The following is a 67,351-nucleotide window of genomic DNA, read 5'->3' as shown; positions in this document are numbered from 1 at the left end:
GTGTCTGAAGCAATGTCGCCCTCACCATCCACGGTAGCAAAACCGCTCGCCGTAGGAGCCGCCTCAGCAGCCTCCCACGCCGTGAGCGTCGATACCAACCTTACCGAGGCAGCCATCAACGCCTCGAACTCGGTCTGCACGAGACGCGGATAAAGGCGAGATAGGGGCACCATGCAGTGCCACACCTCGGCCCGCGTATCAGCGTGGCTTAGCAGTGCTGGGAGGAAGCTCACCGCAGCAGCGGCGCCGTCGCCCCCTGCGACTGGGATTCGGCCCGCCTCACTGAGATCCTGCGCTCTGGCCTGTGACTCAGCCGTCGCAGGCGACTGCGTCACCGCAAAACGCATCGTGTCGTTCCTCAAGATGTGGGCCACGAGTGCAGTCGCCGGCACGAACGCAGCGACATCGTCGTGGGATAAAAAGAAGCGCATCACAGGGAGCTGAAGCGTCTGGAGTACGGCCGCGCGTGAGCGAGGGCAACGGTGGTACGGCGTGACAATGACGACTGCCGCGTACGCGTTGAGGAGCGGCGTTACAGTCGCTAACGACGTAGCCGACGCCGTGGTGCCGGTGACGGCCCCCTGTGACGGTTGTTGCTGTGACTGGCTCAGCCCCCAGCATAGGCTCTCGTGAAGTGAGGACAGGATCGTGCCACACTGGGCAGCAAGAGAGAGGAAGGCTGCTTGGCGGCCCTGCTGCGGCTCCTCAGCGTACTGCAGCGTAGGGCGAAGCTTCTGCAAAAGCGCCGTCAGGGCCGCCGCTGCACCGCATCGCAGCGAGGTATTCAGCGGGTCCCCGTAGAGTAGAGGCTGCAAAAGAGGATGGCGCACCGCTGCGCCGGCAGAGCCGCGCACGTCCACCTGCGGGAACAGCAGAGGGAGGAAGACAGTCGCGTTCAGCAAGGAGTCGGTGAACCGCACGAGGACAGCGGCCAGCGTCCACAGCGCCATTGTCTGGAGCTCTACCGCTACGTCGTCGTTGTCAGTGGCGTCCCCATCGGGCGGCCGCGCTGTGCCGCCATTCGCGACGGAAGCGATGGCAACGCCACTGCCGTAGCTTCCCGAGCCCGCGCTCTGGGCGCGCGTCGCCGGCGAAGGCGGCAATGATGAAGGCACCCGTCGCTTGTGCGGCCCCTGCAGGTGCACAACAGCATCTACTGCGAGACGGAGGAGCCGCTCCGCCAACTGCTCATCGGAAATGGGCACCGTCGGTGCTATGGCGGTCGACGTGGCGGAAGACATGCGGTTTTCCAGCCAATCCTGCGCAGCCAAGGGGTCCACACTGCCGCTGCCGCTTCGTCCAAGGGAGCCTGGCCGGTCACCAGCGACGGAGGCGCTGCCTGATCGCCCGCTACGGTCGCCACGAAGGCCCGACGGGGTGCTGCTGCCGCCTATCAAGGCCTGATTGACGTCTGTTCCAGCACCAGCACCGGCGGCCGCACGGTTTGCTGGGGTCTCCAGACCACTCGTCCCGTGTGAGCGGCCCCCTGCCGCCAGCCGCGTATTCTCGGTGGTGGAGAGGCAGTACCACAGAGCCAACCCCATCATCTGCAAGACGCGCGGCGGCAGGGCGCAGGCAGGAGGCGGGGCTGCGCTCCTGCGCTCACCGCCTGGCTGTGGGCCAGGCCCTCGTGGCTGCCCCCCACTCACAGCGCCGTGCACAGATGTTGTGGGGGACGGGGCATCACCTTTGCTCCCCTGCCGAGCGGGGGAGTTGGATAGAAGCGCGGGTGCTGGGGCGAGAGGTGGTCCTGGTGGACAGCGTTCCTTGCTTTCGTTGCCTGCGCGCCACTGAGCCAGGATGCCACTCAGCTGCGTCGTGCACTCCAGCACAAGTGGCAGGGGCGGAATCGGCGCCGCTTCTGAAGCGCATGTGTTGGCACTCAGGTCTCTCTCTGCCGTGTTGTGGACGCTCGGGGGCGTCGCAGTGGTGGACTCTGCAAGCAGTGGTGGTACCGGACTCTCGTTAGTCGGCTGGTTCGGTGGCACGACAAACCCATATGGTGGAAGAGTCGGAGGGGAAAGTGATGATGCAGCCTCCGGCAGGGATGAAGACACGGTGGCGTCGGCCCGACCGCGTGCGCTGCCGTAAGTTAGTTGACCGCCAGCAGCGCAGGATGCAGCATCATTGTCGGCGTCGACGCGAACGGCGTGCGCCGCCGCGGCGATACGGCTGGCCGCGGACGGCCGCAGTAGCTCCCGAAGAAGCAACAGATTATCAATGGGCAGATAGGCAAGGCTAATGTTGCCGACGCCTCTCGCAGTCGTCGCGGCACGTGAAGACGCAGGCTCTTCAGCACCAGCACCACCGGCCTTGCGATTGCCTGACTTGCCATGCCGGTCGCCGTGGCGCGCTGATCCCTTTGGGGTGCCCATAGCGCCGCCTCGTATTGGATTCGGGTAGAAAGTGAAGGAGAAGCGTACTAACCGATTGGGCGCTAAAGAGGGGAAAAGGGGAGGGGGGCATCGGTAGAGATAGTGAGAGGAGCCAAAGGTGAAGAAGACATTTAGTGCGGCCGCAGCGGCGAGCCACACGCAGCGCGCGCGGGAGGAGAGAACAGGCACGAGTTCGAAGCCCTATGCCCTGGCACTGATGTCCCGACTGGGGGGTAGACGTTTTCTATTCGCTGCGCGGCCCCTGGGCAGGCCAACGTGCACCCGTTGCGAGGCGGTGCCACAGCAGGAACAGGAGAACGGAAGGGAGATGGCCGGTAACAGCGGCAGAGACGACGACAGAGCGCCTGTGCGCCGCGTACCAGCGAAGGAGAGGGGCCTCTGGGCATGACCGTGTGCACCTCCGCGTTGCCCATGAGATGCCTCTGTCCACTGCCCAAGCAGAGCGGCAAAAAAAAAAAGAGCGGTCGACCACGACGGCAGCGCCTTTTCCTGCACCTGCGCGACCTCCCAATAAGGCCACTGCCACGCACCGCTTCATTCTCTCACCCGCATGGCATCGATCACCGTTCCAACACACGCACATACATATATATATATATGTATATGGATACACACGCACAGAGCGAAAGGGAGGAGAGGGGAGAGGGGAGAGGGGATCGCGAGACGTGATAAGCGCCTTCGCCCATGCGCCCTTATCCCTCTCTCTTTCACCCTCCCTCTTTATCTTTCCCCGGTTGGCACTGGCCAGTTACGTAGGCACGATGCACCGGCATGTCATGAACGGTGCAACGCGCACAAAACGGCAGCACCTCTACACGCAGTGTAACCGCGAAGAAAAGAAGCTTGTAGGAGTGGCGTGGGACTCTCTTCTTCCACACCCCACCCCATCCGCCACTGCTAAATGGGCGCGCCCGTGTCAGAGGGGTGAACAATAAGGTGTGTGTGTGTGCGGGCGTAAGTTTGCGTGATAGCACAGCTGTCCCGTCATTGACGGTGCTTCGCACGCATGTAGGCGCGCAGCAAAGCAAAAGCGCCTCACTTTCCCCACTCAGTCTAGTCGCGCAGCCCCGAGCCCGCCCTTCTTGCGCAGCTTCATCGGTCCGCTAGATAAGCTCACACTGGCACCGTTGGTGCCACTGTTGAGGCCGAGATGCGCGGCTCCACTGATGCCGCCGGTTAGACGGCTGTTGATGCCGGTCCGACTCGACACCCCGCTGACGTTTGAAATGGTCGAGAGCGGCTGTGACACTGGTGAGGAGGCGGGCCCCTGGAAAGAAGGCGTAGGTCCATGCGCGCCACCAGTAGCACTTAGTGGAGACGCGGACGACGACGCAACAGAAGATGCAGCAGGAGAGATTGGCTTCGCGCCAGCAAGGAAGGGCGCCATCGGTGTGCGCGTTGGCGGTGGTGGTGAGGCAGCCTTCGAAAATAGAAAGCTGCCACTGAGAGTGTTGGCCTTCCTCTCGCCATCGTGCTCACCTGCCTCCCCCTCCTCATCATCGTCGCTCCAGCCACTGCCGCCGCTGCCCGCCAGAGAGGTGACTGCGACGCCCGGAGTTGAGCGCAGCGGACTAGCAGCACCTGACATCAAAGGTGTTGTGACAGCATCGACGTGATGCGGCGCAGTGCCGGCGGCAGACGGGGCTGAGGATGCGGTGATGCCCCCGAGCAGAGTCCGCTTTTTTGATGGCGTCTCAGCGGGCGCCGTGGCAGGCACAGGAAGGCTTGTCAATGAGGCATCTGCGCTACCATTGGCAGCGGCGGGAACACCAGCAGCGGTGACCACCTGCTGCGCGGAAAGCTGCTCGTGATGGGCCTCCAGCCTCGACAAGGACGCTTTTAGGAGCGATAGCGCAGCTGTGCGACTCTCCACGGACGTAGGGTCAACGGTCAGCGCCGAGATGGCTGGTAGCATCGACTCAGCGAGCTGCTTGGGCGACAAGCACTCAAGTGCCCCATGCAGCGACCGCAACGCCGCCACGCGTGAAGGCGCGAACACATCCCGCAGCATTGGACGGCAGTACATCAGCATGACCATCGCCCGCTGTGGCGGGGGCGTGATGTGCTCCGAGATGAGGTTGAGAGCTATGGTAGCGTTGGCGCGCAGCGCTCCGTCGACATCGCGCTGCAGCTGGCCCAGAGCCCTCGGCACCTGGTCGCCGAGGATGCTCTCCGACATGTGCGGAGCAAGGTGCACCAGTGCGCGTGCACTGTACTCCCGGACACTGGGAGCCGAGTACGCAAACCCCTTGACGTAGAGTGGCCAAATCGCGTTATTCAGCGCTGTGGGTGATACCTTCGCCCCGTAGGCCTCAGCGCCGACGAGCAGTTTGTAACGCAGCAGCACGTCTGTCGACTGGTAAAGCTGCACAAGAACGGGCGTAACATACTTATCGAAGTCCTCACCCGCGGCGGTGCGCTGAGCAATCCTTAGCACGGGCTCGACCACCGGCCCCATCGACACTCCCGTTCCCCCGGGGCCGCCGCTGCCGGCCTTGGCGGCTGTGCGAACGAGCTCGCCGAGCCGCGGTAAAACAAAGCACAGACACGCTCGCAACGGAAACTTCTCTACCGGCCCCGTCAGCGACTCAACCAGCCGCACCTGCTGAGACACGTCCATCAGCAGCAGCTCCGACAGTGACTTCATGTAGTACACAAATGTGCTGTGTTTAACGAACTCGCAGCTTTCTGCGAAGACCGCAATGGACTTGCGCATGCGCGGGTTGGGAGCTGTGAGGTTACTGCAGCCCTGGTGCAGAGACTTGGGTAGGCTCTGCCGGCACGCGTTACGCAGCTCGGCCGCGCTAAGGCTGTGGGCAAGCGAGTTCAGCTTGCCCTTGGCCGCCTCCTCGGCGGTCACCCCCATCGTTTCGTACAGCAAGCAGGCGATGCCCCACGCGTCCACGGCCACCACAGAGTCCCCCGTACTGATGTCACTGCAGCTGCTGCTGCCCAGCTCCGGCGGACAGCGGTACCCCGTAATCATTCCAGCGCGTCGCGCGGATTCGAAGAGGCAGCCGGGGTTGCCGCTTGCCACGTCGTCTATCGCGGAGATGAACTCCAGCCCAAACAACCGCCAGAACCCCGACTCGGCGGAGACGAAGATGGACCCGCAGTGCACGTTTCCATGCACCAGCCTGTTCGACTGCAGTGCCGCGAGTGCGCCGCTCACCGTGTCCAGGCCGTACGCAACGGCGGCGGTGTATTCCTCGCTGGTATGCCCGTAGAAATGCTTTCGCCATTCGGCACTCTCCAAAACGTCCCTTAGCGACACACACGGCTCCGTCGCGATGTAGACCGTGTCGCTGTGCTCCACGGCGCCGTAGCACTTTAGGAATCCCGGTATCATGAGGCTCTTCGCGCGGCGTATGGTGTTCTGAGCCAACTGCCTAATCAGCTCTCGGTGACCGCTGCTACCACCTGACGTGGCTGCCGTAGCGACAGAGCACGTAAAGATGGACACCCGCGCCTGAGCATCGTCCTTCTGCGTGCCGGGCCGCACCGACCAGCACATCTGCGGCGAGGTGTACACAGTGCGGCCAGGCTCGTCAGCAACAGGGGTGAAGGGAAAGCCCGGGACGCTGTCGGCCAGTCCGAGGGCCTTGAGGAAGAATGTCATTCTGACTACTAATACAGAGGGAAAAAAAGATCAACTGAATGCTTGACAGCGCATGTATATGAGCCGCCCTCTGTGTGTGTGTGTTGAGAGAGGGAAGGGGGTAGCTTGATTGCTTCCTCGCCTTCGTGTAAGGCGGGTAGGTAGTGGAGAAGGGGGTAGGAGCGGCTCCGGGAGTAAAGAGACGGGGTATGGGGGGAGGAGGGAGGGGGAGAGAGAGACGAAAGCAAGACGGCGCAGGACACCACCACGCAAGCACTGCCGGTAGGTACAGCCGTGTGGCGCGCTTGTCCCTCCCTCCGCCTTCTTCCTACAGATACGTGTTCCGCAGGCCCGCTCCCTCCCTCCCCTCTCTCTTGCGCGCACGCTCTCTGCCTTGCAACCGTCCACTCGCAGAGGGGTAGAAAAGGGCGGAAGAAGGACGGATGGGCGACGCTCTTCGGCTCCGTCTGTGCCGCTCGGCAATCGGTCAATTTGTTCGGCGATGTCGCCGTCACCGTCGTTGCCTGTAAACACGTAAGCGCGCGTGTATGTATGGCTGTATCGCGATGGCAGAAAAATGTCGTCGCAGGCGAGGCGAGCACTGTCAAGGACACGTTTGTATGCATCAACAGGCACACGCACACACACGCAGGCGCGCCATCGTCCGGAGGCAAGAAGGCGAGTACAAAGACGAGGAAACAAAGGGCGAGTGGGTGGAGAGAGCAGCGGCAGCAACAGCCGTAATGGGGGGAGAGAGGTTGCAAGTGTCGGCTCACTCGTCACCTCGTCTCACCCTCTTCGCCCCCCCTGAAGATGTGCACAACGAATGCGAGGAGTGTCTGTGAGCGTAGGAGGAAGTGGGGGGGAGCAGCACCCCTTTCAGTCGGCCACGTCCATGTTGCGTGACGGTTTCACTTATTCTTTTTTCGGTTCATAATGCGAGCATAAGCGCACCTGCATGCGTGCAATACAAAGGCGTTGGTGCGTGGCACGGGAAGAAAGAGAGCGAGAGCCATCCGAGGATAGGGCGGGGCGCTGAGAATGAAGATGTGCGCACGAAATGACGAGGAAGGGGGAAGGGGGGAAGGGGAGTAGGGAAGGGGGTGGACAGCAGGAGTGGTGCCGGCGACCAAGCGCAACCAGAGATGAAAGGCGAGGACGTGCGTACACATGTGCAGAGAACATAATGGCAGCACGGATAGACCTCCGGCACACAGACGCACACACACACAACTGTGCAGCACCGCATGGACAAGGATAAAGGCCCGGAAGACGTTTGGGATGCGGCAGTATTCCTCTTCGTTTCAGAGAGAGACGAGAAGGTGCACCACTGCAAGCACCCCCAACCTTCACAGACGCGCCTGAGAGACCGGGAGGGGTCCCATTGATGTCGACAAAGGTCTGAGTCGTGGCAGGGGTGGTCGCTGCACGGAGCTGCTCGATCAGCCACACGGAGACGAGGAGACCAGTCTTCCGCTACCTGTCGTGCCGCGCAGGAGCGGGACACCCGGCTGCAGAAGGACGTAGATTACCAACGCGTCCCGGTACAGAGGGAGCAGGAAGCAACTTGCATCCGCGCAGGCTGCAGAACTCTGCTGGCTGCAGCTGCTCAGCTGTCATATCGGCCCCCTCTGGAGGGCTCAGGGTCGAGGCCCCAGGCAGTGCGCCCGGTTTCAGCGGCGGGAGCCGAGAAAGGAGCTCGAGTCCGCCCCGTATTGTGGGCGAAGGGCTGCGCGGTCCTTTATTCTCGGAGAAACACTGCCGCGCCGCCGCCGCCGCCGTCGTCGTCGAGGCGTGCGGGGACTTGCAGAACATCGGTGATGCGTCCAGCAACGGCGCGCTTGAAAACGACAACTTCGCTGGTAACATGGATGCAGACGGCGATTGCGGTGCGAGAGGCAACGGTGCACCGAGGCACGGTAACTGCGGCGTCACCGGAGACAACGGAGACAAGTAAGGTCGACTCGTTGTGGCAGTGGTGAAAGCGTCAAAGAGAGTTGTCAGCTGCGTCGCGGGCTGCTGCTGAGGGCGCCGGGGGAAGCGGCCGCTGTCCTCCTCACCGCTGAGGCGAAACGATGGCCAACACGGCACTGCCAGTGGCGAGCGTGATGGTGCTGGTGACGTTGGCAGGAGTGGTGCGACTGCTGTTGCTGGACCTTTTGGAGGCGTTTCTATGTGTGGTGACTCTGCGCCGATGTCACTGCTGTCACTGTGGATGCGCTGCTTCGCCAGAAAAGGGGAGACGGCAGTGCCGTCACCTCCGCCCACGACACAGTCACCGGCATTCGTCATGGCATGAGTAATGCAGCTCACTATGGCAGCCGAAGTTGCGACACGATTCTCACAGCGCTTCAGCAGACTCTCTTGTCGCACCGCGTCGCTGAGGAAAGTCTGCTGCGAGGGCCTCTCCGGAGTTACTTCGCCCCGCTCTGGAGGCAACTCGTCCGACGCGGACGAGAAACGATCCGCCTCGCTTGCGAGACGGCCCTTTGCCAGCGTTGTCGAGCTCTCGAGTGAGTGCTGAAAAAGGTGCGGCCTCGGCGACGGGGGCCACGGCGCATCTGCGGCAGCCGCAGAAGTGATGCTGCAAAGCTCCTGGTAGCTCGGAGAGCGAGGCTTGGGACAGTGGTGCGGCGCGCATGGCGGTGAAGGCACACCCACCGCCGCGCTGTCCTTGTTGATCTTCCCAGGGCTGGCGGAGATGCAGGTGCTCCCCAGTGCGTCTTTACATCCACCACCCACATCGCTACTCCTGTCAGCGGCAGTAGTAAGGAAGGACGCATGCAGCGATGCGGTCGTCCTCGCTTCATGTGCGTCGATGTCAGCGCCGCCGCGGTCGTAAAGATAAGGCGCTACTCTGATCCCCGGTGTTGATGCCATCGCTCCTGCCGTGCTGGAGCAGCTAGCCATCGTTCGGGTAGCCTCGTGAAGCCCCTCGCCGCCCCCTTGTGAGCGTGCGAGAATGGCGATAGACGAAGAGTTGAATTGCCGCGGGGTTGCACCCTCTGCCGCGGCGCTCACAACCATCTCCGCATTGCCACTGAGGAAGGCGTCATCGAGAAGAGGTTCGTGGAGCTGTTTGCCGGGTGTGTCGGGCACCAGCAGTCCCGCTCGCGGGTTCACCCGCTTGGGTGAGATCGGCGGCGACGGCGGCAGTCTAGGTAGCCCCGTGGAGGGGCTCACCTCTGGGGTGGACGGAAGCGAGAGGCTCTCGAGCAGCAGCGATGTCACCCTCACAGTCGCCATGTATGGCTCGTCCTTCGGGCGCGTCGTCCGTATCCTGTCACGGCAGCCAGCGACAGCACCACCCACCCTTTCTGTCGCCGCGCTGTCCGCGTGGCGCCACTCGCTGAAGAATCCAGCAGTCACAGCGAAGCCATGCGTCGTGGTCGTCATGCGCTTCACCTCTGGCTCGAGTAAGGTGAAGGTCGCGTTGCCGGTGTCCGTGGGCGAAGACGCTGTTGCGTCTGTAGCGGCGCTACCGGCGGCAACAGCAGAGATGTCGAGCCTATCCGCCAGAGAGAGCGCGGTGAAGGGGCGCATGTGTTCCGACGCCGCTCGCAGCGTCACGCGGGGAAGGGTACAGTCGAGCGCCAGTGAGGGCGGAGGGCGCGGCCGCACAGCAGAAGTGTAACTGTCGAGGAGCGTCAACGATGACGAATTGGTGGAGCACGTGGAGTCAGCTGAAGATGAGGTGTCGCTGAAGTCGTCCACCGCAACGTCCCTGACCCCATCCATCTGTGTGGATGAAGTGGGCCGCTGTAGCGACGGTATGGGTGGGCTGCTGGGCAGAAGGTAGGGCTGCGGTGGTGCGATCGCCCGCAGCGCGGAGGCCGTCAGTCGCCCTGCTGAGGAGACCCTGGACGACAAAGGCAACTCCAGCAGGGGGCCCGGCAGCGGCAAGTAAGATCCGCCGCCAGACCGCCGAACCGCCAAGTTTGCGCTTTGGCGGCATTCATCAAAGCGGGTCGACGGCGCGAAGGTCACAGCAGAGCGTCCGCAAGCGCCCAACAGTGAGGTGCGCAGCCATCGTGGTGGTCGCGTGCTGGCAATAGGCGGCGCGTCGCTCGGGGTGCGCCACGAGGCAAAGAGAGGGGTGGAAGGCACGGGCAACGGCATTGGCTGCTGCGTCGGCAATGAGAACGCCTGCGTCGATTCTGATGGGGAGCGAGAGACCTCGGGGCACCCCAAATCGGCCGCATCTGCGATGGCCGCGACTTCCACGTGCTCCGCCGCCAGGGGCTGCCCCTCGCCGGAGCCGTCGCCGCGCATACCTTCCCCAGAGTGGATAAAGATTCCGATAGGTCGTATAACTCACCCCAGCCGTACACTCGCGGCTCTTATTCACCTTTCCTTGACTGACTTGAGCAGCTGCTGTCTCTGCGCAAGCACGCACACGACCGATCGGGGAGAGAGGGACAAATGTTGCGCAGGCGGGGGGGGGGGGCGAAGTCAGCTCTTGCGCTTGGCCTACGCGCAGACGGGCCAGAATCGGAATATATATTCAAAAAAGGTCTGCGCGTCACCGGGAAGCACTGAGGAAGAGGCGGGGAGAGGATCAACTGAAACGGTATGAAGAGACTCCGGGAGCGTAAGTAGCACTGCGGGCCAAAGGGCGGCAGGCGAGAGGGGAGGGGAGGGGGGAGCGTGTGTAAGCGGCATGCAGCGATCACAGTGTGCAGCGCAGCGAAGCACAGGCCCCAGCACGCACACGAACGGCGAAAAGTGCGCAGATAGGTGCGAGCTCGATGATAACAGGCAAACACGTAATCAGCGTAAACAAAAAGACGCGGACGCCGGCGGTGGTGATCGCGCAGGGACGATCGATCTCGATGAGGCGGCGGCTAAGGAAAAGGTGAAGGTCAGCTCCCTCTCTCTCTCTCAACAGAGAGGGGAAAGGGATACAAAGGGGTCTGCACACACACACACGCACAAATATATATACCCGTGGGCGGCGCAGAGGCAACGAAGCACATACAGAAAGAGGGAAGAGGGGGGGGCGTCGATCAGGTAGAGAGGAAGCGAGGGATAGGGCGGCGGGAAGACACGAGAGACACAACAAAGGAGCAAGGAAGATCGGAATCAAGAACGGAATGGCGGCACAGACGGAGCGGCGCGACGTGAGCAGATCGTTGAAGGAGGGGGCCGACGGCGAGGATCTGTGGTGCCTGTCAACAGCACGAGTCCGTGTCGCTACGCGAAAGCACGGCCGCTATGACGTGGGGAGTGAAACTGGCGTCCCTCAATGGGCGCAAGAGGTGGGTGGAACCAAGAAGGGGGTGATGATGATTAGCAGGAAAAGTGGCGTGCACCGGTGCACAGTCCCACAGGCGACTGAAGGGGAAGGGAGGGGGGAGAGTGCGGGGGAGATGAGCGAAGCACGTCTGCGTGCGGCAGAGGAGCCTCCCCTCTTGGGGAAGAAGCAGAGAAAGAATCGGCAAGCGTGTCTCGGCCTGTGTGCACTGGGGGTGGGGAGGTGGACGCACTCCCGGCAGACCCGTGGACAGGGGCGGATAGAGGAAAGGGGAGGGAGAGGAGAGTACACGAAATAATGAAGGCGGTAACACTAATACAAAAAAAGAAAGAAAAGGCGGCTGCAATGATGATGAGAGGCAAAGACACAGCGGGTGGGAGAGGGGAGGGACAGAGTCACGGGCAAAGATACGTTAGATCCGACGCCAGGCGATCTCTTGGAGGGAGGGGGGGAAGAGCAAGTACAACGCAGCAGAAGAGGAACCCTTCACACAGAAATCGCATGGAAGAGTATCAGCTCCCCAGCTCGCCTACGCCCTCCTGTTCTGTCTGTCGTACCCTCCTCCTCCCCTTTACTTCACCCGAAAATGGCGGTTGGCGTGCAATCCGCGAGCAAACGGAAGCAGAAGAAAAAAAAGAAACTCAGTAAATAAAAAGAGAGAGGAGAGGGGAGGAGGCGGCGATGCGGCTGTACTTCAGCAAACGATAAGAGGGCAGCAGACTTTTTTTTTCGGGAGGGAGGGGGGAGGAGGTGCGCGCGAGGCCATAGATGACGAAGAGCAACACTAGTCGCGCAGGACCAAAATCGAACAAATCGAGGAGACACCCCCGCGCACCGCCAAGAAGCGGACACGCACACGCACGCGAGCACAGAGCGCGAGGACAAAAGAGATCGTACACAGAGTGAAAATCGAGAAAATACACACGCACACGTACACATACACATACACACGCGCGTAAACAGTCATCAACCAAACACAGGAGAAGAGCAGCGGAATGAAGCGCGTATGTACAAGTATGTGGAGAGCAGTGGCGTTACCGATTGGGCGTCGGCGTCGTCGCGGTGGTGGTTGTGACCGTTGGAGGTGTTGTAAGAAGACCTCACAAGCCAAACGACTTCACACGCCAAAGTGCGCACGACGTGGAAGATCAAAAACAGGGGGAGAGAGGGGAAAAGGAAAAGAATAAGTGCCTGCAGCAACACCGGGGGCCGCCGCACAGCACAGTACAAGAAAAAATGGGCAAAGGCACGCACACAAGCAACTGAAGTGCCAAGCAGGAGTCGACACTCTTCGAAGAAAACCGTTTTAGTAAGGCCCCAGTCCAGGAAAGGGCAGGGAACAGCGCGTGACTGTCAAGTGCTGGGGAAAGAATAAAAGGTAAACGGCGGCGACGAGGAAAGCGAGAGGGTGTACGTCGGTGACGGGGGGGAAGCGGGGGTTACGGTAGCAACAAGCGTGAAGAAATCGCGACCACACACACACACGCGCGCGCGGAGGTAGACGATCACGCACCAGGGTATCAACGAACAAAAAGAGACGATAGGGAACCGCCTACGTATGGAAACAAAGCGAAGCGTCTGCGAGGGGGGGAGGAGGAGGCGAGTCAGTTCTGGTGTGGAGGTGGGAGGCAGGGAAGGGTGAAAGGCAAGAAGCGGAGAGGGGGTGGCGGCTGTGACTGACGACGAAAGAGAAAAGAGGGTAGGGGAGGTCGATCAGACGACGGCGCTCACCAGTGCCCGCGTCGTAAAACTCAGGCACAGAGAGAGAGAGGAGGTGTGGTGGTAGTGGGAAGGTATGAGGGACGGTGCGACAACGAAGGGCCGGGTCGAGCAATAAGCGATCGAAGCCTCACCAATTAAAGAAGGCGCGAGTGACTAAATATATAAATATATATTTTATTTATATATTTATATATTTGTATATGTGCGCCCCGATTGATGCAAGCGAGTGCGAGGGGGAGGAGAAAGAGTGGGCGTAATGAGCGGGCAGAGGCCTCACGGAGATGGCTATCCGTCTACGGGCACGTCAGCACGGGGAGTACACGAACGGGCGGGTGTACGTGTTGAATTTGTTCGTATGTCCAAGCAAAGATCTCGCCCTGAGCCCCTCCCCTTCTGTCTGTGTGTGTGTGTGTGTGTATCTCTCTGACTCTGTTTCTCTGAGCCGCGCTGCCCTTCCCCCTCCAGTAACTTCTGCGTGGTGGGAGATGTGCGAGAGCCAAATGTGCTTCGCAGGCGTGAAAGGGCACAGCGCTCACACAAAGGAGAGACAGAGAGTGCCGAGGGCTCGTCGATGACTTTTCTACGCGCGACTACTGCCCGGCTGCCCCTCTCCTGAGGGTACCTCAGATCGCCTTCCTGCTTGTTTGGTTGCTGGGCCCACCCGCCAACGTAAGAGGAGGGAGAGTGTCTGTGTCTACCGACAGCGTGCGTGTGTGTGTGTGTGTGTGTGTGTGTGCAGAGCAGAGGATAAAGAGATCGAGCAGGACGAAGAAAGTGAAAGAGATGACGAGGAGAGGGGCCCCATCCCATTTTTCTTTTTTGCCCCGTTGAGTCCACTGCCACCCGACTGCTCCACCCGGTCGAGCGCCGCCGCGCAACGGAACGCCGACTGGCGCACTCCACTCGTCCGAAATGGCCGCCGTTCCTTCAAACGACATCGGCGAAAGGGCAAAGTCCGCTCTGCCCCTTACCCTTCACGTTTCGCCCGGCGACAGACGCCGAGTGGTGGCGGGCCTCTGCGTGGGACGGATTGGAGCTGACCGACACGACGGTGAGGCCAGGCGACGGCCTCCTCGCCATAGAGGAGAGAGGAAAGAGTGCCGCAATGCCCAAGACAGAGAGAGAGTGGGAGGCGCACATCAAACTTCGTCCCTGACGTGGGCGGCAAAGAGACGTACAGATGTGTGCGCGTGTGGACCGCAACATGCGTGACTCGACTGGCTTTAGGCACCTCGAGTTCTCACGGCAGAGAGCCTCGTATTCCTGCAAAGATGGTGGCGACTTATGTGCGCAACAATTGCCATGGCCACCAGAGGCCCCCCTCCCTCCCCCCACACGCGGCTGCGCCCTCGAGCACGAACCTGCGACATCACACCTCGCTGCTGAGCCGTGCTGATGCGCGCGTGGCGCCGCATGAGCACTGCTGCCGGCTTCTGTAGCAGAGACTGCCACACGACGGACATCGCCAGTCCCCTTTGGACCAGGAGGAGAGAATGTCCGGCGCAACACCATTCAGCGCTGGCAGTCCGCAGCTTGTGCAGAGGGCATCGGTGCGCGAGTTCAGTGCGTGGCACGCGCAGCGCCAAGAGTTGCCCCCTTGCACAAGTTGGTGATGCCACGGGGCACCACAGTGGCGGCACGCTCCATCGCCATGACGCACACTCAGCCGGCGGCTGCGCTTCGTGCTCTCAGCGGAGGTCGTGCCCGAGGAAAGGGATGCGTTAACCGCTGTAACCACTTGGTGCGAAGCAGTGTTCACACCACAGCAGCAGTAGCACATCCAGTTCGTGCAAGACCTGAAGTCCCACGCCGGTGACGTTGGTGCACGATGAGATGCAACGCCACCTCTGTGCTCCGTCAGCGGCGGTGACGCTGACGCACCCTCCGCGACAGCGCTCCGAAGTAGTGCGCGTAACTTCTCGGGACACTCCACAGCGCGCGGCAGACGACAACGAAGGCAGGTGTACGCCGCAACTGCGTTCACAACGCCGCAGGCGCACCACCATGACACCGTTGCACTTACGGCAGTTACGCGGCCGCCATGGAGGGGACTGCGACACTGCAGACAGTTGAGCTGCGTCGAGTTTGGCGTATAGCAATTTTCGGGACCGAAGACGCGCGCAGGAAAGGCGAAGGGGGCGGCGGAAGAAGCGTTTGGGGGCGCCACATGGACGTCTCTCGCAGCACCAGCAGCGCTGGCAGATGACGAGGATATTGTCTCCAGCGCTGGGTGATGGACGGCCTCTCGTGAAGCACGTGCCTCACTCGCACCGCCAAACACCAACGTGTTCGACAAGACACGCGGGGCATCACATGTGGGGCAGCTTACCGTGAGGGCGAACCGCTCACGTGCGCAGTTGCGGCACACCGACATCTGAAGCGAATTGATCTCCCGGCAGGCCCCGCAGCGCCAGCGCGTCGTTCGGTTGCGGGTGACGACGACGTGCCCGATAGGGCACGAGTCGACCTCATCGGCAATCGACAACCGCACCAAAGCCTTTTTTTGCTTATCGTCACCATCGTCAGTGCGTGCGGCGCGCTCTTCAGTGCAGCAGCGACACCTCACGGCGGCATCCGCGTTCGCCTCTCCACACCATCTGCATTGCCACAGGTCGGATCGCAGGCGCAGAGACGCAATGTACGGCCACGTCTGTGCGTCGTGGCGTAGTGTGTGGCACGCGGAGCAGATGGTGCGCGGGAGGGAAGAGAGGGGAGCGCTGCACGACGCACCGCTACGGGTGCTGTCACGGCCGTCCGCATGCACGATCGACCAGCACTCCGTGCACACCCACCCGCCACCACGCAGGGCTATCTGCGCCTCCGCCGTCTCTTCCACCGTCTTCAGCTGCCGAATCGTGCGGAGAGTGACGACGGGCCGCTTTGGTGTTGGCCCAGACGTGGAGGTAGGCAAGGGTGACGCCGCGTCAAGTACGGCGACGGCGGTCGTCAGCGTGGATGAGGTACTCCCGTCACCGGTAACGCCCGGCGTAGCAGAGTCGAAGAGGGAGGACATCGTGGCCCACTCTCGGCGGACGTCGTGTCCGCCGTGTGCCGCGACGGCGTTAAACTCAAAGGCGTCAACTGGCCACGGAGGCAGCTGCTCCTTTGGCTGGGGGGAAGATGACGGCGCACCTCCGGTGGCATCGGGGGGGACAAAGTCGCGGCAGAGGCGGCCGCCGCCGTCTGACCGAGAGTCGGCCGCGCGAGGTGACTGAAACGGGGTCATGCCACGAGGTAGTCGTGTCACGGCCCTCACCTCACTACGGCTCCGCTCGAGCGCCAGCGAGTGCACCATGTGGCGCAGACTATGCAACGCCCCCGGTACTGGTGCGCCGAATGAAGGGCATACTCGACGACCGCTAGACCAACGACGAGAACTGTGCCTCCACATGGCGGGCCGTATGCAGCATGCGCCCCTGCCTCTCGTGCTTCTACGGCCCTCAGACAGAGAAAGTCACAGACACACGCACGCACACGCACGCGGGAAGAGAGGCACGCTCGCAAGTGTATGCCAAAAATGATTGCCCTTTTTTCTTCTATGCGTTGTTCCTCTCCTTCAGGCGCGAGTGCGCACGTGTGTGTGTATGTGTAGGGGGGGAGTGCCGTGCACTGAAATGGTGAGGGCGTCAGAGGAGCAGCGGCAGCACACGAGAGAGACGTGGAAGGCCAAAGGAGACGGGATACATGCGGGCACGCCTACCGGTGCTGAGCCGCTTTACGCTCGCACGAAGGGCTGCTTTGGGCCAAAACGTCCTCGGGAAGGGAACACGGCGAAAGGGATTTTCACCGTAACGCAGAGCTGCGAGGGCTGGCGGCGGTGCGCCATTGCCTCGCTTGTCCACAGCGCGAGAGGGGCAGCAGTCCCCTATATGCGGATGGCAACTTGGCGTACGGCGGGTATACTGATCGGAGGAGGAGCGACGTCGCATAACAGAAGAAAGCAAAAGAGTGGCCACGAGAATATCCCCAACGAGCGCGACAGCGTCGACGGAAGGTCCACCAGGTGAGCGGGAAGGAGGAAGGAGGGAGGGAGGGGGAGAGGAGGAGGAGGCTCGTGGCAGCTCCGCTCACAGCACGTATACTCCAGCACTCTTTAGCAGCGTCACCGCCTCCGTGACTCGGCCCTCACACAAGAGCATCTGTGCTGCGCGCTTCGCCGCCTTCTCGGCGCGCCGCTCCTCACGGAGCATGCTGTGTAGTCGCCGCGCGACTAGGCATACATCTGCGCTTGTATACGGTTCTCCACACCAGCAGCACACAACCTGACCGACGCTGGGGCCGCGATGCTGGCGCTGCGAGCGCGAGTGTGCGCGCGCAGATGGTGTTGAGTGGTTGTCCTCTAGCAAGGGTGATACTGTCAGCCCGTAGAGATTGTTAGGGCGCATCTGGTCTCGGCCCTCTGCACGCGCGTCGAAAGCACTCTCTCCTTTCAGCTCCAGAAGCGAGCGAACAGACGCGCGAGACGGCGATATTGGAGTGCCGGCTGCGCAGGGCGTTATCGGCCAAGTCGGCTCAGGTGAGGACTGTTGTATCGTGAGAGGCGTCTCCCCTCGAAGGCCGGCGTCGAGCGGTTCCGATCGCACAGCGACGCCCGCGGAGCTCCTGTCGACGATACAGTGTGACGTGGTAACAGCCGGCCCCACTGAGTGGGCGCCTGTGGAATCTGCAGTCAGCGTTAGGTGAGGCGCATCGTGCTGCCCCTTCACGTCGGCGTCGGCGTCGGCGGCGGTACGCCGGCTATGGTGGTTCCCACGATCCGCCCCACGCACTCCATCGACTCCGTTCGCGCCTGCAACCACATCACTGAGATACGGTGCAACCGGCGATAGGGCAGTGACAGGAGCCGTGTCGTTGGTGGGAGCGGCACACGCATTGAGAGGCCCGAGCAGCCCGAGCGTCGACGTTGCCGCCTCTCCTACGCTGTAGGCAGCCGAGCTGGCCACGGGAGCGTTGATGCAGGTGTTTTTGCCGCAGCAGGCCGCAGATACCACCTCTGCTCCGGAAGCGCTCGAGTCCGTCCCCATCACACCAGCGATGCCCTCATCTGTGAGGGCGGTACCCGGGCCAGAACCACTACCGCCTTCGCCAGCGTCGGCGTCTGAGCTGCCTCTGATGTCGCCACACGGCTCCCTCGAGGTCATGGTCGCAGAAAAGGTTGGCGCTTTAGCCTCGCCTCCATTGGTACCTGCAGCACAAGCCGCATCACTGCCGCTGCCCAAGTGTGGGCCAGAGCCGCCGGCAGCCGCTGTCGTTGCTGTACAGTCCCCTAGCAAGACCGGCAACGGCAGCACCATCTTCTCTTGGCACGCCATAGCAGTGGCGCTCTTTGTGGTGGTCAGCTGATCCAGAGAGGCCGAGGCGCAGACAGTGACGGCACGCCTGGCGCCACTCTCAGCCTTCGCAGCAGCGCTGCGAATGGCAACAGAGGTCGAGTCTTTCGCGGGGTCTACCGAGAGCATAGCAGAGGGCAGCCCAGAAGGGGACGCGTTGGGTACGCTCTGTTGGTGCACGAGCAGCTCCTCGTGCTGCAGCCGGAGCGCGTGCCACACTGCCACCCACGCCTCCTGCACGTCGGCAAAGCTCTCCTCGATGCAGCAGCGAGCATACGCTTCCGTCTCCTTCAAGCTGTCTAGCGCAGCCGGTGATGCAATGCTCGTCGGGGCGACAGAGTGAGTGCTGTCAGCGCCGCTGCGATGCGTCGGCACCAGGCGCGACAGCGAGACGGGAACAGCGACCCTCGATTGCCTGACATCGTCACATCGGCCGCCCAGCACCTCCTCGCCGGGTGTCGCCCCTTCTCCGTCATGGCAAGGTTCACCGGATGCGGCGACAACGGCGAGAGCGTGCGACGATGCGTCGCCTACCAGTTGCCCCTCCTCCTCCTCGACGAAGGACGCGGTCGCCGGCACCACTGCGGCGGTAGCAGTCACGTGGGTGAGCGCGGTCGCGGTAAGCCCACCATCCCTTTCGGCTTCTACGCACGTCATCTCAGCTGCTGCTACCGCCGCCGCGATGCGGGACGAAGGTGGAGCAAGCGGCATCCACGGTCGCCATGTCCGCGTCAGCGCACACGCACCGCCCGCTCGGGCACCCTCGCCGTCACGGTCGCGGCCGGTGTGCTTTGCTGCAATGGCAGCGCTGACTTGGATACCCGCCACACCTTCCTTGTCAGCGTCCTCCACCCGACACGGGCGCCCCTCCTTCATGAGCGTCCCCCCATTCGGCTTGCCGCAGGGTGCAGCACCAGCAACACTACGGCAGGCTGCATTACCCCCCTCACTGCTGCCGCTGCTGTTGCTACTTCTCAAGGCACCCGCGTGACGATCGCTTGTGAGAGTCTGGGGGCACTGCGTCTCATACCAAAGCCTGGCACTGCTCCTCCTGATCTCCAGGGGCACCGCCGCACCGCCGCCCAGAAGCAACGTTTGTCCAGGGGGCGACTCGGCAATGGCCACAGAGCCGGCGGGTGACGACGGAGATGCCACGCGGCCACCCGGCACCACCGCCACAGCGCTGCTGGTGGAGTGTGGCGAAAAGGGAGAGTGTCCGCCGCCACTGCTGCCGGTCTCCCCTCCACGCTGGCTCACGTCCAGCATGCCGCTGCCTTCTGACTGTATGATGCACCGGCGCCGATTCCACCACGGCTGCGGTGGCGAGTACTGCCCCGAAAGCGACTGCGATGCAGAGAGCTGAGCCGACGGCGGTGACAGTCCATCTGCGGCAGTGCGAGACGCCACTGCAAGGACAGCCTCGACTGCGCTGTGCACAGAAGCCGGCGAGTGCGCGAAGGCGACAAGATCCAGCCTCTCCTCGTCCGACATTGCATGTCGCTTCCCTTCCAGCACAGAGGCGGCAGCGACCCGCACGGACTCTAGACTCCCCGACGCTCGCCGCGATGTGGCTGTCGGGTGCGCTTCAGGCGCTGGCAGGTCAGCGCTATCTTCACCGCTGCCATCATTGCCACCACCACTGTTGCAGGCCTCCACAGCGGCAGCGGCAGCAGCATCGTGGCTCAGCCCAGGCACCGCTTTTGTGTTGCTTCTCGACTTGGGCGGTGTCCTAACAGAGAGCACGCCGGGCAGCTCACACCTCGTGCGCGTTGCTTCAGCCTCTTCGCTCTCCAAGGCTCGCCTGGCCACGGCACCGTGAGCTGCCAATGGCTCAGGCGTGTTGGAGCGCGAAATGTGGTTCGTCGGGGCGGTACTCACCGAGGAGTAAAGTGGGCTGATGGGCAGCTCGCCGCCCGCTACGCTCACGATGTCAACCCTGACATCAGCGCCCTCGGCGGGGCACGCATCTTGCATGGCGTAGACGCTCAGAATAACCGTGTCTGCGGTGACCGGCGTGTCGACACAGGGCCCCACTTGGCTGCTGGAATCGCAGCCGTCCCCCAGCGCCGCCGCCGCAGCCTCACTACTGTGCGCCCCTGGCGATGCACAGTGCAGGTGCGCGCTAAGGCCGCACTGGAACGCCGCCGCTGCCGTGGCGAGCAGCTCCGAGGAGGAGATGTCTGACAAAGGCACGAAGGCTGTAAATGTATTTCTATTCGACAACATAGGTGGCTCGTATCGGGTCTGTGGGAGGCGCCCGGTGGTGTCGATACAGGTCCCCGTACGGATGCTCGAGTGCGGGATGCCCTCCGCGGACGGTGCCGAGGAGCCAAGCCCGCGAAGCGCGCCGCCATCGCAGCCCGACGCCTGCAGCTTCTGCTGCTTTGCTGCCTGCTGCGCGCTCGCCGTAGGCAAGGACGCTGCTCGGGGCCGGTGGCGACGCTGCGGCAACTGCGGAAGACGCCCATCGGCACTGCGACCGTCACCGTTGGTGCGGCTACCGGCGTCGTTCTCGCTGACATCGACTTTCTCTTCCTCCTCCTCGTAGCCACTCTCGTCATCGTCGTCGCCGCGCTGCAGCATCCGCCATGTTGCTACGCCCCATGTCGGCGCCCCGCTGCTCTCCCAACAGAGAAACGTTTCGTCCCCGTCGTCTTCGGCATCACCGCCGACCGCTCCACTGGGCGGGCAACCACGGTGTCGTTGAGCGCCCTCAGCGTCATCCTCGTTTGCCGCTGCGCCGAGGTCCCTCTCCTCGTCCCCCAGAACGCCGTAGCATGGCGGCGTGTCGTCGCCGTCTCTGCTACTATCAGCAAAGACCAAGTTGGGCGACGATCGTCCACCACTGGTGCGCAGACTCACTTCCTGCCACCGTGTGCAACCCAGGCTCTCAGGGGTCTCTCGGCGCAGATGCTGTGGCATGTGAGACGACGCTGCCGACATCAGAGGCTGCAGTGGCTGATGGGGATGCGCGCCCGGCTGATGCGCGATCGGCGGAGCTCCTTGCGAGGCCAGCCCTCGGCGCCCCCGTGGCGTTGACGGGAGGCCACCAGCGGCGCCGCCAACCTCATCGCGGGCGGTGCTCGAAGACAGTGGCGAGGTCGGCTGCGGTGGCGGGGTCGAACGCTCTCGCCACCGTGGCATCAGCCGCGCAGTCGACGACAAGGACGATGTACTGCGCGCCAGTCCTCGTGAGTGCGGACGCGGCGACTGATAGCTGTTGCTGCGTACCAGTGCCACTCTGTGCGCGTAACCGCCACTGAGATTCGCGGCCGCCATGGCGCTAAAGCTAGAGGAGTTGCTTTGAGAGCCGTGGACTGGCGGAGACGGAAAGCGTTGGTCAAGAGGGATGGCATCGAGCCCGGCAAGCAGCTTCCCACGCCCGTCCGCAGACCTGGGCAGTGGACCGTGCGCGGTACCGCCATCTCGCGCGCGCCTCAAGCTGGCCCCGTCGATGCTATCCTCCTCTTCCTGTGCGTTCTCCGCACCTGTCGCTGTCTCCATCCGCGAGTCGCTTGCGCTGAGCGATCGTGGAGAGGAAAGACTGCTTTGGATCCACACAGCAGCGCCGGATGGAGATGCGGTGCCCGTGTTCTGCGAGAAGGCGGTGCTACTCGCCATGAGTCGCGATCGACTGTAGTTCTGCCTGTCGTAACTATTAGCGGGCTGCAGGTCAGCTGCCGCACTCGTGGCAGGCACGGCGGTGTGTGTTGTGAGCCCTAGGGTGGGTGCCTGGCGCGGTGGCACATCGATTGAGTGCCGCCAGTGCTGCTGTCGAGTGAGCGGCTGAAGACTCCTTTGCGTCGCGCGCCTCTCCGCCGCGTCACCTTCGTTGCCTCGATAGTCCTCATCCGCGTCCACAGTCGTCGCTGTGGCCGACGCCACTTCATCATCGCATGCCGGTGCCCCACGCACTGGGAGCTGCGGCTGCTCCGCCACGAAGTCCTCGCGGCCTGAGTCCTCCAAGTCAGCGGATACGAGGATGTGCTCCTGCGGCGGCCGCCCAGTGAGTATGCCGGCATCGCCCTCGCGGCTCTCCGGTGGCGACGATCTCTGCGCGAGAATGGCAGGCGAAGGTGCAGTAGGGGTGTGCAAGTGAGCAGGGAGCTCACGCCGGTGCGGTGGTAACCTCACCAGGAAGCGCTCCTCCGCCTCCTCCTCCGCTTCCTCCTCTGCCGGCGACGCTGGCGGCCGCTGCAACTCTTGTGGTGGTGGTGATGCTGTCGCACGACCAACAGCGACAGCATCCGGTGAATGAGTCGAGAGGGCGTCACCGAGTTTGCTGCTATCCGGTGAAGGCGAAAAGATCGGAGGCGGCCCGCGCTGACGCGTCACGACGGAGCGGCGCCGCACCGGCAGCACAGCAGCCATGTTGGCGCCAGAGCTGTGTGAGCGGCCGCGGATGCCCCCTTCCCCATTGCCAGCGACAGTGAGCTGATGGCCAGGAGAATGGGATTTGCCTGTTGCCGCCTCGGCTCCCAGGGCAGTCGGGGCGCGGGCGATATCGCTGTCCCTGCTCGATGAAGTTGCGGAGCCTGCTAACTCGCTGCCACCAAGAACGGCAAGCGGTTTCCCCGGCGCGGACGCGATCTGCAGTGGCTCTGCCAGCGCCTCGGGACTCCCACAAGCGCAGTGATGCCCTCCACCCGGGCTGACGCTGCTCGCTGCGGCACCTGAGCGGGCGCCCATACGATTCCACGCTGCGATAATGGCAGACTGGCTCACCGAACGCCGGCCTTTCACACGCGCGCCAGCAGCGGCTGAAAACGGAAACGCTGCCGCTGCGGCGACCGTAAGAGGCGAGGAAGACGGAGATCGTGGCGAAACGCGTGCTGTCGTGTCAGTTACAGTAGTCGTGGATAGCACGCCGGGCACCTTCGGTCGCTGCGGCTGCTGAGAATAAGACTGCGTCGGTGGCGAAGCAGTGGCGGCAGTGTCGCAGTCATCACCGTTGTCCCTATGGCGGTCGTAGTCGGTGAGCAGTCTTCTGCTATTCATATCGGCCGCCGGGCTTGCTGGCGCGGTGTTTCGTAGGGCTCCCCAAGCAGCTTCTGCAAAAGAAGCCGTGGGCGGCGGTGGCAAAATAGGCGCTGAGTTCGTGTCCGTCGACGTCGTCAAGTCGCTCTCCTCGCTGTCCTGGAGCGTCGTCTGCGCCTCTGGGTGGAGGTCGAGAGAGCCTAGGGCACCTTCGGCGCCTCGCCGATGGAGGTGCAGTCCCTTCGTGCACTCCTCTCCGCTCAGCCTCGGCTTCAGCGCTTCATCAGCAGTGTGAGGGCTGGTTGACCCACTACTGGGGCTGCGCGCCTCGCCCTCCGCGCGGGCGGCTGCCGTGCCCCCGCCCGGGCGCCCCTCGGCATGTGGGGGCTGATACGTGGGAGCCCTCTTCGCCGTCACCGAGGGCATCGGCGGCGTCGGCGCAGTGAGCTGTGTCGCCGCTTCGGCAGCCGAGGGACCGACGTGGAAGGACAGCGATTCTGCAGAGGGCCTCTGCTCGGTGCCCAGAGCTGCAGATGCGGTCGGCGGTGGCGTGGACGGTGGCAGGTCATCGACAGGCGGCGCAGGTGATGCACGCTCCTTCGCAGCCGCTGTCTCGATGTCTTCACGGCTGCCTGAATCGTTTTCGGCAGCGGACTTCACTTGGGAGCCTCGCACGCTACCCCCTCGTTCCTCGCCCGCCTCGGGGCGGGACGGCGACGGTAAAGACGCTGCGCGAGAGATGGGCCGCGAGAGTAGTTTGCGGAACACACTGCGCGAGTGCCCGCGCCAGAAGCCCCTGCTGCTGCTGCTGCCGCGCCTCCTGCCACCGACTTCTGTGCCTTCAGCCTTGGACTTGCGGTTGGCCTTGCCTTTGCTGCTGCTTCGGTCAGCAGCACCTTTGACGTCTTTGCCAAGGCGCTCGTCTGGCCACTGGGAGGTGGTGGTGATGCCTCTCGCCGTCGACGGGCTCCGCGGCGCGTTAGTGGAGCGGGCTGCTCGGCCAAGGGGCAGCGGCAGCGGTGACGTCCCCGTCGATGGCGAGCATGACAGGCTCAATGGCCCACGCCGCACGCCATCGCTCGGGATTAAAGTCGAACGCAAAACGGCGTGGCCGACTTGCGAGGAGGAGGTGTTGTACTTGCCCACGTCCACCGCCATGTTGTCGCCGCCGCATGTCGCGTACACCGTCCCTCGTGCGTGGTCACCGGTCCGACTCGGTGTCGTCCCTGCATCGTCAGCGGCGGCGTAGGCACCCTCCAGGCTCAGTGGAATTCTGAGCGGCAGCGGCACCGCAGCGTCGGTCGACGCCTGCAGCACCGAAGATGTGCGGGTGCGCCGTGCACCCACCACCGAGCCGCTCTGAGAGCCGCCACTGTCGGCCTTGTCGCCGTGGTCACGGCCTTCGTAAGCGTGCGCAGCGCTGCTGGCGGTCAAGTTCAAGCCGCTGCTCTGCTGCTGCTGCGACAGCTCGGCACCATATGCCCTTTCTCTTTCACCCAAGTCGCTCGCCAAGTGCCCCGTTTCGTCAAAGGCAAGATGAAGCTCCGTCGAGGCACCCACAGCCGCACGCGCTGGTGAAGGCTTGACGCTTGGGGTCGACAGCGATGAGAGAGAGTGCCGACCGTGCTGGCGTGTGGGGGATACGGGGCTGACCAGGCGACTGCCCTGCGTCACAGACGATACCGTCACGGCTCCTGCTGCGGTATCCCGGTGTTGCCTAAGAGTTGGCAAGGCGCTTACCGCCAACGGGGAAGGAGGCGCTCCAGCTCCAGCAGCGCTCGCCGCAGCTGAGGCGTGCCCCGTCGAGGGTAGACACTTCAGGGACCTCTTCTCGCGCGCCTGAGAGTCTCGGCTGCGCTGACGGCGATAGCCATCACCGACGGCGGGGCGGGGCAGCGAGGTGCCGCTGCCTCTACTGTTGTTGCTCCCCATAGGCGAGAGGAAGAATTTCTTCGGCACAAATGGGGAGAGAGAGGGATAAGAGGAGAAAAACAGAGATGTGTGTGTGTGTGAACGCTGCCGCGAAACCGGCATACGTGTGCGGAGCGGCACCCTTCGTGATCTCTTCCGTCCCTCTTTTTCTCACCTTCTGTTTCCTGTTCAAAGGCAGAGCAGAGGTAGGGGGGAGGCGGTTCTACCCAAGAAGGCTTTCTCATACCTCGTCGGATGAAATGAGTGGGGTGTCCCCTCTGAGTGAGGGGTGCGTCGGTGGGTCGATGGATGGGCACCACGAGTGGAGCGATGCGAATGCCGAGTGACGAACGCACGTCCGCACCGAAATGGCGCTCGCTTCACTCCTCGTGCTCGAGCGTGTGTGTGTGTGTGGTCTGTGTGTGTGTCGGCCGCTGTCACGTGCGCAGTCCACGGCGCGCTGTAGACGGCAGCTGTGCGTGCAAGGGCCGTAGAGGGGCGAAAGGAACGGAAGAGCGGAGAGGACGAGCTGGAGAGGCTGAGCTGATCACGAGCGCGCACCCACATAAACACGCATACACACACACACACAGACACGGAAGAATGGTTCTCGAGGCAGAGGGGCACAGATGTAGGAAGAGAAGCTATCTGTGTGCGCGCACGTACCTGTGTTCGTACCCACGTCACCGAGCGTTTACACGAACACACGCGCGCCAACAGAGCGACACGCACAACAATCGAAGGGAAACGCTGTCCAAGCAAAAAGGGGCGCGACGGCGTGGGAGTGATGACCCCCCCGCCCCTCCTCTCATGCGCCCCTGTGGTCGGTCAGCTCCCTTAACGACTCCTCATAACCGCCCTTCAGCTTGCGCTCTCTCTCTGCTCCCCCCCTCCTCTCCCTCCTTCCCTTTCCAACCTTTGCGCTGACGACCTCGCCTTCAGCTGCGCTCCCCTCCCTCCTCATACCATACACGCACACGCCTACGGAGAGCCGCGTTCGATCCCAGGACACAGGCCTTGAGTGGCTTTGCATGGTGGGATGGGGATGGGGGTAGCGAGAGAGGCAGCGAGAGGGGGAAAAAAAAGAAATTCACGGCCTTCACGGCGCCCCCTTTCGTCGCTGACGTGCAGTCCCCTTCACATGTCCGCCCTGAAGAACCCGTAAGAACGTGCCGACATGCAGCAGACGCGCAGCACACACACACACAAGCGTGTATGTCCGTATGCGCTCCGGTACCATATCCTGCTGCTCTCTATCCCTCGCTGTCTGCGTCGAGTGGACTGAGTTGCTTATGCGAGGAGCCTCTCCGCCCCACGAGGGCTGCCTACATGCTCACAGGCGCGCACAGGGAGCGTCGCTGCCAGCCGCTCCACGCCCTCCCCCCCTCTCAACACTTTGCATCGTTCTCTTTCACACACAATGCTCATGTCGATGTTGTCGGTGACATCAGTTTGGAGGGTGGCTTGGCAATGGCACGCAGTGCTTGCAGCCACTCCTCGTCCTCATCGGCAGTGTCGGGGGAAGCCGAGTGAGAGAGTGGGAAAGCGCCGCTCACTCCCCGACATGCGGAAGATGCGGCGAAATGCGCCGCGTCAAGGCGGCTGCCTCCTGCACCAGCGCTTTCCGCCGCTGCTTTAGCACTTCACTCTGGCGCACCGGCACACCATCTAGGCTGCAGATCCACTGGGTCAGGAGCTCGTCCGCGACAACGGCAAGGCGGTACACCTTTGCCTGCGCCTCCGCCACAGCGCTATCTTCACCAGCACCATCATGACTACCACCATTATCGGTGCTGCTTTCGTATGCACGACTCGAATCGTGATCACAACCATCACCTTTCTCGCCCTTAGGGGGGTTGTCATGATGGCTAAGCTTCCGCCGCATCTCCGCCAGCTCTGCTGCTGCTGTCTCGAGGTTGGAGAGTGCGGCCACGAGAGGGGCCTCTTTTTGCTTTCTAATCCGATGCACATACGCCAAAAATGCGCTCTCGGCCGGGTCGGCAAAGTCAACGTCGTCACCATCCTCAGCCCCGCACCGCGCTGGGGCAGCCTTTGACCACTTCATGCTGCCTGACTTGCCGTCTGAGCATCTACAGTTAGTCGTCGCGCTATGCGACAGTGCCGGCACGGCCGTGTTCGAGCGCCCTCTCCTCACAGGGTCCTTCCAGCGGTGCACGAGGTGACAAGCGAGAAGAGACCCGGTGACAGTGAGCACAAGAGCCGCCGCTGCCGAGGCGTAGATGTACTGTACTGGGCACCTGGCGAGCTGACGAGAAACCTTCTGCGACAGAGTAGACACCAACCGCCATTGGGGAGACGCGTCGATGGACGAGGTAGACAATGACAGAGACGGCGGCACGGGCGCATACGTGCTTGCGCTCGCCTCCGGTACAGCAGTGGCCACTCGTCGCCGCGATGCCCACATTGATCAGTTCAACTTGGCGAGAAACAAGGAGGCAACTGCTCTTGTACCTGCATGTGTGTTTGTGTGTGATGTTGTGCAGTGAGGGGGAAGGGGAAGGGGAGAGATGCTGAGGGTCCGTTCCAGAGAAAACTCACGTGGCCCGTGCGTTTGGAGCACGAACAGGTGCTGGGAGACGACGGAGCCTTCACCCGCCACGTTCATGCACGCACAAGAGGCAGCCACAACAGCAGCGTTGCAGGATCGCCAATAAAAAAAATGCGCGAGAGAGAGAAAAGGGAGACGGGCCGGCGGCGATGACGAGGTGTATGTCACTGCAGCGCCCATTTCTTTTTTTTCGTTGGATAAGACTCTGCAGGCGTGTGTGCGTATCGCAAGTCGAGCATGCCGAGAGATACTGCAAGAGGAGACCGCGTGTAGCACTCTGGCCATAACGGAAAGGCCCAGCAAGCCCCTCTCTTCGGCCTCTCATCCCCTCTCTCGAGTGAGTGAGTGGCAGTGAGGGGCACGTGCGGGTGGGTACAGGCGTAGATGTCAGAGACCATGCGGAGGTGGAACGCGTAGGACGGCAGAGGAAAAGACAACCGACCGACACACAGTGAAGATCAACACAGATGAAGAGAGGAGAAACGGGGAGGAAAGATCTCCGCCGAGCCTCCTCTCCCTACCCCCTCCGATGTCAACTGGGGAGGGGCGGAGCAGTAGGGGGGGCAATGGTCTGTGGTACGTTAAGGGGACCGAAGGAGAGAGAGGGGAAGAGGGACTCGAAGACACGCTTACACGCGCGCACTGGCGCACACTGAGGGAGGGGGAAAGGGAGCAGGAGGAGGAGGTAGCATGGTGAGACAGACATCCAAGAAAAAAGCGACGGCACGCCCACGTCAAGGGACGAGCGGCATCGCATACCTCACGAAGAGAAGCTCTGTGGGAACGGAGGTGTACTTTGGTGTCGCTCACAAGCCCCCACGCTTGAGGAGCGCCACCTCCTCCGTGACTCACCAATCCCTCTGTGCTTACCCTCAGCGCTACAGTATCCGCGTCAAACATCAGAGGCGATACACACATACATATATATATGTGTGTGTATATTAAGGAAAAAAAGGCAGAGGAAGGGGTGAATGCATGCGTCCACGTCAACCGACGATCAAAGCAGGGATCGCCAACGCATTGCCAATGCGGCCGTTACGGGAGAGGAAGGGAGGGGGAGGACGACGCGTATCATCTTGACACACCCTTGAGCGTCCACTTTCGCGTGTGCGCGCGCGTGGCCGCGAGCACCACACTCCTTCACCCCTCTGCCTCGCTGTCGCTACGGGTGCACCAAGCGCCATCTCGGCCGCAGCAGGCTCCACACACCTCGTGAAGATCAGGGACACACATGGCCGCGTCCACCAAGCCCCCTCCCCTCCTCCTCCTCTCTCCAGAAGCCTTGCCTCTTTTCTTGCTGCCCATGCAGCCGCCTCGACCTTACCCCTTGGCCCTTCAGGCGGTGCTGTCGAGCTCAGAGCTTGGCGGGGTAGCGGGTCGCCTCACCGTCCCGCAGCGTGAAGATGTGGCGCAGGTCGCGGTAGCGGTCATTCACCTCAAACCCATAGCCGACAATGTACTTATTCGGGCCGTCGAGGCACACGTACTCCGGATCGAAGTCCACCTTGCGCGCCGCTGACTCTTTGTTCACCATCACGAGCGTCTTGATGCTCTTCGGCTGGTACCTCTTCATGATGCTGTCGCGAAGAAAGCGCAGTGTGCGTCCCGAATCGCACACGTCCTCAACGATCAGTACGTGCTTGCCGCGCAGGTTCTCAAACTTGAGGCCCATCAGCATTGAGACCTGCCCGGTGCTCTCTGTTCCCGAGTTGTACGAGGTCAGGCGCACAAAGTCCACAACGTGCGGCAGGCCGCAGTCGCCGAGGTAACGGATGAAGTCGGCGGTGAAGATGTAACTGCCCTTGAGCACGGAGATGATGATGAGCGGGTTGTCGTAGCTGATCGGCGCCTCCGACACCCTCTCCGTGGAGTTTACCGAGCCAGATGAAAGACGAACGTCACGGTGGCGGAGTGACTTGTAGTCCCTTGCGATGGTCTGCGCCATGGCCTTGATGCTGCTTTGAATCACGTCCTCCGTCGCGACAATCCCAGATGCCATGGGGTACTCACGGCCATCCACGAAGACTCTGCCGTGGCTATCAACGGAGCCGCTGCAACGATGATTAGGCAGCATTGCTTTACAGACTAGCGCCTTACCGTGTGCGTGTGTGTGCGCGCGCGTGCGAGCTTTCGAGCAGCGTTAGCTTAAGAGCGCGTGAAGGGAAGAATAAGCCCGCGGGTGCAAGTGCGGCTTGAGGGTAGGTGAGGAGTCTGCCTGGTATGCTTAAGGCTGCTTATCTTGTGGCAGGTCGGTACGTTTAAGGGTTGAAGAAACCTCTTTGCGGCGTGCGGGTCGGTGTGTCTGTGTGTGTGTGTCAATAGTTTCTCATAGGCAGAAGTGTCAACGCCCCGCATGAATCCACGGCGCGCAACGGGGAAAGGGCGAAGAGATAACAGTGAGGGAGAGAGGCCCAGTCACCGCCGCCATCTGTAGGTCTCGCACGCCCCGGTAAAGTAGCTGAGAAAGGCAGCGGGGGGGAGGGGAGGGGCCTCTATCTTGGCTCGGGTGGGGGAAATGGGCCAGCACATCCTTGAACTGATACGCGCACACGCACTCACCCTCAGCGCCGTCGCCCCATGAACTCATTCTGGCAGGCCTCTTCCGCCCCTCTCATCCACGCACTTCTCCGCTGTTATCTTTCGCGGTTGCCTCTCTGAAAGGGAACGTGTGCACGTCTGCCCGTTGGCGCGTGTGCGCATCCCTCGTATGAGGACCACACTTCCTCTCCTCCTCGCTGAGGATGTGTGTGTGTGTGTGCACGCGCTCTCGGTCTTCTCGATACTGTCTTAATCGAACGTCAACAAGCTAAGAATGGGGAGAGAGGAGAAGAGAGAGGGACGGCGACGGTATGCGTGTGAATGTCGGTGTGCGGAGAAGGGGGGAAAGGGGCAGAGAAGAGCGCGCGCACACCGGAATATCCGGTAGGGGAAAAGAAGAGGGGACGGCGAAGCACCGTTGAGCTGAAGGTCCCGCAGAGTGCACAGACGCACAAACGCGCGTCATGATGGCCGCATCCGCCCTTCCCTTCACTTGCCATGCCACAGCAGCAACGCCCTCACCCAAGCCTTTGCGGGTTTAAGCGGCAAGCGCCCACCGCCATTGCCGTCCCACTCTTTCGGTCGCCGAGTGCCTCGCCCATGCAGAGGGTATGCGCGAAGGATCTCTGCAGTGCGGATAAAAAACACACATACACAGCTCCTCCTCCTCCTCACCCCCCCTCTCAACTACCCGCTCACTACTATGCTAGGCGCCTCCCCCTCCCCCTCCTCCTCCTCCTCTGCCTACTCAAGGAAAAACGCCACTCGCCGAGGCGGCTAGCTTCCCAAGATAATGAGGGAGCTGCATGTGCACGCCGTTGCAGTCATGAGTGAGCCGCGCAACATGTGCGCTGAAACTTTTCGCCCTCATCAGCCCGCTGTCCCGCTCGTCCGCGCGCCTGCGCATGTGGCTGTGTAGAATCGCCCACGGAGAGGCGAGCAGGCCTGCCCTGCCCGGCACCGTTGGCGGCTCGCCAGCATTACAGCTTACTTGCCGGCTTCTCGTAGTATTCCTTTCGGAGAACGCAGATATCGCGCAGCTCGCGGTACGCCTCAGCGAAGTCCATACCGTAGCCGATCACAAACTCATGCGGGATCGTGATGACGGGGTAGTCCACGAGCACGTCTACCTTGCGCCCAGACGGCTTGTCCAGCAGCACCACCGTCTTGAGCGATGCTGGCTTTTTGGCTAGCAGAAACCGCATCAGGTACTGCAGCGTGATGGCGCTGTCGACGATGTCCTCGACAATCAGTATGTGGCGATCCTCGACGGAGTCGCGCACGTCGAGGAGCATGCGCACCTGTCCAGACGTCTCGACGCCTGTGCCGTATGAGCTGGCGCAGAGGAACTCCATCTTCACGGGCACACCCTCGTCGGCGAGAAAACGCGCGAGATCGGCCGTGAAGATGAAGCTGCCCTTGAGCACGCACAGGAGGTAGAGCGGGCTCTCGGTGGTCAAGTTGAACCTCTTGTAGTCCTTCGCAATCTTCTTGGCGCACTGAGCCGTGGCTGCCCACACCTGCTCCTGCGTAACGAGGGTGCGAGCCGACATTGGGTAGTTGCGCGGTCCTGCGGGGCCGCCGGGGCTGGGGAGTGGGTTGGTCGGGCCGCCCATGGGACCGGACGGGAGGACGGAAAGGAGAGAGGGGCGGGCGCTGATGAATACGAAGTGCTTCCCCGCACGTCCGAGTTGTGAAGGTCGTGAGAGAGGGCGAGGGAGAGGGGAGGAGGTGGAGAAGAGACTCAGGGCCGTTGAATCGTTGCGACGTCGTTTGGTTGGCAAGTGTATCTGCGCCATCAAAGGTCAGGTGCCCTGTGCAACGGTGACAGCTACAGCGACAATGATGAGTGCAGTGACATCGCACGGGTCCACACGCACCAATAACTCTTACGCTCAGCGGAGTCGATTCGAATGGGGAGGTGGGGCGAGCAGGAACATGCCCAGTGTGTGTGTGTGTGTGCACGAAGCGGCGCCTTCAACTTTTCCTCAGAGAGCAAGCAGAGACTGGGAAGGGAGAGGAGCTGCACAGGACGGCAGTGCAGCGCCGAACAGACACACACACACACGAGCGCGCGCATTATGCAAAACGCAGGCGGCCCTGCCAAGCAGGAAGTGAGGGGCATCCCCTGCAGTGCGGCTCTTTCTTGCAGACCAGCGCCTCCCTCTTTCTCCTTCCATCTTCTTTCGTCCTCGTACCCACAGAATGCGGGGAAGCGGGGTGAGGTGGCGCTGACCTCGGCGGATACGACTGACCCCTCCATCCCCCGCCAGTCTGCGCCTTCGTCCCCTCTCTTGCGATGGCCCCTCTTCTGGCCTTCACCCTCTCGGCTATTGCTGTTTCCTCCCATGCCAAAGCTGCCAACAGCGCAAGCGCACCCGAACGCACAGGCGCACACACTTCTGCAGGAGAAGCGCCGAGGTGGGGAGGGGGGGTCGAGAGAAAGAGAGAGGAGCAGTACGGGGCCCTGCGGCAGAACGGATGAAAGAAGAGGACGAGAAGGTCGGGACGTGGGGGGTGCGCAACGCATTGCCTTATTCACATCCGCTGCCAGGACAGCGACGCACTTCTCGCTCGTTCGCATGCATGCATTAAGGCCCGCCCTCCATGTCTCGCTGCTGCTCCCGCTGCGTCGCCACAGCCTTCTGCAGCTCTGCCTGGTTCTGAAGGAGGGCACGCTGCTGCTCCTGCCGGTCTTGTGCCTCGCGGCGCTCGCGCACCTCCCGCTCCCACGCCGTTTCGGTGAAACGCGCGTTGCGCTTGCGGCTGCCAAAAAAGTTGTCGTTGTAGCTTCCGGCACCGGTAATGGAGGGGTTCATCTCCGCCCACTCCCTCGCCCCTAACGGCTCCCGCTCCAGCTCCCGCCGCTTCACATAGTGGCGACGCACCCATACCCAGAAAATGAGCGTCCACAGAGTGCAGATGGTGAAGATGATGCGCTTGTCGCGTGTCATCATGTCCTGTTGCTCGCGCATCTTCGAAAGGGCCTCGCGGTTGATCTGCAGCGATGCCTGCTGCATGCGGCCGTGCACCTGCGACAGCTGCATCGTCTTGTCGTGATAGTCAAAGATCATTTTCCGAAAGTGTTTGTCCGCCTCGTAGTGAAAGTTCTCGTAGACGGCGCGCAGCTGACGAATCTGCTCGTCACGGGTCCGCAGCGTCGCGACAAGCTCGTCGTCTGTCATGGTGCGGTAGGTGTCAATCGTCGGCCGCTCAAGGGCCGCATCGGCGGCGACGCTGCCATGGCGGCTGCCGCTGCTGCCTTTGGTGCCGTAAAATCCAGTCGGGGAGCACGTCTCTTCCGAGGAGGGCGAGGATGACATCGACGCGGTGGTGAACATCCCTCCGCAATAGTCCTGCTGCCCCTGCGTTCCCGCGCCCTCCTGCTGATGCTCGCGCTTCAGCCGCTCCTCCTCATACTTCAGCCTCTCATAGGCGCCGCCGTCGTCGCCGGTGAAAGCGGCAGACGAGAAGTCGCCAGCGGAGACGGCGAGACGGCGAAGCGAGACTCTGAGCATCATGTGGCAGCCCTTCTCTTCGGTCGCCCCGGCAGCGGTGCACCCGGTGTGCTTTGGTGGCTCTATACGGAGGCACCACTCAAGAAAAAAAGGAATTAGTTGCGTGCACGTTCGGTAGGGCCTCTTCGGCTCGCACGCCTGGAGGGGTATCGGCCGCGAGACTACCCCTCACAACAGAGGGCCGTGCAAGCGGGTGCCAAGGCGTGTGGAATGGGTGTGGGCGTGTGATACGCTGCACATCCTTTTGTCACCGTGAGAGAGAAGCACAGAAGGGAACAGAAGTGGTCGCGACAGCAGCTCGTTCCGCCCCCTCCCCCTTCCCTTTTCACCACTTTCCCCCCCTCCCTCCCTCCGAGGAGTCGCAAGGGGACGGGGCTCTCTCCCCGCGAGGTACACGTATGCGCGCAGGGAGGGTGCATGCTCGGTGCCTCGTACGTAAGGCACGAGAAGCCGAGAGGCGGCGGATACGACAGAGAGAGGGAAGGAGGACGCCTCAGCCTCCATCGGTGCAGGCGCTGCCTCCCTGCCTACCCATTGCTCTCCACCTCGCCCGCCTTTCTTTCACACGTCTCTTGGCTTGGGGAAACGTCAGGGGAGGAAATGGGGGCCAGCGCTGGCCTCGGCACCAACGGCCACTCCACGCCTCTCGAAGAAGCGCCAAAGGTAGCTGCTTAGGGTTAACGAAAACGACAGCAAAGAGAACCTGCCGAGTCCCACAGTCACGCACTCCCTTCCCTCATACACGCCCTGAGGGCGCCTGTCGCCTCGCTCACCTGGGCCCACAGGCACGCAGTCGGCGGCCGCTGTCGAAATATCGGCCGCCTCCACTTCCAGACGCCCCCCTCCCTCTCTATCGCTCGAGCTTTGTAACATGCCAAGGCGAGGAGCACTGGAGCGAGAGGCGGGCAGAGAGACGCACAGAGAGAGGTGCTGCAGCAATGCATTACGTGGGAACTGCGAAAAAGAGAATGCTGAAAATATGAGGGAGCACAGAAGAGAGAGCGACGAGGACTCGGCTGCAGGCACGCACCCATAGCCCACTCGGGACGCTGAAGAATGTCGAACACTCTTGACTGTCCCGCCATGCGACAGTGGTATCAGGCAGAAGTGCGAGGGAGAGACACGCGGGTGGCAGCCGAAGGGGCATGGGAGGGCGAGAGAGACAAAAAGTGGGGGGGGGGGGTAAGGGCCCCGAGGCACGCAACTCCGTCCCCTCACCGCCGAGGCTTGCACTCGTTTCCCCCCCCGCCCGCGCCAAACACTCACGTTTCGCTCTCTCTCCCCTCTGCGAGCCCTCACCGCCACACCCACACCCGCCCAGCACCCCCTTCGTCGCCCATACCCGTGCTTAGTAGTCATGCCCCTTGGAAAGAATCTCCTTCGCGGTGGGTCCAAGGTAAATAGTGTGCTCAAACTGCGCCGTGTAACTGCCCTTGACGTCCACCAGCGGGGGGTACTTGTTCACAGCCCCCTCATCAACCAGGCGGTTCAGGTTCATGAGGTGGCGGTCGAAGCCGTCGCGGTCAAGCCACTTGCGGCAGAAAGCTAGCGTGCTGTACGACTTGTGGATGTGTCTCAGCAGCTGCTGCGCCTTCTCCGAGCGCAGCTGCATCACCTCCGCGCCGGGGCGCATCATGTAGTGGGAGCAATCCAGGTCCTCGTTCACGAAGCCGCGTCCAGTGGATCCGAAGGTCTCAATGGCGAACACCTCCCCTTCCTCCATCTTCGTCTGCTCACCGCCTTTGACGATGGGCACGCTCTTGCCGCTATGGATGATGTAAGGGGCGATATTGTGGCCGGACAAGTTGCGGATGCTCTTCACCTGATGCACTTTGCCGTTGATCTCCACCTCGTGCGACTCCATCACCTCCTCGATGGCGACACCAATGTCGCCGAGACGGACGTCGATGCCCGCCTGATTGATGCCCTCGTACGTCGCCTCTTTCACCGCCTGCAGCAGCGGGTCGAACATCGGATTGAAGGCAACCGTCCAGGCGCAGTCGATGATGCGGCCGTTGATGTGGGTGCCGAAGTCGACCTTCATGACATCATCGTACGCCAAGAGGATCTTCTCGTCACCGGTGTTGGGCGTGTAGTGCGCCGCGACGTGGTTCAGCGAACATCCCGTCGGGAACGCCTGCCCACGCATGATTCCGTCCTTTCCAATCAACTCATTCAGCTTCTTCTCGATTCGATCCGTCATGAGCATCAACGACAAACCTGGCTTGATCCAGCTCTGTGCCCAGGTGCGGACCTGACGGTGCACCTCAGCCGCCTCGCGCATCTCCTGCACCTGATGTTCGTTGGCCCGGGCCAACGCCCGCTTCTCCTCGCTGCTGTGTCGAAAGTTGTTCATCTCACCGGGGTGATCGACGATCTCGCCGGCCGGAAACTGACCGGAAGCAAACTGCTTCGATACAGGCACTGTCGGCTCCGGCCACGTTTGCCGCGGGAACCCAGCCGCCGTCTCCGGATAGGGGTTCTCCGGGTGATCAGCCGAGCTTGGCACAGCTGGCTCGTCCGCTGCGAGGCTCCTATTAGTGGGTGCACTGCTATTCCCGTTGATGTGCTTGCGTTGGTTGCTGTTGCTGTGGTTTTTGGCTGCGTCCGCCATGGACGCATTCACGGCAGCCGCTAGCATCGCGTCGAAGTCGTCGCCGTCATCGTTACCGCCCTTACCCTTCTTGCCGCTGCCCTGCTGCTTGGGCTGCTGTTTCGCTTTCACGGAATTCTTTGGTGGCATGGCGGCGATGGCAACGACCCTTCCCTTCGCCCTTTACCAGCTGCGTTTTTTTTGCGGCACCCGCTGCGCCTTCCCTGCTCTTCACCACTACCGCTGCGTTTGTTTTTATCTGCGTCTCTGTCTCTGTGTGTGTGTGTAGAAGAGCGAGAGACAGACAGGCGGGAGGGGAGGGACCTCACTGCGTGCAGCCGCCCTTTCCCTACTCGCACACGCGTTCAAATGCAGCGTGTCTGCGTGCGCCTGTCTCTGATATCGGTGCTCCCTTGACAACGCGAAGGATGCTAAAGCGAGCGAACGTGATTGGCTGTGAGTGCCTGTGCATACACGGCAGCGCAACAAGGGAGGGGAGGAAGCACAACGCACAACTGGAGACGTTCCATGCAAGATGCTGTCGCACTGGTCGATGGCGTATGCGCTGTATTTTTTTTTCTTCTCTCGGCAGGCGGGGGAAAGAGGAGGATGAGGGACGAGGCGGAGGGGCAGTGTAGCCGCCGGTCGATGTTGGCGAGTTCGTGACGAGGAGAGCGGCGAGTGCGACGTGCGCGGTTGAAAAAAATGGGGGCATGGAGAGAAGTCAAAGCAGGGAAAGCGGCAGAGAGAGGAGTACGCGCGGAAATAATACGATGCGGGACGGCATGCGAGAGCGTGAAAAAGCGAGGAGCCGCACGAACGTCGTCCCGGAAAGGGTGTGGCAGCATGCGCATCTGCGTGCCCGCAGCTGCCTTTTCTCTGAAGCACGTGGAGCCACACAGCCGCGTCTAGGGCGCGCCCCCACCCTCCTTTGCTCTTCTCGTCTCCCCTCCTGGAGAGCAGCCCTGTGCGTGCATCGCGCCCCAATGCGCTCCGCCCATCCGCCACTCAGAATGCTTTTTGCCTTTGCATGAGCGTGTGCGTGTGTGCGCGCGCGCCTTCGAGGGACGCAGACACAGGTGCAACTGCCCGAGCGTATCAGGGCCAGTGTGTGCAGAGCGGCACAATAAGGGAGGCCCCGTAGCACAGCGTCATCACGTCATCCTCCGAACCCGCACGGACAGCACGCGTATGCGTCAGTCGCCCGCGCGAGTGTGTATTTTGGCGCTCAGGACGCGGATGAGGAGTGACGGCACATGAATGCGCGTCTGCATACGAGTTGGCGCCGATGACACGCGACTTGAGGACTTCGAGACGAAGAGGAAGCGGCCGTAACGCCCAAGCACAGAAACGCCGGCAAGGCGGAAATAAAGAAGCGCGAGATCAAGTCAACGAGGCCATAATCTCATGCGTAAGAGGGGAAGGAGGGGAGGGAGGTGAGGGGGGCATCAGTAGCAGCAGCGGAAGCCATAGCGACTGTGGTCGTAACAATACGTCGTGCACTTTCTGCTTTGGGGCGTCTCTTCTCCCTCCCGTGCCACCCTCCCCTCGCTTCTTTCACGTTCGCTTGGTCATTGTTGAAGGCGATACACACACACACACACACGAGCAACAGTCGCACATGCACACATAGAGAGAGGCCTCTACTACCCCTGCGTCATGCGACTGCATGTGCGTGCGGATGAGTCGGTGGATGGCCCTCCGTGGGCGCAGGTTTTTCCATACGGAGCATCACGGGGCAACATGCGCACGAAGCAAACGCCTGCTCGAGAACATGGGGGAGGGGAGGGGAGGGTGCGAGGAGGAGAGCACAGATTCGGATGAGGCATGCACAGGCTGCTCGCTCTCGCCACCTCTCGAGAGAGAGGGAGAGGGGCGGCGGTGGTACGCGTGGGCTGCAGCCGTCACTGCGAAAAGCCCGAATACGGCAGAAAAAGAGGGAAAGGGAGCGCGGCCACAGTCGACCATCAGCAACGTGAAAGGCCGGCAAAAAAAAAGCCGAGAGAGTATGGGAATGGCGCTCGTGTCTGCGTGTTTGCCCATGCCGATGAAGAGACGCAAAGCACGAGAAGGGGGGGCAGAGAGGTGGACGATCGCACCATCAGCACTGGGGGCAGCGTCCATGTACATATGTGTGGGCGTGCTGCGGCGCGTCACAGCGACACGAACGAGTCGAAAACTGCCGGAGAGCTCAACGACGAGCAGCAACAGAAAGCAGGTGGAGCAACCAAGACGAGCTACAAAAGAGAAAATTAAGTGATAAAGGCGCGAATATGGCACCGGTAACGAAAGCTTGCACGTGTACGGCTGACTTTGCCAGCGCCAGCGTCCCGGCACCTGCGTACGTGCGTGCGGCTGTGTAAGGGGGCCCCCTCTCGCCGTGCGGGATGTGAGGGGGCGGGGAGCGTGCCAGCGGATCTGCGGGTGTAGTAGTAGAGAGACGCCACACGAAAGAGAGGGGGCCGCGTCCCCGCGGCAAAGGCATCTGTCACAGCAGGAGGAATGCATAGGGGACGAAAGAAGAAGCGAAGAGTCTCCGGCACGGAGGGGGGGCGTGGCGAGGGCGTTTCGGATCTTGAGCCCGTGCGCTCGGGCCCTCTTAGACGCATAGGTGCATGCATACGCTACAACCCCGCCATCCCCGCCACGGGCCGATGGCTGCTACACGGCTCACTTAGCGCGCTTCTCGTAGGTGGGCTCGCCCGTCACGAGCGACGTACCGTGCACCTCGATGTACTCGACCTTCGGCAGCTGATAAAAGTGCTTTGGCTCGACACTCGCCACGTACACCTTCTGCAGGACACTGAGCTGCCCGGCAATCATCGCCACCATTACCACCACGGTGTCTTTCGCTGGCAGCGCATGCGCCCCATTCCCGCGGCGCGGCAGCGAAGCCGCGCTGGCCGTCGCATCCTCGCTGTCCACCAGCGGTGGGAGCCGCAGCATCCAGACCAGCCACGAGGAGGTCGCCACAAACCTGCACAGGCACGGTTGCAGCTCGTCATGGAGGTGCCCAATCGCTTCGATCTTCTCCTTCGGCGCGGAAGCGCGGGACGCCCTGTCCGGCAGCACCTCGTCGACAAACTTATCCTTGCTAATCATGGTGGCCTTGCACCCGTAAGCGAGATTCCGCTCTATCATGTTGAGCTCACACACGTCCTCCATCTCCCCCCGAGCACGGCGGCGCGCCACGTGCTCGGGGTTGATCTTCACCCAGTACACACGCAGTGGGTCCCCAGCCTTGAAGGTGCAGTGGGGGGTGTCGGCGGCGCTCTTGAGCGGCTCGCCGGTCTTCGAGTCGATGCAGTTCGCCTGATAGGCCACCACGTTCTCGTTCTTGGAGCGCTCGATGTACATACAGGTGTCGTGATGGTCCCCCTTGAAGCGGTCACGCGGTACGAGGCGGCAGCGGATGGTGCAGTTCAGCTGCCGCACATACGCGCGCGGATCCCGCGGCCCACCCGCACCCGCGTCGGTGTTGTTCACGCTCTGACCTGCCGGGGTGCTGGGTGGCCCCTCGGTGCGCTGGCTACACGGCTCCCACACAAACTTGTGGAACAGCACAGCTGCACAGGATTCCATGAGGTACGAGTGTGTGCGCGCGTGCACGTGTCTGTGGCAGAGATGGATAGAGGGGTGGGGGGTGGAGGGTTGAGCGAGTAGGCTTGCCTACGTGTGTATATGGCGGCTCCGCCTGATGCTGTCTCTACCGCTGGCGATTCTCTGCCGCACCAGATGCGCGTGTCCTTGCGTTTGGTTCCACCAATCTTACGCTTCCATTCTATTTCGCGCCTTTGTTCGTTTCAACGCCGACTGCGCTTCCCGCTGAAACAGGGGTGCTCACGCACACCAACACAGTGCAGACGCACTCCCTCCCAACTCGACAGACGTACGAGAGGGGCAAAAAAGGGGGAGTGCGTGGCACGCGAACGCCAGCACGCGCGGAGACAAAGGGGACCGAAGCGGAGCGGCCGCTTGTGATATCCGCGTGGCGGTGCGGTGTGTGCGTGTGCGTGTGTGCGTTTCTCCGTATGCTCGCGTGGGTGTATGCAAGTGAGTGAATGGGTGAGTGAGTGAGTGAGTCAGACATAGGCAGGGAGACACGAACAGGCAGCGAAGGCGGGCCCAAGCCACCCCGATTTAGAACGGGAGGAGGAGAAGGGCTGGCAGCAAGGTGCCGGCGCCCGAGCGTCGCTCTGCCTTGACGGCGCAAAGCCACCGCCCCAAGAGGCTGCTGAAACTCGCACCCAGCGCCTACCTCAGTAAAAGAGGGAGGGAGGGGAAGGGGGAAGGCGCGGTGAGTGAGGAGGAGCGCTTGCGATGATTAGCGCGTGTGTGTAGAGGAGCGACTGTTCTGTATCTGGGCGTGTCGCCATGAACTCATCTCGACAGTTAAGAGGGTGTATAAGTTCAGTGAACAGACGAGATGCTGTAGATGGGACGTAAAAGGGGAGAACGCTCGTGTGATGGAATTTGGTGGCGACGCAGCCGCGTTGCCGAGAGGGCGCGGCGGTATCTCTTCTTAGAGGCGTACCGCATGCACACCCACGAGCGCACCAGCGAAAATGCTGCAACAAAATTAGTTTCGAAGGAAAGGGACGCCTTAGCCTGTCAAGGCGGTGAAAGCAGCAGGCCGGCATCGCTACCCATTCTCCGATGGGTATCGCAATGAACGGCGGCCCGTGAAGTTGGCTCGTGCGCGTCGGTGCTGGGGAGGTGTGCGAATGCAATCACAGCGCCCTGCAGCAGAAAGAGGTGGGGAGCACACCCACACTGAAGCCCACGTCGCCGCATCAGTATTGTCAGGCCCCCCATGATCGGCAGCGTGCGCCGGAAAGGGGGAGGAGGAGGCTATCCAATCCTACAAAGGCCCGAAGCAGAGAGAAAGAGGGGGAGGGATGAGGCCGAAGGCGCGAGGGCGACAGGTGATGTGCATTCAATAGTGGGGGGGGGATGAGCAACCGTACTTACACGCCAGCAATATCACAAGAACGTGAGATCGCATCACTGCGAGAGAGAGAGGGAGGGAGGGGAGGGGAGGAGAGAGGGAGCGCGCGCGCGATGGTGACAAGATGAAATGGCAGCAGCCGATGGCATTGTGCTCAGGGATACACAGGCGCATAGAGTCGTGCGAAGAGGGCGACGAGTTAAAAGAGGCGGCCACTCCCACAGCCGAGAAGAGTCCTCCTCCTCCCCTCTCTACTCAGCCTTCTTCTCGTAGGTCGGCTCGCCGGTGTGCAGGGACACGCCAAACACTTCGACGTACTCCACCTTCGGCAAATTGTAGAACCGCTTCGGCTCAATGCTCTTGACGTACACCTTCTCCATCACACTGAGTTTGCCGCCGACGAAGGCGATCGCCGCTACTACCGTGTCCTCGTCCGCCAGAATGCCTGAGGTCGCCGTCGCCTCCGCCGGCTCTGTGTGGTTGCCGTACGTAACGTTCGTCGTATCCACCGTTGGGGGCTTCGCCTCCACAGTGTCAGCAGCACACTCGTGCTCTGGTGCGGTTGGGGTCTGCTCCGCACCCGCGGCGCCGCTGCTGCACCGGCTGGAGCCCGCCAACGTTGAGACCGGTGGCAGGCACATGATAAGACAGGGCCACGTGGGAAGCGCTACGAAGTGCGAGATGTACAGATTGAACGGGGCCCACCACGCCTTGAGTGCTGCACCGAGCGACTCGACCGTGAGCGCGTCAACCGACGCTGGCACCACAGTCTGGTCGCCAGCTGTCGAGACCGCGATTCGATGCTCGCCATCCGCTGAGTCCTGATGCTCGTCAGGCACCACCGCGTTACCGCCCACCCTCCACGCCTCCTGGAGAGCAGCGATCGCCTCTGGTGTATCCTTGCACCAGTACTGCAGGAGGTCCTCCGTGTTCACCGGCGTCGCTGAGAGGCCGTATGCCAACGTCCGCTCCAGCATGTTCAGATCGTTACAGTCGTACTCGATGCCCTTGCGGCGGCGATCTGCCACATAGGAGGGCTCAAGGTTTATAAAGTACGCGTGCACAGGGTCGTCGTGGCGCAGCACACAGTGCCGCCCGATGCCAGAGCCCACCTTCGATTTTGTGGCTGCGTCGACGAGGTTTGCTGTGTAGGCCACCACGTTGGCGTTTTTGGACCGCTCGATGTACATAAATGTGTCGTGGTGATCGTGGTTGAACCGATTGCGCTGTCGCAGGCGGCTGCGCATGAGCTGGGCGAATGCGTGCGGTGTCTCATAGTGGCTGCTGACGCCCGGCACAGAAAAGCTGCGCGAGACGGCGAAAAAGAGTTCGCTGTCCTCCTTCAGCGTCTTGTCGCTGGCGACGAGCGGAATGGCCATGTGGGAGAGCGGTGGCCACGTACGCGTATGTGCATGCACGTGTAAATCTCTCTTGGACAGTCGGTGAGTCCGTGTTTTCTGAGCGGCGTCGAGTGAGCAAAGGAGAAGGCGGGATGGAGGCTGTGGGTAACGAGCGAGCGTGGCGACGCGAATCTACATGTACTCCTGCACCCCTGGGCGGCACCGATGGGGGGCGCAGGAGCGTGTGTGTACGCGTGCCCGTGCGGGTGCACAGGGAGGTGATTCGGGGCAGCCAGAGGGAGGGGGAGGGGGGAGGAAGGGAGACACAGAGGGGGAGAAAGCGAGGCGATGGGTGGCAGCCGCGGCGTGTGGGGTGGAAGTGTGCACTTCCGTCGCTTCATTGGCGCAGACGATAGCCGGCGAAGAAAAAAAAAGCGTAGCAGAAACGAGCCGCCTCGAGAAGCAGCGAAGACCTCCCAAGAAGCCGGGGTGCTGGCGCGTTCGCCTGCTCGCGCATCGGCAGCCCTCTCACGACGCGTCCGTTTCCCTCCCGACCGCCATCACCACCGGTCGCGCCACCGAGGTTGCTGCAGAAGCTCCCACTGACGGCAAAGACTGAAGAGTTTCCGTCCTGGACAGAGGAGGGCGGGGGAACGGGAAGGGGGGAGACACACTTCAAAGCAAGGAGACCAATGGAAATGGGTCGGGAGGAGACGTCAACGAAAGAGCCCACCATCCTTCTTACTGAAGCTGACATAAGCGCGCACACGCGCCTCGATGGCATCGCATGACTCCGACTGTACGTTCGAGGTGGATATGCGTGCCCGTACCCGCCCTGCTATCTGTATGTTTGGTGTGACTCAATTACGCTTTTGATGAGCGAGCACGTCAACGCTTGTCAGAGACTGTGTCTGCGTGCATGTGTGTAAGTGTGTGTGCGTGTGCGCCTTCCCAAGGGACGGGGGGGAGTAGATGAGGGGATGAGGGGCCGCGCACACCAGAAAAGGGCGGAACAGGAGGGCACACAATCAAACGAATGCGAAATACAACGAAGGCGCAATGCACAACGGACGCACACACAAGCACATCGGGCCCATGCAGTCCCTGCCATTGTGCGCACGCGCCGCACGCTCGCATTCACAGTGAGCGATTCGATCAGTGGCGTCTCCGTGATCGCGCGGATCACTTGTTGTATGGGAGACGCGGGCGCTTGCCGTAGCCCTCCGTCTTTACATAGCGAGCGCCAAACGAGAACTCCTTCGGCCGCCGCCCATACGCGTGCCCGTTCTGCTGCTTCTCACGCATGAGCTTCTCCTGCGCGTAGTGGTGCCGCCAATCATGCGGACGGTGCTCAAATGGCTTCGTGTGATTGTCTGACACATTTTGAATCAGCCAGTCGTTGAACTCGGAGCCGGCTTGGTTAATCGCACGGCGCAGGTGGCCTACCTTCGAGAGGCACGCGTCTAGCAGAAGGCTCTCGCGTTCGCAGGTGCTACCGCCCTTCGCCATGCACACTCGAAGCTGCGTCGTCTCCGACTCGCAGAGGCGGAGCTGGTCGTCGCCGCTCAGTCCCAGGAGCCGTGCCTGCGTGAATACGGGCGATCCGCCGAGCGAGGGGGACGAGTCTATCTGACCCCGCTCGGAGCGGCGCACGCCAAGGTTGTCGAAGGCGGTGCCGCGCCCAAAGTTCACCAAGTTCGTCGGGTTCAAGAAGTCATAGGAGCGGACGGGCTTCAATCCGTACTGGTTGACGCCGCTGTCCTGAGCGCGACTCTTTCGCACGACGGGCGTGTGTTTCCACGCGTGAAAAATGTCGGACGACCGCATCCCTCTTTCTCTTCGTCCGAGGCGAGAAAGCGCGAGCAGGAGAGGGAGGGATGGGGTCGCTGATCGGTGCCGGCTGAGCGAGGAGGCAGGGGAGAGGAACGAAGGCGACCACGCTTTCGAAACGTTCGAGGTGCCGCCGACTGCCTCGCTGATGGTGGAAGCGTTGCGCCGCTATACTCGTGCGTCAACAGCTGCTGCGGTATCGCGCACGCACCTGCTTTTTTGCATACTCTCTGCGCGCGGGCAACGGCGAGCCGATGGCTGGGGCTGCCGTGGGGAGGCGGCAGAGCAAAGCAAGAAAGAGGAGAAGCACCGCCGAGGGCCAGCAGTCCCACAGCAAACTTCGGGGTGGGGGTGGGGGCCACACTTGCGCATGCACGCACCTCGAGACGCGAATCGGAGCGAGAAAGAGGTGGGAGAAGCGGAGAAGCGGAGAAGTGGGTGGAAGAGAGCGAGTAAGGAGGCCAAGACGCCGAAGTAAGCGACACAGACTCCGTGAAGGGATTCCTGAAATCGGTGCTGGAAGGTGAAGAGGCTGTTGCACGCTCTGCATCTTTACAGAGGCATACGCACACACGCAGCATCCTTCGCTGATGACGACGACCCACGGCACAAGCTGCAGCACAGCGCGCCAAGGCATCAGCGCAAGGACAGAGGGAGACGAAGCACTACTCTTGCAAGATACTCGTCGCTGTGCGTCGCCAGGCTCATCTTGGGGCAGGTGGCATCAACTTAACTGCGCATGTGCTTCGCAGTCCCTCGGCGGGGTCTTTAGCTACTGGAGATGACGGCACGGTTGTACACATCCACACACCATTAGTGTGCGCAGTGCGCCCGCGCGAGAGAGGGGTTGCGTGAGAGTCGGTGGCCACATCAAGACGAAGGTACACCGAAATCAAGACCACACAGCAACGCATGCGTTCATTCACAGGCGCGACAAAGGGAGAGAGGCAGCCCCGAAGCACCCACCTTCTCGCGGTAGGTGGATTGGCAGACACACACACACACAACCAGAAAGCAAGACTGTGAGAAAGCGAAAGTGGTGGGGGAGAGGGGGAGCAGAGTACGTTAGGTGGACGACTTGGCAAGAGAAAGAAGCGGACATCTGCAGCGACGGGGCACACATGAGAGCGTGAGAAAGATGCGGTAAAAGCAGTGGCGCGACTAAACACACACACGCACACGCGCACCCCACTCTGTCACTAGCAAGCGTGCGTGCGGAGAGAGGAGCGGGTAGGGTGCCAAATACGACTACGATGACGCAGAGAAGAGAGGTGGGTGAGGAGGAAGGTATGTAGAGCGACTGCGCGGGAAGAGAGGGACACCTCGGCACGAGCTGCGCTGGGGAGAGGGGGGAGAGGGGTTAGAACCACTGACGCCCCGGCTCATCGCATTTGATCGGCGACAGTGCAGCAACCGCCACTGTCTCTACGCAGACTGCGCCGGAGGTGTGCGTCGTGCTTGATGGAGGCCGGTCTGAAGAAGCCGCAACGGTAACAGATGCGGTGCCGGGGCCTGACACCCTCACCAGCTGTGGCCGCTTGGTGTGCGCGTGAAGTTTGCTCGACGGCTGCCCGCCGACTTTACCCTCCTCATCTGCCGTCACGGCTGCGGCAGCCCCCACTTCAGCTGAATAGGGAAAGCTGAGAAGCTCGTTGAAAGGTAGCAAGGCGTACCGCTCTGCCTCGGAGAAGAGGCGTCGCATGTCCTGCAGCTGTTCGTGTAGAATACTGCCGCTGGGCGACTGCGTCAACGAGCGCTCGGCTGCGGCTACGCCACCGCCGCCCTGTAAGACCAAGTCCAGCGTTCGCTCTGTTGCACGGGTAAGAGTGGCGGTGCGACGATGCAGCTCCGCCACCGTCGCCGCTACGTGCAGCCTATGCCTAGACGGCAAAGCCGCCGTGGTAGGGCAACTGGCCGGTGGCGATGCTATCTCGTGTGCGCCGATGGCCATCATCACACACCTTAGCATCTGTTGCGCTGTGCGCACATGATCTTCGACACGGTGCACATACGTCGAGCTGGCTTGACGTATGCTCTGCATGAGCCCTCGCTGCGCCGCTGTGAGTACGACACGAGGAGGCGCGGCTGAAGCGCTCGTTCTGCCAAGGTCTGCACCAGGAGAGGCGGCTGTCCTTGGGCTGCGCGGCGTGGGCGTACTGTTCAGGCCAGGCGTTGCTTCACCGGTGGCCGCTATGCCAGCATGCAGAGGTGTAGCGCTGCTCGCCGCACTCATGCTTTCCCCAATGCATGCCTCCGCCAAAAGCTGTACAGCGTCTTCGTGCTGCTCCAATGCTTTTCGAAGCTCCGCGACTTGGTCATCTTCCGCGTCAAAGGTGTTAGCCGCGAGCGTGTAGATGCTGAGTCGACGCTGCAGCTCGTCCATCACAGACTGCACCGCGGCCGCGGAGACAGCGGCTGATGCGCAACTCACGATGGAGTCCACAGATGTGCCGTGCAGGTGCGGCGCCGGGTCCACCAGGGCACTGCCTTCGCTGCCGAAGAGGTCCTCTGGGGTCATCCCCAGAGCGTTCGCTGTGTCCTTGGCCATCCCCTCCAGTGAGGTGAGCTGATAATGTGCCGCGTCAAGGCTACGCCGCAGCTGACGCAGCTCACCTCGCAGCGCACGGCACTCGTCTTCCATCGAAACAACAACTTTCTGCTTACACTCTAGCGATGCCAGGGCGCACTCCCGTGCCTCACGAGCGTCCCTAGTGGCCTGCTGCTCTTGCCGCAGGGCCTCCTCCAGCGCCTCGCAGGCTGCGGCGTGTTCCGTCTCCCATCGAAGCCTCTCGCCTGCCAGCTGCGCCGTAGCCTCGCGCCTGCATCGCTCCAATTCGGTTGTGCGCTGTTGCACCTGCAACTTGAGATGTGTAAGCTCCTCCATGTCGCGCGCAGACTGCGCGCGCAGTGACTGCAGCTCTGACTCAGCGGCCTTGATGGACTGCGCCTGCCGCGACTGGTGAGTCTCCGCAGTCTCCTTGCCGTGCGTCGTTGCGGCCAGAGCCTCCTCCAACCTCGCAACGTCGGCGCGCAAGTCCGTCACCTCTCTCCGAAGCGCCTCCTCCGCCACCTCGTACAGCTCCACCTTGCTTGTCATGCGCTGACGGTACTGCTCCTGGCTGCGCACCATCTCCGCCACAGCGTCCTCGGCGTCGTTGAGCTTCGTCTGTAACTCGTACCGGTCGCGACGGTGATGCTCCTTTGCCGCAGCGGCGGCCTCTTGCTGACTGAGCAGCTCCTGCCGCGTGCGCTTGAGGCTCTCCTCCGCCTCCGAGATGCCCTGTCGCAATCCGTTGAGAGTGTCCTGCTGATGCGCAGACGTGTTCTCCAGCGTCCGCAGCTTCTCCTGCTTACCACGGAGCTCGTCGTAGAGATGCGCGATCTGCGACTGCAAGAGCGTCGACATCTCCTCCTGCTCTGCCTTCGCTTTTCGGTACTGCTCCGTAGCCTTCTCCGCCTGCGCACGTGCAGCTTTAAGCTCCTCTCGGACAGCGCACACCTCCGTGGAGAGGCTGTAGTGTGTGCTCTCCTGCTCGACCTGGCGCGCCTCCGCCTTGGCGAGGAGCTGGCGACACTTGGTGAGCTCTTTCTGCGCGTCCGTGATGGCCTCTCGCAGCCGATCCACCTCCGCGGCGTGCTCTGACTTTAGCTGGACCATCTCCTGGTTTAGTCGCTCGTTGTGTCCATTAGAGGCGTGCAGATGGCGCTTCAAATGCTCCGCCTGATGCTCGAGGGAGCGCACCTCCCGCTGGCACGCGTCACGGGAAGCCGTGAGGGCCTGCTCCGAGGACATCAGCTCCCTCCGCTCAGCTTCTAGCGTCGCCACGCGCTCACGCACAAGTTGGAGCTTACCGTTCATCTGCTGTTCCTGCGCCGCCATCGCCTCCGACTTGCGTTGCAGCGCATCGACGGCGAGATCGTGCTCGAGGCGGAGGGACTGCAGCGACTCCTGGAGTGTCTTGCATTCCTGCTGCAGCGCCGTGTTGCGGTGCTCTAGCCCGCGCACGCGACGCTCGCTATCCTGCAGCCGCGTCTGGTCATCAGCTATCACGCTGCTTGTCTGGGCCTCCACCTCGTGCAGGCGCGCCCTCACCGCCGCCAGCTCCCCCTCCTGCTGACTGGCCTTTTCAGTCGTACGCTGCAGCTCTTGAGTCACGTCCGCAAGCTGTGATTTAAGTCGATGTGCCGTGGCCTCCGTAGAGGTGTGCGTACGCTGCAGAATCGCGTGGGCCTGAAGAAGCTCTTGAAGGGTTTTATTGAGCTCCTCGATATGCTGGCGCGACACGTTCTCCGTGGAGGCCGTCTTCTTGTGCAGCGCAGACAACTGCTGTGCTGTGTCCATGAGGTCGGCCGTGCGCTGCGCCTGCTCGTCCTCAAGCTGCGCCAGGCGCGGCAGCACACGGGCCAGCTGCGTCTGCAGCGCCTGCGCCTCATGCACAGCCCGGTCCCGCGCCTGCACCGCTCCATCAATCATATCCTGCAGCTCCGCGCACCTCTCATCCTTGGCTTGCTGCAGTTGCCGCGCCGACGACTTGCGCGTCTCCAGCTCTGCTTGCAGCCGCGCCACCTCCTCCATCAGCTCCGCCTCCCGCTGCTCGTACCCACTCTTCTGGTTCCTGATGAGGGCGGCGGTGTTCGCCACCTCGTCCTGAAGAAGAGAAAGCGAGTGGAGTGTGTCGGCGTGCTGCAGCTCCGCCCCCTGAAGGTCACGCTGCGCGTTGAAGACGTCCTCGCGTGCTTGACGCTGGGTCGCCTCCAGCTCTTCGCGGGCCGCAGCGGCAGCTCTCTCGGCGGCGTCCTTCGCCTCCTCGGCCTTCTGCAGAGTCTGCTGAAGGTTTTCGATGATCTCCTTCATCTGCTGCTGCTCCTCCTGCGCTTCGGCGATGGCCGCTTCGTAGGCGCGACTCTGCGCCTCCGCCTCTGCCATGGCGTCACTGGTGGCTCTCTCGATGCGGTCACAGCGATCGACGATGTAGCGACGGTCCTTGCTCGCCACATGCACGACCGCCTGATACGCAGAGAACACCCCCTCCACGAACTCCTCCAGCGTGTGAGGGATCGTCACGGTCTTGGCCATCAGTAGAGCCACGCCGTGTTCTTGCATAACAGACTGCGACCTGGTGACATGATGGCGGCCCTGCAGCTCCTCATAGGCACGTGTCATGTCCGCGAGGCGCTCCTGCAAGTGCTCCACCTCCAGCTGCAGTGTATGATTCGACTGGACACGCTGGGCGAGATCGTCACGGACGGCGGCGAGTTGCGAGCGCGCACTGCGCAGCTCCGCCTCCTGCCGCCGCGTCGACTGCTCCTTCACCTCCGCCATGCGCGCAGCGCTCTTCACCTGCATTGAGAGGCGGTCCCTCTCCTGTTGCACTTCATCCCGCTCCGCCGCGGTCTCGCGCAGCTTCTCCTCGAGCTCCTCGGTGCGATGGAGGAGAGCGTTTAGGCGCGCGTCTGCGGCGGTTCCCCGGCTGCGGGCGCCACCCTCGTAGTCACCGGTGTCACTTGCATCGACGCCGCTGCCGTCGCCGCCACGCATGAGAAGGCGCTGACGCTCAACCTCCGAGCGACTTCTGTTCAGATGTTGCTGCAGCTCCTGCTGAGTGCGCAGCGCCTCGGCTAGGCGGTCGCGCACTGTGCCGAGATCGCACTGATGTCGTTGCGTCTCCAGCGGCACCGTTGCCGCGACAGTCTGCGCTACCTCCAGCTCACCACGTAGGTCATCCAGCTCGCGGTGCAAAGCTGCGATCTCCTGCTTGTGCGCTTCGTGCTGCTGTGCCATGGCCTGCTGCGCAGCGGCGCGCGCTTGTTCAGCATCGCGGGAGGCTCTCTCTGCCGCGCTCATCGCCGCCCGCTTGTGCTCCTCGACATTTTGCTGGACCTCTCGCAGCTGAGCCTCTGCTACACGCCTCTCCTCCTCGAGTTCGAGTAGGCGCTGCTGCAGCGCAGCCGCGCCGACGCGCTGCTCCTGCAGCGCTGCCTGCTGGCCCGCCAACCGGTCTCCTGTTGCAGCAAGCTGCAGCTTCAGCTGCTGCACTTGCCCATTGAGTGCGGTGCACTGCGCGTCCCGCTCTTGCAGCGCCGCTTCGACGCTCGTGGCCCCCTGTTGCAGCAGCTCCGAGAGCTCTCCGTTGAGGTTGTTGGCGTGCGTCAACTCCTCCCGTGCAGCTTGCAGTTGAGAACGCAAACGGCTTACCTCAGCGCGCAGCGCAGCTTCGCTCTCGGAGTGGCGCGCTGTGAAGTCACGAAGTTCATCGGAGTGGGCCTGCGCGTCGGCTTGAGCGGCATCGACAACTTTGCGCATCTCTTCCAGACGTCGGTGGAGCGTGGTGAGCTGCTGCGCCGTGGTGTCACGCATCCTCCTGCTCTGCTCTTCTTCCTGCCTCATCGCCTCCTGCTCGCTGACGCGGCGCTGCAGCGCGGTGATGCCCTGCGCAAACGCGTCGTACTCGCGCTCTAGCTGATGAAAGCGCTCGAGAAGCGTGGCATGCTGAGCCTCCCAGTACTGTGCGGTCTCTAGCGGCAACTGCGACGACCCCGGTGTTCCCCCCTTGCTGGCCGTGTCACCATCGCCTGTCTCGCTGCAAGAGGTAAGAGCGCGTCGATAATCCTGATAACGCTGACCTAGCGTCTGGATGGCAACCTCCAAGGAGTCCTCCTCCCCACTGAGACGCTGCTGCAACAGGGCCTCGTCCTCCGCTCGCAGCATCTGAAGCTCCGCCGCATGAGCGGTCTGGGCATCTGTTAACGTGTTCGTAAGCTGCGTCACTTGCGCCCTCAGCGACGCGGTGATCCTCTGCTCACCTCGAAGTTCCTCCTCCGCCGTTTCCACTGCTTTCTGAGCTGCCTCCAGGCTGTCTGCGTACTGTTGCTCCATTGCCGTGATGCGGTCAGCAGCGGCCTCAGCGAGCACCTGTAGCTCCTCCTCGTGCTGGGCCTCCGATTCTCTCAGCCGGCCCTCGAGGTCTGCGATGCGCTCGTGCAGGGCACCGGTGTCCTCTGGCGTGGCAGTTCCAAAGGGGTACTGGCAGGCACGAGGATCGTCATCGTGAGCTGGCGCTGCTGTGGTTGTCACAGACACGCCATGCTCAGTAAGGTGAGCAGAGCTGAAACTGCCGCTCTCCGCATCGTCGCCAGCAGACTGTGATGACGCAACCGCGGACAAAGACACTCCCTGGCCACGACCGTCTCGCTGGATGGGCCGCTCTCGCACTGCGGTGGGCACCGAGGAGGCGGAGGTGGCGGTGCATGTCTCTGCATCACCGCCAACGTCGCCACTCACGCGTGCCGCAAACGGCATCTGCTGAGGCTGTCGAGCCAGCGCTGTGTGCAGCTCCTCCACCATCCCTCGCAGCTCCACCACCTCGGCCTCGAGGCTCTGTCGCGCCTCCTCCGAACGGAAGAGCCGGTGTTGTGCATCCGCATACTGTCGACCCAACTTCTGCATCGCAGCGCCACTGTCATCAACCTTGCCCTCGAGGGCAGCGGTGTAAGTTGCTCGCTGCCCAAGCGAGGCTGCCACGCGCGTGCTCACCGAAACATCGCCCTCCTCCGTATTGTCATCGTCGTCGCCGTCGACGTCAATATCGCGTGGCCCAAGGTGGGAGTCGTTCAACTCGATGTCGCCGTCTCTGCAAGTTGGCATAGCTCCAAGAGCTTCGGCGTCCTCGCTGGCGGCGGGCAGCAGCGTGCGAAACGTGGCAGCCCGCTGGCACTCCTGATCTTCATCGGCGCCGGAAATCTGTCCGGCATCGCCGTCGTGAAGGCTGCCAGTGACAAGGCCCGCCATGCCTCCATGAGACCCCTCGTTATCGCGGCCCATGTGATAGGACGCCATTGTATGAGGGGTGCTATGGCTGTTGCTGTCGTCTTCCTCCCCCGACTCCACATCTGCCGCTGCCGGAATTCCAGCAACTACCGCATGTAGCCCGATACCACGCAGCGCAGCACCCGTCCCGCTCCCTGCGGCGCCGGAGGCCTTGCTGGCGTGGTGATCCTCCAACCCGCGCATTGGCTTCGTTGATGTGCCCGCAAGAGGCAGTGGCACCGTAGAGAGCACTTCCTCTGGGCCATAGGTGCCGTCAGAGGCCGAGCCCAAATTGTTCAGACTACTCACCGAGGCGGTCGCCAAAGCCACCGTTCGAGTCGTGCCATCAGGCGGACGCGACTTCTGCCTCTCGCTCTTGGCAACCCCGCCTTCCTTCGCCCGCTTCTGTCCATCCGCTATGCCCGGCGCCTGGCCGCGCAGTTGCTGCACCTCGTCCTCCAGCGCTGCATTCGCCTCCTCCGCAAGTGCAAGCCTACGCTCAACATCTGCATACTGCCGGCCCAGCGCCTCCATTCCTGGCACCATGGCCGACATCGACGGCTGCTCTTGCTTTCGACGCATCTTCTCGAGCTCATGCGTGAGATCCGCCACGCGCATACGCAGGGCACGCACCACCTCCGCCGAGTTGCAGGTGATCCCCTCCTCTAGACTACTAAGCCCACCCTCTGAGGTATGCGCGACGTTCCCCCGGCTGCTGCCTGCCCTGCATGTGGTATCCACCGCTAAGCATCCCAACGCAGCCTCCCCAGCGCGCAGCGCTTGAATAAGGCGCGACTTCTCCTCCACATCCTCCTGCAGTCGCTCCAAGTCACCCGCGGCCTCGGCAAGCGCCTCCTCGAGGTCTCCGACATACTCAAGCGCCTCTTCCAGCTCCCCATCCCGGGTCTTGCCCGCCGAACACGCATCCTCGCACGCAGCGCGCAGCTCCGCGTTCGCCGCCTCCAGCTCCGCGATCCGCCGGCGGGCAGCATCCAGCTCACCATCATCGCCAGCGTCTGCAAACGGGTTCGCGTCTCCGCGGGTGAGCGGCGCAGCAGCAGCTCCCTCACACGCAGCGCGCAGCTCCGCGTTCGCCGCCTCCAGCTCCGCGATCCGCCGGCGGGCAGCATCCAGCTCACCATCATCGCCAGCGTCTGCAAACGGGTTCGCGTCTCCGCGGGTGAGCGGCGCAGCAGCAGCTCCCTCACACGCAGCGCGCAGCTCCGCGTTCGCCGCCTCCAGCTCCGCGATCCGCCGGCGGGCAGCATCCAGCTCGCCATCATCGCCAGCGTCTGCAAACGGGTTCGCGTCTCCGCGGGTGAGCGGCGCAGCAGCAGCTCCCTCACACGCAGCGCGCAGCTCCGCGTTCGCCGCCTCCAGCTCCGCGATCCGCCGGCGGGCAGCATCCAGCTCGCCATCATCGCCAGCGTCTGCAAACGGGTTCGCGTCTCCGCGGGTGAGCGGCGCAGCAGCAGCTCCCTCACACGCAGCGCGCAGCTCCGCGTTCGCCGCCTCCAGCTCCGCGATCCGCCGGCGGGCAGCATCCAGCTCGCCATCATCGCCAGCGTCTGCAAACGGGTTCGCGTCTCCGCGGGTGAGCGGCGCAGCAGCAGCTCCCTCACACGCAGCGCGCAGCTCCGCGTTCGCCGCCTCCAGCTCCGCGATCCGCCGGCGGGCAGCATCCAGCTCACCATCATCGCCAGCGTCTGCAAACGGGTTCGCGTCTCCGCGGGTGAGCGGCGCAGCAGCAGCTCCCTCACACGCAGCGCGCAGCTCCGCGTTCGCCGCCTCCAGCTCCGCGTTCGCCGCCTCCAGCTCCGCGATCCGCCGGCGGGCAGCATCCAGCTCACCATCATCGCCAGCGTCTGCAAACGGGTTCGCGTCTCCGCGGGTGAGCGGCGCAGCAGCAGCTCCCTCACACGCAGCGCGCAGCTCCGCGTTCGCCGCCTCCAGCTCCGCGATCCGCCGGCGGGCAGCATCCAGCTCGCCATCATCGCCAGCGTCTGCAAACGGGTTCGCGTCTCCGCGGGTGAGCGGCGCAGCAGCAGCTCCCTCACACGCAGCGCGCAGCTCCGCGTTCGCCGCCTCCAGCTCCGCGATCCGCCGGCGGGCAGCATCCAGCTCGCCATCATCGCCAGCGTCTGCAAACGGGTTCGCGTCTCCGCGGGTGAGCGGCGCAGCAGCAGCTCCCTCACACGCAGCGCGCAGCTCCGCGTTCGCCGCCTCCAGCTCCGCGATCCGCCGGCGGGCAGCATCCAGCTCGCCATCATCGCCAGCGTCTGCAAACGGGTTCGCGTCTCCGCGGGTGAGCGGCGCAGCAGCAGCTCCCTCACACGCAGCGCGCAGCTCCGCGTTCGCCGCCTCCAGCTCCGCGATCCGCCGGCGGGCAGCATCCAGCTCGCCATCATCGCCAGCGTCTGCAAACGGGTTCGCGTCTCCGCGGGTGAGCGGCGCAGCAGCAGCTCCCTCACACGCAGCGCGCAGCTCCGCGTTCGCCGCCTCCAGCTCCGCGATCCGCCGGCGGGCAGCATCCAGCTCGCCATCATCGCCAGCGTCTGCAAACGGGTTCGCGTCTCCGCGGGTGAGCGGCGCAGCAGCAGCTCCCTCACACGCAGCGCGCAGCTCCGCGTTCGCCGCCTCCAGCTCCGCGATCCGCCGGCGGGCAGCATCCAGCTCACCATCATCGCCAGCGTCTGCAAACGGGTTCGCGTCTCCGCGGGTGAGCGGCGCAGCAGCAGCTCCCTCACACGCAGCGCGCAGCTCCGCGTTCGCCGCCTCCAGCTCCGCGATCCGCCGGCGGGCAGCATCCAGCTCGCCATCATCGCCAGCGTCTGCAAACGGGTTCGCGTCTCCGCGGGTGAGCGGCGCAGCAGCAGCTCCCTCACACGCAGCGCGCAGCTCCGCGTTCGCCGCCTCCAGCTCCGCGTTCGCCGCCTCCAGCTCCGCGTTCGCCGCCTCCAGCTCCGCGATCCGCCGGCGGGCAGCATCCAGCTCACCATCATCGCCAGCGTCTGCAAACGGGTTCGCGTCTCCGCGGGTGAGCGGCGCAGCAGCAGCTCCCTCACACGCAGCGCGCAGCTCCGCGTTCGCCGCCTCCAGCTCCGCGATCCGCCGGCGGGCAGCATCCAGCTCGCCATCATCGCCAGCGTCTGCAAACGGGTTCGCGTCTCCGCGGGTGAGCGGCGCAGCAGCAGCTCCCTCACACGCAGCGCGCAGCTCCGCGTTCGCCGCCTCCAGCTCCGCGATCCGCCGGCGGGCAGCATCCAGCTCACCATCATCGCCAGCGTCTGCAAACGGGTTCGCGTCTCCGCGGGTGAGCGGCGCAGCAGCAGCTCCCTCACACGCAGCGCGCAGCTCCGCGTTCGCCGCCTCCAGCTCCGCGATCCGCCGGCGGGCAGCGTCGGCTTCCTCCTGGGCCGCGCGGAGCTCTTCATTGGCGATTGAGTACTGCTGCTCCAGCTCGCTCAGGCGGCTCTTGTGCAGCTGCAGTGTTGCTTGTAGAGCGCTTCTCGTCGCGTCTGCCTCGGCGGTGCGCTGGAATGCAACTTGAAGTTCCTCTGCCAGACTGATAGCTTCGAGCCGGAGGGTAGCAGCGGCGTTGGCGCGGTCCTCCTCTTCTAGGGCCCATTGCTGCTGTTGAGCCTTTGCGGCAGCCTCAGCCCCAGCCGCACGGTGCGCGTACGCTGCACACTCCTGCTGCAAGGCGGATAGTTGCTTTTCGTGCTCACTACTCACGTGTGCCCAGTACGCCTGATTGGCCCGCTCACACTGAGACATGTGCTCGTTAAACTGCTCCAATAGGGCCTGTCTGGAAGCGTCCGCTTGCCCTTGAGGAAGGAACTGCTCTGCTGTGACAGGAGCAGGCAGTGGCGGTTCGAGGAGCGGTGCCTGCTGCTCGGGGACGAAGCGCGGAAGGCTCTGCTCCCCGGTGAGCACGTCCTGCATCGGCGACGGCAAGGGCGGAGATGGTAATGCCGCAGCATCGATCGAAGTCACCTTCTCGGGGGCTCCAACCCCCTCTCCCTCGGCGGTAGCTAACGGTTTGGCTGTCGAAGAAGACGGCATGGCTGTAGCCGTGTGTAGCAGCTGCGGGGATGCTGAAGTAGATGGCTCGGCGACGCTCCCGCCGTTGTTGATGTCCATGCTGGAGGCGCCAGTAAGCAAGGCAGAAAGGTGCGCCGTCGCTGCAGCCGTTCGAGCCGCTGCGCTCAGCATGGGTGCCGGTACATGATGACCGCCGTTCGCAGCAGCAGCCTCCCGTGCAGTGCGCAGCAGCTCTCTACCTCGCTCCTGGAGGGCAGCGACCTCCTCCGCGGCATAGGGCAAACCTTTCTCGGCCACCTCACAGCGGTACTCCTCCAGTAGCTGACGGCCCTTTGCTCGCAACGCCTCCTCTCTCTCTGGCGTTAGAGGTGGAAACAACGGCGACGTGTTACCGCCAGGGAAGCCGCCATCGCCGGTTTCGTGGCCATGGCGATATGAGGGGCTCTTCATCCCAGCCGTAGTCGTGACGCGCTGCAATGATGGTGCGCCGCTACCCGTTCGTGGCGTGTGCATGGACACCGGAGACCGTGCGAGTCAACGTCGAAACGTGGCGACACCCACAGCAACGTTGTGGCCGTAAAGGGAATTGGCAACAATGCGATTGGGAGGTATGTTGCTTCCGTAGTCGGAGAGGATGGACGCGAGAGAGGAGTCAGATGTGTGTGTGTGGAGGTGTGGAGGTTTGCGCCTCTGTGTGCACCAACTACTACAGGTTGTACAAGTTCGAAACGCGCAGTCTCAGAGAGCACATATATACAGAGACACCTGGATGAGAGAGAGAGAGAGAGCAGGGGAAAGCTGCTTTCACGGATGCGAGAGGCGGCAGTGGGGTGATCGGGCACTGGCGGATGTGAATGCTCTGCTTCCTGTGTGGTCCTTTTCGTTTTGCTTCGCGTGGGATATGTGCAACCCTCCTCCCTCACACGTGAAGGCGGGCGCGCATACAGAGACAAACGTGCATGTGCGCACGCGCGTGCGTCACAGAGGACCCAACACGGATGATTCAGGGGGATGCGCATGGCATCACACGTGATGCCGAGCAGAAGTGCATTCGACCCCACGAAGCAGAAGCGGAGGGATGGGGGACGAAATCGCAGGGAGCACATTGGAGGAAGTGAGCAAGAGCAAAGCGGGGGGATGTGGAAATGTGGAAGGCAAGCCGAAAAAAAAAACCTGGCATGATGGAGGGAGGCGGGGGGGAGGGGCTCGGCCTCGCGATGCGTGAGGCGCTGAGATGGTGGAGCCGAGGAAGAGAGCGGAAGAGGGAGATACGCACGTCCGCCGCAAGGTGACTTCAACCATCCCGCACGCCTCACTCAACCACAATATCGCCCAGCAGCTTGCATGCAGGGGCGCGCACGCATACATGCATGCGTGGCATGTTGTTCACCGTATTCATGGCGACCGTCCAGGTGAACCACCGTCGCTCGAAGCGGACGCAGACACGTTCGTGTGGCCTTTGTGCGTCTTATCTCGAGAGTTCGCGCTGAGGCAGAATCGCTGCCATCGACGAGGGCAGAAAGGTGGGTGGGCAGTCTCGCTATCCCAACTGTCTGACACCAAAACGCGTCATCACCACACACACACAGGCACGCAAGCATAGGCAGAGGTTCACAGCCATTCCAGGGCAGCCAGAGGGGGGAGTGGGGCAGGAGACGCCGTCGAGGGAAGCGGGGAGGAGGCAAGCTTGTGCGCACGTGTCTACACGTAGAGGCGCACACGCACGAGCGCCGTATACACCTTCGCGATGCCGCGCATGCGTAAGTGCGAAGAGAAAAAAACAGAAGCCATAGCGGAATCAGCGAGACAAGGGCGGGCCAGCCAGCGATATGATCCTCCTCAACAGATAGGCGGCATGCGGTCTCAGAGACAGGCCCCCACTCACATCCCCTCCGAAGCGAACGCCCGCGAAGGCGCGCACGCGCACAGACATATAAGAAAGCTACAAGAGGCCCTCTGGGCATGGTCCTCCCCCCTTTGAAGTGCGTGGCTCACAAAGGTAGGCGCCACCGCTCCGGCCACGTGCTCCAGCAGGCCTGTGTGCACCGGTGCCTCTCCCCACAGCATGGCTCTGCGCATTGGAAAAGATGAGGAAAAGCGGAGATGACGGCGACGCGGAAGCACTACGCGGCAGCCACAGGCACGAAGCGCTTCAACAGGTGATGGCCGCTCGCTGTCAGCGAGACCCCGAGGGCAAGGGCCGCCATTCAGCAGAGCGCAAGGTAGTCCCCCTCTCAGAAGAGCGAGTGAGAGGTCAGCCTTGGGGCTTCGGAACGCGTACGCGGCGGCGGTGCTAAGTGGATTTGCACGATGGAAGCCAAAAAAAGAAAGAATCGCTCCTTCGCCTTTCTGCCGCTGCCAAGGCAGCACCGGCAGCCACCACGGCGTCAGCCGTTTCGCTGCCTCCGTCAACGCGCTCAGTGCAGCCCTCGCCTGCTGTTTCCTGCATTTTTGCAGTCCGCGCAAGAAGAGACGTGTCTTGTGCAGCTGTCACGCATCCCTAGCCGCTGCTGCTGCTCCTTGAACATCCTGGCGCCCGGCTGGCAATCGACAAAGTTGTTCCCACTCTGGCCACCGCCCTCGTCGCTGCCAATGAAGGTAGAGCCGCGCCCGAAGCTGAAGCCGCCGCTATGGTTGAGGAAAGCAGCGCACCGAAACGAAAACCGTAGGCCTGAGCGCTGCTCACGCCAGCGCAGTCACTCCACACCAAGCGGCTCGCTGTCGCGCGGAAATTATTGGAGATGGTGCTGAAGCCCAGAGACGGCACACGCGGGGCCGTCAGTGTGGCGCTGCCGCCGCTGCTGCGCGCTTGCTCGATTATGCGCGAGCGAAGCGCTTCGCCAAAAGCGCGGAGGCGGCGACCACAGGCATCTCTGGCAGCCGTTGGAGGGAAGGGCTTGCCGGAGGCACCTGGTCCACTCAGCCTGCATGGTTGCTGACGCTGCTACTCCTGTCTCTCTGCCAGCGTACAGAAGGGACAGCAGGGGAGGGGGAGGGGGACTAGTGCGCGTACGACGGCGTTGTTGCGGGTGTTAGCATAGGTTTGACGGGGGATGAGAAGGTACCCATGACGTACGGGGACAGCGGGGTGAAGGTGGTTGTGGCTGCAGTAGCACCGCTGTTGAGGTTGCGCATCGAAAGGCCGTTCTTCGAGCCTCCGTCCGCTCCGCACCATCGCACTGGTGCTCGGTGGCTTAGGTGACGGAGTCTACGCAGGTGTGGTGCAAGCTGCTAATCGGCACCAAGTGCATGAACGACGTGGATGTCTCCCTATTCCTCCGTGGTGGTCTGCGGATGCTCGAGAGACGGCCAAGGAGCGCGGAGAGAGGGAGGCGCAGGCGCGTCAGCGAAGCGTGGGCCTGGCAGCAATGCCCACGCACAGTCGCGCAACGGCCGTGATGCGTCGATACGTCCCGGTCAAAACGCAGTCGCCGATAGGCAGAGAGATGAAGTGAGCGCACTCGAAGAGAGGAGGCGGAGGGGGGAGGGGGAGGCAGATGCTGCGCGAAAGGGCGACATGTGGAATAAAGGAACGAGTCGGGGTGCCAAAAATGACGAAGCGCACGAGCGTCAGTGGAGGAGAAGCACGCACACAGGGGAGGCACGCGGGGAACGAAGCTGGGAGAGGCTGCAAAGTGAGAGGAGGGAGGGAGAGAGGTGAGGCGGTCGTTTGCGGGTGATATGTGTTGCACCACCACCACCACCACCGCCAGCGCGCGTGAGGAGGGCAGCCTACGGCGGGATAAAGAGGGTCGATGATGAAGGGAATAGGCAACGAAATGTAAAAAAAGAGGAAGTTATCCTGTGAAACGGCACGATAAAACAATGCGCCAGCGAAGGGGAAGCGGCGGCGGCGTTGATGTGCCGTCGATGGACCGCAGCGCCGTTACGCCATGGGAAACCTCATTAGTTCTCTCCGCTCTCCTGCTCCTCGCCTTCTTCTGTCCATCTCGCTTTCTCAGGGGCGCCGATAGGCACACAAAGGAGCAGCGAGCCCACCAAGAGAGAAAGAGGAAAGCAACCGGGGCCGCCTCCTCTCGTCGGTGGAGGGGTGGGGGTTGTGTAACAGCGTGTGCGCGTGTGTGTCTGTGTCTGTGAGGGCGTGGGTATAACTGAAGCCGGGAGGTGACAGCCGTGATGGGCGATCCGGCAAGAGCAGGAGCAGAACGAATCAGAGGGACTGAACTGAAGGGAAGCGAAGGGGTGATGGGGAAGGTGAGGGGTGTGTGAGACTGGGCTAGGGTAGGGGCACACAAGGACGGCATCCGCAAGCAGTCGTACAAGAGTGCAGGCAGCGCTCCATGCCGAACACGAACTTTATTCGCCCATTCGATGGAGGAGACGACTTCTTTCTTTTTTTCTTCGCAGAGGCTCCCACACATGCGCGAGTCGCTGCAGTTTCGTATTCGTGCGTGTGCGCAAAGGGGAAAAAGGGGGGTAGGGAGGAAAGGGCCTGCACTTGGTCGCATGCGTGTGTGCTAGGTGGCGTGGCAGCAGGTCACACCAGCACACACAAGCGGAAAGAGAAAGAGATGCACACAACCGCCCTTTCTCTGCGCTTCCCATAACCCTTTCGAACCCCTTTTCAGTCCCTTCACAACTCCCTTCATCGCCGTCTCTTTTCTATCAGCTCCAATATAAAAGCGGTGCGGGCACCCTTCGCTTCTGTAAACTTTTGCGATGGTTGTCTCACCGAAGAGACCAACGTTGAGGAGGAGGAAGAAGAGTGCCGAAGACGGAGAGAGCACACGACAGCACACATTCAATGGAAAGGGACAGAGAGCAAAGAGGAAAAGCGATTTGTATGGATGCGTGTGCGTGTGTGTGTGTCCTTGGTTGGTGGCAGTAACAGAAGCCGTGAGTGGTGAATAGTGTGACACACACACACACACGCGCGCGCACGTTCAGATCGGGGCTGATAGCGGGGAGGGTGATGAATAAGACAACGAAACCAAAGAAAAGCGGAAACGGTTGCGTGAAAGGCGGACGGAACAGCAGAGGCGGAGCCCCATATGAAATCGAGACAGAGGGGAAGGGGAAGGGGGCTGCTCGGCAGCGAGCAACAACGAAAATGTATGACGAGCAGCACGCACACACGCGCATGCACGCACGCGCCTGTAGTGGTGGGCGTCCTTTGAAAGCAAAGGAGGTGGTGGAAAGGGAGAAAGGGAGGGATCGGTGGTGATAGATCGTCTGTGAGCGAGTCGGAAAGGTGGAAGGAAAGACGGACGAAACGGGGGGTGGATGAGGGAGGAGATGAGGGGAGGAGACGCACAACGACGTCCGAGCATCACCGACCATCCCTCCCGCTCCTCTCTTCTCCCCTCCTCTCTCGCTCTAACTCTCTGGCAGCAGATTGCCTGACGCTGTTTGAGTGGGGAACACAGAAAAGTCTTGAAAAGAATTTTGAAACGCGAGCACAAGGAGAAAAAATTGCAGCTGGCAGTGCGGCGAAGGGGTGACGACTCAGTGGGTCGGTTGGGTCGCCATGGCGGAAAGCAGGGCGAAAGCAGCTAAGCCATGGCAACGATTCATGAAGGAGGGAGAGGCTGGGTGAGCCTGTGGTATGCCGATGGGCAAGCCCTGCGACCTCGCCCTTGCCCTCCACCGTGCTTGCCCCTCGCTGCGAATCAGAGCTCTAACGCGACCATGAGACTGCGCTGCTGAACACGCGCGTCGCGGCATGCAGCAGCGTTTCCACCGTCTGAAGGTCTTTCCGGTCAAGAGTGCCGAATACGGGCACCTGAATAACGAAGACGAGTTTGGCTACTGAGTCGGCGCTGGTGCTGGTGTCCGTGGCCGAGTAGGAGCGAAGTGGCGGCGGCGGCGTCGAAGAGGGCAGTGAGGCAGCTGCAGATGGTGGCAGAGGCAACGGCACTGGAAGAGATGAGCGTGCCAAGCTTGGGGCCTCTGCCTCCAAGCCGACCTCAGATATCGTTAGCACCGCTCGCCTCAGGAGCACACGCAGCAGCGCCACACCGCGGTGTGGAGGCATGGCGGCACCGTCAAAGCCCGTGGAGGGGCGTTCCAACGCCGGTGGCGGAGATGTCGTTGCGCGATGGCGGTAAGCCTGCAATGTCACCTCCTCCTCCTCTAGGCAGTCAGCCGCATCCAAGTCATCGGCAAGGGGAAGCGGCGGTTGAAGCGTTGCCGAGTCCATGAGCATGGACAGCGCCTCCGACTGAACGTATTCCACTGCCTTCTCGAAGATGAGCTGCTCCGCACGAGCGCAGAAGGAGGTGCGCACCCGCTCTGCCGGCGGCGGCGCAGGCGGGGCAGCGGACAGAGACGCTCTCACGCCCACCGCCTCCGCATCCGCTGCCGCATTGAAAATCGATGTAACACTGGGTAAGGTGGGCACCGCGTCCCCGTCCAACGACATCATCGAGGTGTCGCTCACGTCCACGTCCCTCGCCTCCTCCAAAGCCGCGACCGCCGGAGCGCCCTCGCCGTCGTCGCCGGTTGCTGGGTCATCGCCACCAATGGCCGACGCTCCCAGCAGCTGCCGTCGCCACGCTGCGGTGCTGTCCAAAACGCGTGATGGAAGCCGGGCCGTGTAGGCTGCTTGTGCGCTGTGTAGACGTGCCATCAGCTGCCGCCACACGCCGTACAGTACGCCTACCTCGCGCACCACCAGCCGATGTCCGCCAATACGGCAGCTGCTCATCACTGCCGTTTGGCGCCAGCTGCAGCCGAGGTCCTCGAGACACTTCAGGTACGCCGCGTAGCCGTTCTGCAAGAGCTCCATCAGGTATGACACCAGCGTCAGACCACGTGCCGCATTCAGCTCGTCCTGGAGAACGTAAATGTATGCCGCGTCCACAAAGGCGCGCACGGCGTTGGTGATGATGTGCGGGCCGCACCCGGGTGGCAGCGAGAACGCTTCGGCCGTCACCATACTTGGAACCGAGGAGGCGATCGGCGACCCGCCCCCAGAGCCGAGCGTAGGCTTCGGTGGTGCAGTGTAGGTACCGTTGGCGACATTGTGGACGGCATCCACCTCCGCACACACTCCCAGCACCGTCCAACTGGAAGTCTCCGTTGGGTGGGATCTGTGGTGTTTCCTCTGTAAGGGGGCCACTTTGGCCGTTTCCTGTGTTCCCGTCCATTTGTCACCCACAGCGGAGTCGTGGCGGCGGGACGGCCCGGGAGCCGCCTCGGCACCCTCAGCGCCAGGTGATTCACGACGAGCCGAAGGGAGGGGGTTCCTGTCTCCGTCTTCGACCGGTCGGCTGCCGTCGCCGGCGCCACCCGCGACGGACGTTGCAGCCGCCTCCAGCTGAGCCTGCTGCGGCTGTTGCGCGTCACCGCTCTCTGAGCTTTCTGGCAGCGGAAACGTCAGCGGCGGCAGTGGTGGTCCCACCTTCGCGTGAAACCAGGAGTGCCGCAGCACATCCTCGACTGAGTAACGTTGGGATGGGTCCGCCGCGGTCATTCGCTGCACGAGATCCAGCCACGCGGGGACTTTGTCTGGTGGGTACTGCCGTAGCTCCCGCCAGATCGTCCGTGGCACCTCCGAGCGCAGCTGCGACTCCCACTTTACCTGCACACACGACCCACGCATCATCTCGAGCAGTACCATGCCGGCCGAGTATACATCTGCTTTGTAGCCGTACGGTTGCAGGGCAAGCCGCTCCGGCGACATGTACATCGGTGTCCCCATCTCCGAGTAGAACAGCGGGGAGAAGGCGTCCGCCGACTCATCCATCCCGCTATGCGACTCGCGGCCAGCCGTCCCTGTCTTCCGGCTACTCGGTGCCGGGGCAGCCTTGGCCATCCCGAAGTCTGCTAGCTTCAGCGTCGCCACCTCGCAGTCGGTCGAGGTGAGCAGCAGATTTGCGGGCTTGACATCTCGATGCACGATGCGGCGCCGCTTCAGTGTCAGTAAAGCGTTACAAAGCTGGTAGGTGAAGGAGCGAGCGACGTGAGTAGGCAGGGCGCCACCGCGGGCCTTCATGAACTGCTGCAGATCGCCGCCCTCGCAGTACTCCGTCACCATGACGAAGATGCGAGGGGGTCGACTCTCACCGGCGGCGGGCAACGATGGGGGCGGTGTCGAGGTGGCCGCCGATGCACTGCTAGCCTCGCCGCGCGGGGGCTTCAGCACCTTGTTCCATGTAGAAATAACGTGCAGAATGTTTGGGCAGTTGTCGGCGCGCACGTCGTAGAGAATAGCCAGCTCAGATGGGCAGCCCAGAGGCTTTGGCTTGGCTGGCGGTGCAGAGGAGGAGGAAGACGGCGCTGCGGGAGACGCTGCAGGGGGGTGGCCGCCTTTGCTCTCATGCCGGTCGCTGCAGCGCGAGGGTGGACTCGCATGCTCCGAGGTTGGCGTGAACACCACGGGAACATTCTGTAGCAACTTGACCGCCACGACGGTGCCGGAGGCGGGAACGAGACCGCGGTATACAATGCCGAACTGTCCGCGGCCGATGACGTCGTCTTCATTGTAGATCACCTCTGCGTTCTTACCGAGGCGCACGTAGTTACCACGCCTGCAAATTGCCTTCATGGGCTCCATGGGAGACGGCGTGGTGGAGGTCAGACAGAGGAGTGCGGTCGATGCACTTGCCTGCCTACTCGTGCGGGAGCGCGTGCACGGGCGCGCGCCGCGTCTACAGTAACGCAAACGGATACAGAGCGCACCAACAAGCGCGTACGAAACAACGCAGAGCACAACGAAGGGAAAATAAAAAAGTGTGTTTGTGTGGAGGAGGAGGGGGAGGAGGGGGGCTGGTGGCCGTCGCGGCCGATGATGCTGCCACTTTTGTGAAGAGGAGAGAGATCGTGAGAGAGGGGAAATGTTGGATGAGGCGCGCGTGTGTGCGTATGTGCCACAGCGTAAGGAAAGAGAAGCGGCAGAAGGGCGGCAGAGGATGGATAGAAGCGCAGCAGTAACGACGGATAACACGCACACGCATAGGTTATGGGCGGAGAAGGCGAGCACGTGGAAGAGACAAAGCGGAAAGGTAAGGAGGGCAGTAGCGCGAAAGAGGAAAGGCCGAAAGCGAGCCGGACTCACACGCATTAGTGGTGTGCTGGTGTGGGTGTGGGCGTGGGCACTGTGCTGGGCGGTTGCTCGGTTCCGCGTCTGCCCGTCCGTTGGTGCACACCCGAAGATCGATACGGCCACCTGCACCCAAGCACGAGCCTCCGTCGTCCTCCCTCTCCCCTTCTTTCGCCCTCCTGCATTACCGCTCTCTCTGCCTCTCTACCGCCCCTTTCCCCCTCAAGTCATCCCCCACCCTTGGCGACGCATGGCGTGGGGCCTGTTTGCTCATCGGCTCACGCATGCATGCGTGAGAGAGAGCGCGCGCGAAATCGAGTGAGTCAGAGAAGGCGATGGTGCGGTTGGGTGTCTTTGACGGGCTGAAGGAAATAGGAACGAAAATGGGGCGACGGCACTTAAACATCATCACAGAGAGAGACGCACACGCAGCGAAAGAGACAAACGGCACGGGGAGGGAGGGGGGAGGGAGGAGAGGATGCGAGCAAGACGCGCATGCCTTTCCTTGCTCCCCGGAAGTGTTTCAGACACGATCCTTCCCTGGCCTACCGCCCCCCTCCTCCTCCTCCTCTTCTTCCCCCCCAACCCCACACCCCACAACCCACAGACACACACACACATTCCTGCAGAGCCACAAATGGCAACGGTATACGCAGCGCACACACATACACAGACAGAGAGACATACGAAGCAATTCACATGAACCAACACAACCTGAAAAGGGAGAGGAGGGCACCACGCACGCGCACACAGGCAGACACCGGTACTCTTCCGAGAGCATCATACAACACGCAGAAACGAAAAAAAAGTGGAGCCTACACAGGGCAAAGGCGAGGGGACAGCATATATATATATATATATGAGCCATGTCCACCACGAGACGAAAAGAACAGACAACAGCGACCACACCGACTAACAAGAGAGAGAGCGAGAGAAGAGAGACATGGCGACGGTGAAGAAGGAGCACCAAAACCGCATCCGTCACCGATGACGAGATGCGCGGCCTTTGACGGATGAGAAGGAAGAGGAGGGGGAGAGAGTGTGTACGACAGCAACAGCAAGCGGGCCAACAGCAGCAACAGGCACACGAAAAGGGAAAAAAAAATGAGGTGGCAGCACCGACAAGCACACGACAACGCACAGCCTTCACGTGACAACAGACACTAAACAGGAGTAAAGAGAGAGAGACCCTCCAATAAAAAAAAAAACTGCTCTCCACGCGAGTCCACTCGCTGCCATCACTCCTGCCCGACCCCGTCGTGGCCCCACACACACACACGTACACACACGGGCCCCATCACCTCGTGGTGCAAAGCACCGGTTGGACTCGCATAGCACAGCAAGGCGCCGGCTCAGTCCGCGATGCGCCGCCCCCTGCCCCATCCCCCGCCTCCTTCGCAGATTGCCTCAAGCCCGCTCCTATAAATGCCCACTCCCACGCACTGCATTCCCTTGGGAGGAGGGGGAGGAGGGGAGGAGGGGAGGAGGGGGAGGAGGGGGAGGAGGGGAAGCTCTTTGCCACCGTACGCAAGCGCGAGAGCCGAGTGGGATAGGCTCACGTTGACGCTCCGCCTACCGCACGAATGGTGCAGGCGCGCCCACGGGTGCATGCCACTCCAGTCCTACGCCACCCACGACCAGGCAGCCGGCATCTGTGGCGATAGATTGCTCGCGGTCCCCACAGCGTGGGCACTTGACCCTGTTGTCCATCCACCAGAGGTGGTTCGGAATCGAGCAGGGCGATAGGGGGGAAGGGGGGAGGGCTGCCGGGTCTCCCTCTCACAGGGAGAGAGGGGCACTGGGCCCCACTTCCTGTAAGATGTCACGTGAGCAGGAAGTGTGTCTTCTCCACCTTCCCCCTCCCTCCCTCCCTCTCCCCTTTCTCCTGTCATCCGGAGGAAGGGAGGAGAGGGGGTGGCCGCTCAGAGACAACACAGAGGACAGTAAAAAAAAAAGAGAGAAAAGACGACAG

The 67,351-nt window shown here is 62.4% G+C and overlaps 13 protein-coding genes across 13 annotated transcripts in view; all 13 read right to left on the bottom strand.

Annotated features, from left to right (window-relative positions):
• LSCM1_04684 (uncharacterized protein) overlaps window positions 1-2,375 on the bottom strand; it is a gene marked incomplete at both ends in the record, with an annotated part of 3,813 nt that extends 1,438 nt beyond the window's left edge. Inside the window, one exon of the mRNA XM_067322181.1 lies at window positions 1-2,375. This exon is cut by the window's left edge and continues 1,438 nt beyond it. Coding sequence (XP_067178978.1) covers window positions 1-2,375 — 2,375 coding nt within the window.
• Window positions 2,376-3,444: 1,069 nt separating this feature from the next.
• Window positions 3,445-6,015, bottom strand: LSCM1_04683 (uncharacterized protein; the record flags this gene model as incomplete). Its single annotated transcript, XM_067322180.1, has 1 exon — window positions 3,445-6,015. One exon carries the CDS (start codon window positions 6,013-6,015, stop codon window positions 3,445-3,447), a length of 2,571 nt encoding a protein of 856 aa, XP_067178977.1.
• Window positions 6,016-7,470: 1,455 nt separating this feature from the next.
• Window positions 7,471-10,266, bottom strand: LSCM1_04682 (uncharacterized protein; the record flags this gene model as incomplete). The annotated part of the gene is made up of 1 exon (XM_067322179.1): window positions 7,471-10,266. One exon carries the CDS (start codon window positions 10,264-10,266, stop codon window positions 7,471-7,473), a length of 2,796 nt encoding a protein of 931 aa, XP_067178976.1.
• Window positions 10,267-14,339: 4,073 nt separating this feature from the next.
• Window positions 14,340-16,196, bottom strand: LSCM1_04681 (uncharacterized protein; the record flags this gene model as incomplete). The annotated part of the gene is made up of 1 exon (XM_067322178.1): window positions 14,340-16,196. The coding sequence occupies one exon, from the start codon at window positions 16,194-16,196 to the stop codon at window positions 14,340-14,342; it is 1,857 nt and encodes a 618-aa protein (XP_067178975.1).
• An 841-nt stretch (window positions 16,197-17,037) lies between these two features.
• Window positions 17,038-25,209, bottom strand: LSCM1_04680 (uncharacterized protein; the record flags this gene model as incomplete). Its single annotated transcript, XM_067322177.1, has 1 exon — window positions 17,038-25,209. The coding sequence occupies one exon, from the start codon at window positions 25,207-25,209 to the stop codon at window positions 17,038-17,040; it is 8,172 nt and encodes a 2,723-aa protein (XP_067178974.1).
• Window positions 25,210-26,740: 1,531 nt separating this feature from the next.
• Window positions 26,741-27,613, bottom strand: LSCM1_04679 (uncharacterized protein; the record flags this gene model as incomplete). Its single annotated transcript, XM_067322176.1, has 1 exon — window positions 26,741-27,613. One exon carries the CDS (start codon window positions 27,611-27,613, stop codon window positions 26,741-26,743), a length of 873 nt encoding a protein of 290 aa, XP_067178973.1.
• A 1,498-nt stretch (window positions 27,614-29,111) lies between these two features.
• LSCM1_04678 (uncharacterized protein) lies at window positions 29,112-29,831 on the bottom strand (the record flags this gene model as incomplete). The annotated part of the gene is made up of 1 exon (XM_067322175.1): window positions 29,112-29,831. The coding sequence occupies one exon, from the start codon at window positions 29,829-29,831 to the stop codon at window positions 29,112-29,114; it is 720 nt and encodes a 239-aa protein (XP_067178972.1).
• A 1,444-nt stretch (window positions 29,832-31,275) lies between these two features.
• LSCM1_04677 (uncharacterized protein) lies at window positions 31,276-31,911 on the bottom strand (the record flags this gene model as incomplete). Its single annotated transcript, XM_067322174.1, has 1 exon — window positions 31,276-31,911. One exon carries the CDS (start codon window positions 31,909-31,911, stop codon window positions 31,276-31,278), a length of 636 nt encoding a protein of 211 aa, XP_067178971.1.
• Window positions 31,912-32,886: 975 nt separating this feature from the next.
• LSCM1_04676 (uncharacterized protein) lies at window positions 32,887-33,816 on the bottom strand (the record flags this gene model as incomplete). Its single annotated transcript, XM_067322173.1, has 1 exon — window positions 32,887-33,816. One exon carries the CDS (start codon window positions 33,814-33,816, stop codon window positions 32,887-32,889), a length of 930 nt encoding a protein of 309 aa, XP_067178970.1.
• A 1,345-nt stretch (window positions 33,817-35,161) lies between these two features.
• Window positions 35,162-36,556, bottom strand: LSCM1_04675 (uncharacterized protein; the record flags this gene model as incomplete). The annotated part of the gene is made up of 1 exon (XM_067322172.1): window positions 35,162-36,556. The coding sequence occupies one exon, from the start codon at window positions 36,554-36,556 to the stop codon at window positions 35,162-35,164; it is 1,395 nt and encodes a 464-aa protein (XP_067178969.1).
• A 7,320-nt stretch (window positions 36,557-43,876) lies between these two features.
• On the bottom strand, window positions 43,877-44,521 carry LSCM1_04673 (uncharacterized protein; the record flags this gene model as incomplete). The annotated part of the gene is made up of 1 exon (XM_067322171.1): window positions 43,877-44,521. One exon carries the CDS (start codon window positions 44,519-44,521, stop codon window positions 43,877-43,879), a length of 645 nt encoding a protein of 214 aa, XP_067178968.1.
• A 1,363-nt stretch (window positions 44,522-45,884) lies between these two features.
• LSCM1_04672 (uncharacterized protein) lies at window positions 45,885-56,888 on the bottom strand (the record flags this gene model as incomplete). Its single annotated transcript, XM_067322170.1, has 1 exon — window positions 45,885-56,888. The coding sequence occupies one exon, from the start codon at window positions 56,886-56,888 to the stop codon at window positions 45,885-45,887; it is 11,004 nt and encodes a 3,667-aa protein (XP_067178967.1).
• A 5,125-nt stretch (window positions 56,889-62,013) lies between these two features.
• LSCM1_04671 (uncharacterized protein) lies at window positions 62,014-64,893 on the bottom strand (the record flags this gene model as incomplete). The annotated part of the gene is made up of 1 exon (XM_067322169.1): window positions 62,014-64,893. The coding sequence occupies one exon, from the start codon at window positions 64,891-64,893 to the stop codon at window positions 62,014-62,016; it is 2,880 nt and encodes a 959-aa protein (XP_067178966.1).
• Between the last annotated feature and the right edge of the window lie 2,458 nt (window positions 64,894-67,351).

Source organism: Leishmania martiniquensis, chromosome 21, assembly GCF_017916325.1.
Source record: "Leishmania martiniquensis isolate LSCM1 chromosome 21, whole genome shotgun sequence".
Lineage (NCBI taxonomy): Eukaryota > Euglenozoa > Kinetoplastea > Trypanosomatida > Trypanosomatidae > Leishmania > Leishmania martiniquensis.
The sequence above is the reverse complement of the archived record's forward strand: the minus strand, read 5'-3'. Positions and strand labels throughout refer to the sequence as shown.